Source organism: Hibiscus syriacus, unplaced genomic scaffold, assembly GCF_006381635.1.
Source record: "Hibiscus syriacus cultivar Baekdansim isolate YM2019G1 unplaced genomic scaffold, ASM638163v2 tig00111445_pilon, whole genome shotgun sequence".
In the NCBI taxonomy this organism is placed as follows: domain Eukaryota; kingdom Viridiplantae; phylum Streptophyta; class Magnoliopsida; order Malvales; family Malvaceae; genus Hibiscus; species Hibiscus syriacus.
In genome coordinates this window covers 1,019,633-1,091,721 of record NW_024063096.1, presented here as the reverse complement: position 1 = coordinate 1,091,721, position 72,089 = coordinate 1,019,633, and the positions used below count along the sequence as shown (strand labels likewise).

Here is a 72,089-nt window from a genome sequence, read left to right as displayed (position 1 = left end):
TTTTCAACTATCGCAACGCGAAATGCAACGAATTGCGATAGGGATCGCAATACGAATTAGAGTCGCATTGCGATTTTGTTGGTCATTTTTGCAAATCCAAAAAAAGTTGGTCAAAATCGTATATTATCTAGGATTTTTTGTCACTGAGGTTATTTTCTCTTTATATAACCTATAATATCATTTTCTACCTATAATATTTAATAAAAGTATCGATATTTATATTTTACCTAGAATATCACTTTCTACCTGTAATCGGTCACAAATGCTTCTGTACTCTAAAACCCCAAACAACACATAAAAAACCCTATTTCTGATTACTGTAATAATAAAAAAAACTAGGGTTTCCACAACGTACTTTTCGATTCGACTGTAGCAACAAACAAACAAAATTCGCTTTAGAAACGCCTTCTGAAATGCAACAACAATTACACTTCGATTTCAAAAACTCGTCCGTTCTATCTATTTTTCAGAGGATATTTAACTATGCCCTTTATATTTTCACCGGATATGTTATTTATATTTAATCGATACAACTACAAAAGTGTCGATACTTTTATGTCATGTGTCGATACTTTCGATAGTATAATTACCTATTTCTTTGAAAGTATCGATAATTTATTACACGTACTTATTAAAATATCAACACTTTTAATATATCTGGTAGGGCTTTACCGTTTTGTCCTTTTGAGACTGATTTTGTCATATTTTTACCTGTTATATCGTTGTGGATCAATACATTGTTATAAAGTATCGACAGTTTATAGGCGTTAAAACTTTCTCTTTTAAATTCACAAAGTGTCGATTTATATTAAAGTATCGACACTTTCAATATATCCGGTCGCTCTACTGGTTTTGTTCTTTAGAGACCGGGTTTGTCATATTTTTACCTGTTATATCGTTGTAGATCGATACATTGTTATAAAGAATCGACACTTTATAGGCGATAAAACTGCTTTTCTTTTAAATTCATAGAGTGTCGATACTTATATTAAAGTATCGAGACTTTCAATATATCCGGTAGCGCTTTACCGGTTTTGTCATATTTTTTCATGTTATATCGTTATGGATCGATATATTTTTATAAAGTATCGACACTTTACGGTCGCTAAAATTGTTTCTCTTTTAAATTCACAAAGTGTCGATACTTATATTAAAGTATCGACACTTTCAATATATCCAGTAGCGCTTTACCGGTTTTATCTTTTCGTGACCGGTTTTGTCATTTTTTTTATGTTATATTGATGTGGATCGATACATTTTTATAAAGTATCGACATAAACCGACAAACTAAGTTTGCCGGTTGCCAAATTTTTTAATATTTCTTCATGATTTATACCTAATACATTATTATTATTTAATATTTCCGATAGCGCTAAACCGAATTTATTAAATATCTTTTAATGTATCTGGTAACGCCGTATATTAGTCGGTTTTTCCTGAGACAATCCCCAATTTCCATGTACGTCCAAGCTTCATCTTTTACTCCAAAATTCTCTCTTTATCTCTTATCTCTGCAATTTTGTTCACGATTATTAATTCTGGATTTTCGTTGATTTCTCTTCAACTTGTAAGTTTCAGCCTCATTTTCAGTATTTGTTGGAAGATCAAATGTGATCCTTGATCGTGTATGTTTGCAAATTTGATGCTTTTAGATTAATTGAGATCGTTTTTTGATCTGGGTATTTCTTAGTGTTCTAGGATCTGTTCTTAAATGTCATAAAATTTCATGTCCTTGATTGGATTGCTTTTTTATCTGTTGCTTATGCTGCACTTATTGCTTGTTAAATTGGATCTGGATCTCTTTCCCTTGTATATATAAGCTGAAATAAATGCTAGGGGAAATTCAAACCAAAACAAATTTAATAAATATCTACATACACACACATACATATGTATGTATGTATGTATGTATGTATGTATGTATGTATGTAGGTATGTATGTATGTATGTATGTATGTATGTATGTAGTATGTATGTATGTATGATGTATGTATGTATGTATGTATGTATGTATGTATGTATGTATGTATGATGTATGTATGTATGTATGTATGTATGTATGTATGTATGTATGTAGGTATGTATGTATGTATGTATGTATGTAGTATGTATGTATGTATATGTATGTATGTAGTATGTTGTATGTATGTATGTATGTATGTATGTATGTATGTATGTATGTATGTATGTATGTATGTATGTATGTATGTATATGTATGTATGTATGTATGTATGTATGTATGTAGGTATGTATGTATGTATGTAGTATGTATGTAGGTATGTATATGTATGTATGTATTATGTATGTATGTATGTATGTGTGTATGTATGTGTATGTATGTATGTATGTAGTATGTATGTATGTATGTATGTATGTATGTAGTATGTATGTATTGTATGATGTGTATGTATGTATGATGTATGTATGTATGTAGGATGTATGTGTATGATGTATGTAGTATGTATGTAGGTATGTATGTATGTATGTATGTTATGTATGTATGTATGTAGTATGTATGTATGTATGTATGATGTATGTATGTATGTATGTATGTATGTATGTATGTATGTAGTATGTATGTAGTATGTATGTATGTATGTATGTAGTATGTATGTATGTATGTATGTATGTATGTATGTATATGTATGTATATGTATGTATTTATGTCTGTATGTATGTATGTATGTATGTATGTATTAGTATGTATGTATGTATGTATGTATGTATGTATGTATGTGTATGTATGTATGTATGTATGTATGTATGTGTATGTATGTATGTATGTATGTAGTATGTATGTATGTATGTAGGTATGTTGTATGTATGTATGTATGTATGTATGTATGTATGTATGTAGTATGTATGTATGTATGTGTCTGTATGTATGTATGTATGTATGTAGGTATGTATGTATGTATGTATGTATGTATGGTATGTATGTATGTATGTATGTATGTATGTGTATGTATGTATGTATGTATGTATGTATGTATGTATGTATGTATGTATGTATGTATGTATAGATGTATGTATGTATGATGTATGTATGTATGTAGTATGTCTGTATGTATGTATGTATGTATGTATGATGTATGTATGTATGTATGTATGTATGTATGTATGTATGTATGTATGTATGTATGTATGTATGTATGTATGTTGTATGTATATGTTGTAGTATGTATGTATGTATGTATGTATGTAGATGTATGTATGTATGTATGTATGTATGTATGTATGTATGTATGTATGTATGTATGTATGTATGTATGTCACAATGTGATTTGATTGCACTGATGATATTATCCACCTATGCTCTTTGTTGATATGTTTTTTAAGGTTGATTTGCTTACATAGTTTCCAGGTGCTTTCTTGTATGTTTTTTCTTTACCTGGTTTGGATTTGCATAGTATCATGTTTTTTATGTTTAGTCATAGTTCTGGGTTTATATTTTGTGTATTTGTTTATGCAAGTTGGTGCTGATTTATTATATTTTCCATAGTTCTGAAATTAGGTTGTATTTCTTCTTTTTGTAGAATTAATATGGCTTCTTATACGCCCAAGAATATCCTGATAACTGGGGCTGCTGGGTTTATTGCATCTCATGTTGCCAATCGGCTCGTTCAAAACTATCCGGACTACAAGATTGTTGTACTTGATAAGCTAGATTACTGCTCGAACCTTAAAATCTAATTCCTTCGAAGTCATCCCCAAACTTAAGTTTGTGAAGGGGACATTGAAAGCGCTGATCTTGTTAACTATCTGCTTATCACTGAGTCTATTGACACGATAATGCACTTTGCGGCTCAAACTCATGTTGATAATCATTTGGGAACAGTTTTGAGTTTACGAAGAACAATATTTATGGCACTCATGTCCTTCTTGAAGCCTGCAAAGTCACTGGTCAGGTCAAGAGGTTCATTCATGTAAGCACTGATGAGGTTTACGGGGAGACAGACAAGGATGCTGTTTTTGGAAACCATGAGGCTTCCCAACTTCTCCCGAAAAATCCGTATTCGGCAACAAAAGCCGGTGCTGAAATGCTTGTTATGGCATATGGCAGGTCATATGGATTACCGGTTATTACAACCCGTGGAAACAATGTTTATGGTCCCAATCAGTTCCCGGAAAAACTAATTCCAAGTTATCCTATTGGCAATGAGGGGGAAGGTTCTTCCAATTCACGGGGATGGTTCTAATGTGAGGAGTTATTTATACTGTGAGGATGTCGCTGAGGCATTTGAGGTCGTTCTTCACAAGGGTGAAGTTGGCCATATTTATAATATTGGCACAAAGAAGGAAAGGAGAGTGATTGATGTAGCCACAGATATATGCAAACTTTTCTCGATGGATCCTGAGACAAGCATCAAGTATGTCGAAAACAGACCATTCAATGACCAGAGGTTTTCTTGATGATCAGAGATTGAAAAATTGGGATGGTGTGAGCGAACTGTATGGGAAGATGGGTTGAAGAAGACCATAGAATGGTACACCCAAAACCCTGATTGGTGGGGTGATGTGAGTGGCGCGCTGCTACCACACCCGAGAATGTTGGTGATGCCTGGTGGTAGACACTTCGATTTGAGGAAGTAAAAGAGACATCATATGTAAGTGGTCCTAATCAGACCCAAATGGTGGTTCCAAGCCCCAAGGGCGGTAGCTCTCCCCAGAAGCATTCCTTGAAGTCTTGATCTATGACAGGACTGGCTGGAGGGGGTTTACTGGTCAGTTATGTGAGAAACAAGGTATTGCCTTCGAGTATGGGAGAGGACGCTTGGAAGATCGCTTATCGCTTAAGGCAGATATCCGAAATATAAAGCCGACCCATGTTTTTAATGCTGCTGGTGTTACCGGAAGACCTAATGTTGATTGGTGTGAATCTCACAAAACAGAAACAATTGGCACTAATGTTGTTGGTACTTTAACCTTAGCAGATGTTTGCAGAGAGCGTGGGCTTTTGATGATGAATTTTGCTACCGGATGCATATTTGAGTATGATGCTGCACATCCGCAGTGCTCTGGCATTGGGTTTAAAGAAGACAAACCCAATTTCATCGGTTCCTTTTATTCAAAAACCAAAGCTATGGTAACTACATTGGACATCCTTCATTAGATTTCTATTTTATTTGTTAATTTATGTCTTGAGTGTGCTCATAATCTATCTCCAATCTTTTCCAGGTTGAAGAGCTGCTGAAAGAGTATGACAATGTCTGCACCCTCAGAGTTAGAATGCCGATCTCATCCGATCTAAACAATCCCCGTAACTTCATCACCAAGATCTCGCGTTACAACAAGGTGGTTAACATTCCCAACAGCATGACGATCTTGGACGAACTATTACCGATATCGAGATGGCAAAGAGGAACTTGAAAGGCATATGGAACTTCACAAACCGGAGTCGTGAGCCACAATGAGATCCTGGAGATGTACAAGACTTACATTGACCCCGAGTTTAAGTGGGTGAACTTCACGTTGGAAGAACAAGCCAAGGTGATAGTCGCACCCCGAAGCAATAACGAGTTGGATGCATCCAAGTTGAAGCAGGAGTTCCCTGAGTTGCTATCAATCAAAGAATCACTGATTAAGTATGTCTTTGAACCCAACAAGAGAACCTGAGAATATTAAGCTTCCCTCATTTGTTACTGTCATCTTTCACCACATTAATTTTACTCAAAACTATATGAGACATATATGTTGCTTGGAAATATGATTGTCCAAGTGTCCTAGAAAAAACTGAAAACTTTGTGTTCGATACATACTCGTTCCGACACGCATACTCGAGTTCGAGTAACACAAGTATTTAGGTTTTTCTTCTTTCATCCTTTTTAGTTGCAACAGAGCTGTATCCTAGTTTGTTTGAGAACTTCTATAGCAAATTTTGTTATCTTAATGCATGCAGGCGTATTTTTTGTAGATTTTGGCTTTTAACACTCTTGTACTAATGCACTTGATATTGTACGTGGAATTTATATAATACATTTTTAGATTTTTATACACTTAACATTGATTTTTCTTATATTCCTATAATGAATTATATGCGGTACACCTATCACATTCTGTAGGTAGGTATGTAAAATCAGGTAATCATTCAGGTTTCAGTCGAATCTTATCAGGTCGGGTAAAATCAGAGATACATGACAAGTCAGGTAAATTTGATGCTTCAACTCAGATCAGGTCGGGTCTAGGTCAAATCAGGTCGGATTCAGGTCAAATCAGGTCGGGTTTAGGTCAAATCAAGTCGGGTTCATGTCAAATCAGGTCGGGACATTTTTAGGTTGACTTGACACCAGGTGCATTTTGGGTTCAGGTCGAGTTACTTTCAGTTCAGATCAATGTCAATTCAGGTTAAAACAGTTCAGGTCCGGAGCAGTTAAAAAGCAGGTTAATTCAGGTTCGGATGGACTTCAGGCGGATCTCGTTTAGATCGGGTCACATCACTGGCAGATAAAATTCAGGTCGTATCTCTATCAGATACAAATTGAGTTCAAATCGGATTAATTTTTATTTTTGGATTAATTATTTTCGTCTTTCGCGAACGTTGAATTGCAATTTATAATTGTATATGATTTAGAGTAAATTACTAAGAATATAAATAATCATGATTCAATTTTATGAAAAATACAAATTTAAGAATTAAATTGAACAAATATGAAATTACAAATTAAAATTTAAATAAATTAAACAACACATATTGATGAGGGATCAAATCAAAATAATTTTAAATTGTGAGGTTGAAATTAATACAAAAAAGTACTAAATTTTACCCATTTAAAAAGTTATGGGCCAATTAAAAATATAAAAAGTAATAAGTATGGGTCAATTTCAGATGCAAATATAATTTATAGGACTAAATTAAACAAATATGAAATTACAAATAAAAATTTAAATAAATTAAACAACACAAAGGGATCAAATCGAAATAATTTTAAATTGTGAGGTTTAAATTAATACGAAAAAGTACTAAATTATACCCATTTAAAAAAGTTATGGGCCAATTAAAAAATATAAATAAGTAATAAGTATGGGTCAATTTCAGATGCAAATATAATTTTAATGACTAAATTGAACAAATATGAAATTAAAAATTAAAATATAAATAAATTAAACAACACACATTGATGAGGGATCAAATCAAAATAATTTTAAATTGTGAGGTTTAAATTAATACAAAAAAGTAATAAATTATACCCATTTAAAAATTTATAAGCCAATTAAAAAATAAAAATAAGTAATTAGTATTGGTCAATTTCAGATGTAAATATAATTTTAAGGACTAAATTGAAAAAATATGAAATTATAAATTAAAATTTAAATAAATTAAACAACACAAAGAGATCATATCGAAATGATTACAAAATGTGAAAAAATACTGTAAAATGGACTAAATTTCATTCATTTCAAAATTTGAGAAAAAACTGAAACAACTATATATATATATATATATATATATATATATATATATATATATATATATATAATATAAACTATATAGTTTATATATAAAGTATATGTATTATATATATAAACTATATAGTTTATATTTATATTATTATATACTATATATAAACTATATAAACTATATATATTATGTATAAACTATATATAACATGTATAAACTATAATACTAAATAGTTTATATATGAACTATTGAACTATATAAAAGCTACATAGTTTATTAATATAAATTATATATAAACTTCAATTTATATTTATATATTATGCATAATTATAAATAATATATATTGTATAAATTATATAGTTTATTAATATAAACTGTATAGTTTATATATATATATATATATTATGTTTTAAGGTTTAGGATTTAGGGTTAATTTACAAAATTATATATAAATTATATAGTTTATAGATAGTAGTATTTAAACTATATATAAACAATATAAACTAACTTATACTATATGAAAACTATATATACTGTATAGTTTACATATGAACTATATGTATAAACTATATATATAAATTATGCAAATTATATAGTTTACATATGACCTATATATATAATTTATTAGTAAACTATATAAACTATTTATATAGTATATACTATATATATAAATTATAGTTTATATTTATATACTACATACTATAGTTTATATTTATATACTATATTTTATACAATTTATATAAACTATAAAAAGTATATAGTTATAAAAATAATTTATATTAATATAGTATATATATGTATGTATATATATAAACTATTATAAAACTATATAAAATATATAGTTTGTAAATTATAATTATATTAATATAGTATATATATATATATATGTATAACTAATATAAGTAATCTATAGAATATATATATATATATACACACATACTATGCATAAACTATATAAAGTAATAAAGTATATAGTTTATAAAAACCCTATACCCCTAAACAATATGCATAAACAATAGTTAATATATGTAACCTATAGTATATGTATACATGTAAACTATATATGTAACTTATAGTACATGTATGTATGAATTATGCATAGTATATACAAACTATATATATATATATAACCTATAGTATATGTATATATACAATTTATTTATACGTTATATAAACTATATATATAACCTAGAGTTTATAAACAATTACTCGTATTAGTGTACTATATAGTTTATATTAATGTTAATTATCTTAACTATAATTTATATTAATATAGTAGATAGTTTATAATATATACTATATAATTTATTAATATTAATTTTATAGACTATATTTTATATTAGTATTAATATTAATTACAAATTATATTATATTAATATAAGATAGTATTAATATTAAATATATTAATATTAATTTTAAATAGTTTATTAATATAGATTTGATAGGAATGAAATTGAAGCGCCAAAAATAGTCATTTGCCCATTTTCTCCCGCCTATTCCCGGCCAAACCCTCCCTCCTTTATTTTCGATCTCTCTTCTTTCCCGCTCAGCATCCAAAAGCTCTCCCTTTTCTTCCTGGCCAAACCCTCCATCCTTTATTTTCGGTCTATCTTTTTCCCCGCTCAGCATCCAAAATCTCTTCCTTTTCTCTCGTTTTCCCTCTTTCATTGTTGTTTCCGTTTGGAGAATGGCGATGCACCATCCACAGTCGCATATTTCCTCTTCGGCCTCGGCGTATTCTGCCGCTGTGGCGTTTGATTTCAAGCCGGTAAAACGCCATAGCAGTTACAACTGCGAAAGATGTAGGCTTTCTAAGAAAGGGCACGTTTGCCAAGTCAATAGTGGCACCAGCCCTACTTCAACTTCCTCTCCGACGTCGAGTCTAGCCGCCAATGCCATTTAGAATTGCTCATACGCATCTCCCCTCTTCAGCCCCCGCACATTTTCAAGGTTATGGATCGTTGAACCCATTTTAGTGGTAGGAATAGCTAGATAGGTATTTGAATTTCAAATTCATCTTTTTAACTTGAATTTTAACTAGTTTAGTAATTTGCATACAGTGTTTGCATATGTTTCTCATAATTTATTTAGTAAACTAAACTTAATTAAACTCTCATTCATGTTTCAAAATGAAGTGTCAATGATTTTGTGTGTGAATTAGATAGTTTGTGGAACATATCTTTGAGTTGAAGAACAATTGTTTTGCTCAGTTGTACTTTTATTAGTTTATGATCCCATACTAATATGTTTTTGTTTTTATGTTTCTCGTGAAGGCTGTAAAACAACTGTTAAGGTTGGATGCTGAGAATCCGGATTCACATCGCTGCTTGGTATTCAATATTTGCTATTTTGCATTACCATATTGTGCACCAATATGTGCAAATACATCTTTTTTTTTCTTTTTTGAGTTAGTTACAAAGATCATCCAGTCTGTATGCTGCTTATTCGAATTGAATGCAATGTCACGGGCTAGAAACTTGGGTCCGAGACATTGGTGTAAGCGTCCGACCAAGAGGTTCAATATGGAGAATCGGACTTACCGTGACCACCAGACTTAGCCAATTCTTGGAGAATGCTTAACAAGTCCGTGAAGAATCTATTCCGAGGTGTCCGAGAGGAGCGACGAGGGCGATGAGGGCAGTGTTGTCGAGGCTCGTGGATTCGAACCGAGACATGTGAGCAGATATTTGTAAGAGAATTATACAGACTATTGGGCTTGCCCAGAACCATCAGATTTGGCCCATTCCTTGGAGGATTCTAGAAGGATAATGTTAGGTGGGATTTCCTTGATTTAAGGGATTGGGTTAGGTGGGAATCAATCCTAGCCCTTCATGTAAAACGATCTTAGCCATCGATTGAGAGGGAGCTCCCCTATAAATAGAGAGCTCTCCTCCTCATTTGTAATGACCCAATTCCATTCTTCTCTTTGTTAGAGAGTAATAAAGCTCTGAGGCATTTGCTCTATCTTTCTAAGTTCTTTAGTCTTTGTTCTTGTTACCTATCTTGGTGGCCAGGAGTAGCCACCTTCGTGTTAGCACTTCCACACGATAGTCCGACCTTGTGGCTCCGAGTAGCCACGTTGGTGTTTTAAAGCTTCCGCAATCCGAAGCCTTGAGGGCTTGGTTCCAACCTTTGTGAGTTTGCACACTCACTTAGCTTGGGTAAGGCTTACTTAGTCGCCGAGAAGACCGAGGAGCGTCTAAAGCGTCTAAGGCTGCACGACCCGTCAGACCTTGACTCTGATATTCCGATGGTGGGAGGCGTCGAAGTTCTGGGGGCGTGACAAGTGGTATCAGAGCGTTTCGTTACGAGCAAACAACGATCGTTTCGACCAAGTTTGGTGGAAGGTGCAAAACCGGGTAAGTTTGTTTTACTTACTTTCAATCAATTTACTTGATAATTGAAATGGGGCACAAGAAAAGAGGAGTTTCTGCACGTAAAGGCAAGGAGTGCCATGGTGGGAAACGGGAAGAGAGTCTGTTGGGCTCAAGAGCATCGTCGGTGTCCAAGCATGAGGATGCCATGACGAGTTCGCAAGGAATGTTTGAGGCAACTATAACACACCAAGGGGAGCCGGTTCTCGAGGTAGAGAGGCTCAAGGGTGATGCCGAAAGTATGTTCGAGTGAGATGATACGTTCTCTCATGAAGACGAGGAGAGTCTTCACGAGGAACAAGAAGAACTGACGATCGACGAGAAATGGGCCTATTTGATGGAAGGTTTGGCTTTCCACACGCAAAGGTTCATCAAGTTGGAGGAGATCTCAACTTCGTGGGAACAAAGGGTCGGGAGACTTGAACAAGCTGAATATAAGGCCAAGCAAACCCAGGGTGTTGTGGAATCCCGCCTTGATCGATTAGAGTCCATGGAGGGCAAATTCAAGGTCGAGACGCAACGAGTTCTTGATGAGTTGGAGACGGTTCGAGGGAGAAATGCCCAAGAAGCCGAGGTAGCAGCTTTGAGGAACGAGGTGGATGATCTCAAGAGGGAGCTACTCATATGCAAGGGAGAAATGAGTGAATGGGGTGCGCTCAAGACCTTCTTGGAAGGACTTAGACCAGGGGCGATGCTCGGGGGAGAGCAAGGTGATGCCCAGAGATTTTCGGAAGCCATAGCTGTAGCCGGAACGCCGACTGAGCTTGCAGATGTCAAGCCAAAGAGCGATGTGTCGTCCAGGCCCATGCCCAGGGATAGTGGCAACAATGGGGGAGACCGGGAAAAGGTGCAGTGGGGAGATGGTAGAGAAAGCTCTTCGAGTGGCCAAGTTGAGCCATCGACTGTTTGCGGCCAAGGAAAGCCATCGGGAAAGAATGGCAAAGCCAAGTTCGGGGAAAAGAAGAAGGGGAGCAAGGAAAAGCTGAAGTGCTACTTCTGTGATAGTCCTCACTTGATTAGAGGATGTCCCGAGAAGCGTCGCCTTACAACCATCATGAGGATGATGGGAGAATGAGAGGTAGCAAGAGTTGGCGGAGGCACAAGTAAAAGTGCCATGTCAAGGGAAAGACTTGGTCCGATTGATGGGATCAATGCGGCCAAGCAAGGATCAAGACGAGGCAAGGCTGTCGATGATGAGGCGGTCAAGCCGAGAAGGAAGACAGATGTGATTGTGAATGATCGAGCAATCAAGTCAGGGGCAAGACTTGACGAGGCTACATGTTCCAAAGTAGCCGAATCAAGGGGCAAGCATGGTGAGACTACAAGTTCTCAAGTAGTCAAGCAAAGATCGAGACGTGACGAGACTGCGGGTGTCAAAGCAGTCGAGCACAGGAAAGGACCCGGTGCGATAGCAAGTGATAAAGCCGTCAAGCCGAGGGTGTAAAGTGAGCAGGTTCGCTCACAGTATGCCAAGATGGAGGCGTGGTCCAAGTTGAGGCGCCTCAGGTATAAGGGGACACTGAAGGAGTATGTGAACCGATTCAGAAGACTCATGCTCAAAGTCCCAAGTTTGACTGAAGAAGAGGGATTCTTCACCTTCATGTTCGGATTAAAGCCATGGGCAAAGTGAGCGTTGGAGCGAAGGGAAGTCAAGGAGCTGTCTAAAGCCTTGACAACCGCGGAGTCCATCAAAGAGTTTGGAGTCAAGAAGAACAAGACTTCTAAACCAAATCCGAAAGTCGAGGGTAACGGCAAGAGATTCCGCAATGAAGGCAAATCGAAGAATGAGGCGTCCGAGAGGAGCGACGAGGGCGATGGGGGCAGTGTTGTCAAGGCTCGTGGATTCGAACCGAGACATGTGAGCAGATATCTGTAAGAGAATTATACAGACTATTGGGCTTGCCCAGAACCATCAGATCTGGCCCATTCCTTGGAGGATTCTAGAAGGATAATGTTAGGTGGGATTTCCTTGATTTAAGGGATTGGGTTAGGTGGGAATCAATCCTAGCCCTTCATGTAAAACGATCTTAGCCATCGATTGAGAGGGAGCTCCCCTATAAATGGAGAGCTCTCCTCCTCATTTGTAATGACCCAATTCCATTCTTCTCTTTGTGAGAGAGTAATAAAGCTCTAAGGCATTTGCTCTATCTTTCTAAGTTCTTTAGTCTTTGTTCTTGTTGCCTATCTTGGTGGCCAGGAGTAGCCACCTTCGTGTTAGCACTTCCACACGATAGTTCGACCTTGTGGCTCCGAGTAGCCACGTTGGTGTTTTAAAGCTTCCGCAATCCGAAGCCTTGAGGGCTTGGTTCCAACCTTTGTGAGTTTGCACACTCACTTAGCTTGTGTAAGGCTTACTTAGTCGCCGAGAAGACCGAGGAGCGTCTAAAGCGTCTAAGGCCGCACGACCCGTCAGACCTTGACTCTGATATTCCGACGGTGGGAGGCGTCGAAGTTCTGGGGGCGTGACACAATGCACAGATTAAATTTTTCCATAAGGTTGACTCGATGCTTCCTCCTGTCTCTGATGCAGAAAAACTTGTTTGGAGTGTCTTAGAAGCCGAGCGCCCATCCATCAGGTTCTCTTTGAAATGGCTTTATGATAGCTATTCTCCCAACTGGAATTTCATTATGTTATCAGTACTACATAATATGAAAATGGAATTGCAGGACAAAACTCTTACTAAGGCAAACAAAGTTGTCCTTGGTAAACATGAAGGTAATTGGGCTTTACATAATATGATGCAATTTAGGCTCCATGAGGTAGTGTTAATAGTCGTTTAATATATACTTCTCTGTTCTGCAGATTCTTTGATGCATAGAGTGGCAGTTGCAGAAATTTTGTATGTCTTGGATCCTACTAAGAAACTTGAAGATGTTAAGTTAATTGAAGATTCATCCAATAAAGTTGTCTCAAAGTAATGCTTTTAGTGTATCAACTTTTGTGACTTTTTTATGTTGATTCCATGTAATTCAAAGTGATCTCATTGTTTCTCTTACTAATTCAGCAATGGAGCACTTGGAACAGTAATGAGGTGGAAACTCAAGGACTGTATTGCAGTCCATAAGCTTAGACTCGATGCCTCCTCCAGTCTCTGATGCAGAAAAACTTGTTTGGAGTGTCTTAGAAGCCGAGCGCCCATCCATCAGGTTCTCTTTGAAATGGCTTATGATAGCTATTCTCCCAACTGGAATCATTCTGTTATCAGTACTACATAATATGAAAATGGAATTGCAGGACAAAACTCTTACTAAGGCAAACAAAGTTGTCCTTGGTAAACATGAAGGTAATTGGGCTTTACATAATATGATGCAATTTAGGCTCCAGAGGTAGGTTAATAGTCGTTTAATATATACTTCTCTGTTCTGCAGATTCTTTGATGCATAGAGTGGCAGTTGCAGAAATTTTGTATGTCTTGGATCCTACTAAGAAACTTGAAGATGTTAAGTTAATTGAAGATTCATCCAATAAAGTTGTCTCAAAGTAATGCTTTTAGTGTATCAACTTTTGTGACTTTTTTATGTTGATTCCATGCAATTCAAAGTGATCTCATTGTTTCTCTTAATAATTCAGCAATGGAGCACTTGGAACAGTAATGAGGTGGAAACTCAAGGACTGTATTGCAGTCCATAAGCTCTTAGACAATGTCTTACTTATCAAGATGTTACTTTGAGTGAGTATATTTCTAATTCTCCACATAAATTGGGGTTTACTAAAATTTGGGCCAAACTATTAACGTATTATGAAATTAATTGCTCTGTTATTTTATAAATGTTTTTTTAATAAAAATCTTAATGATATTGAAATTTGGTACACTGTATTTTATACTGTAGGAATAGTTGTTTCAATATAATGCCTTAATTATTTTCCCTTTATATAGATATGGTTTCAACATCATTTAGTGCTCTTTTATATGATTTCAAAGTCATTTCTCTGATTAAACCCTATTCATAGGTATCTTATTAGACAAATGCCGTACTTCTGAAGACAATTTGTAGTAGTAGTCTCTAGTCTTTTCTTAGGTTTTGATATTTCTTGTTTCTGGTCTCACTTGCTGGACATATTTAGTGCGCACCCTTTTGCTCATTCTCATTAGAAGAGTTGTCAGACCTGAGTATATGACAGTCTGTCCTACAGATGGTGGAAATTTGCATATATGCGCTATTATAATGCCTTCTGATGTTTAGTAATTTAGTGGTTCTTATTTGTTGAATCTCAATGCAGGCTTTATGTTTGAATTGTAAGGATTTGGTAAAGTCGGAAATGTTTGGCACTGTTAGCCATCGAATTCCCTTTGGCTTTACCACTGATTGTATGCTTTCTTAATGCAGGATATTTGCTGAATGATGCAATGATGCTTGCTGAATTGGTACATTAATGCTTGCCGGTTGTGTTGTCTATTACTCATTGATGCCTTGTAAATTATTGTTGGTTGACTTAAATCAATTTTTGAACCTTATAAATTCTTATCTAAATAGTTACTCATGTGGAATTATGTTGATGGCATTTGGCTTTTAAAGTTAGAAAGTTACTCATAATTAAACATGTTCAGCATTTAGGTATAAAAACTCGATGATGATATTTCTGGTAGTATATTTAGATTTTTTAGCCTTGTAAACGTTAGCTATAAGATATGAGTATTTATTTCAACATAAATTATTTGTTTAGTTGATTTTATTGTAATTTTAGTGTTTTCAAGTGTAATAAAATACTTTCATTTATAATTTTTTTAGTATTTGTAATGTTATTCAAGTTTTTAATCTTTAATAAGTTTTAATATATTTTGATTTTAAAATTCAAGTTAAGTTTACTAAAATTATTAATCAATTTTCACATTAAAAGTAAATTTGATTTATGAATATTTAAACCAATTAATATAATTTAATAAAATCAAGTTCATAAGATAATTTTAAATTAATTTAGTGATTATAAATAAAATTGATAAATAAGAAATATAAAGAATATTATGAATTGGAATTAAGATAAAAACTAAATTTTAATATACAAAATTTAATTAATATAAAATTAAATTTCAAAAAGTAATCATAATTTAATTATCATAAGTTATTATAAATTTAAAATAACATAATTATATTAATGTAATTTTACTAATAAGTTAGGATCATATCAGATTACTTAACATGTTATATCATTTACAGGTTGAAAATAGGTCGGGTATATATTTATGTACCAGGTCAATCTCGGGTTCGGGTTCATATCAGTCGGATGCAATTCGAGTATCATTTCGGTTCAATTCGGGTTCAAGTCGTTCCAGGTCAGATGCAGGTCGGGTTCAGATCCACAATTTTCATGACCAACTCGGGTTCAGGTCAACACCAGTTTCAACTTAAGTCTATTTTCGATCGTCATAGCGCATGTCAAAAATAATTTTAACTTGAGTCGGTTTCAGTAGATGTAGGTTTTTAATATTTTATGTGTGTGTGTTTGTTTCAAGTAAAATAGGTTAGTCACATAAAATCAATTACAAGTCAAAGTAAAAATTCTCTCTTTTTTTTTCGTGAAATGATTTATCGAGTGTTTTACGATAAATCATTTTCTCAATTCTCTCAGCTCTCATCTTCTTATCTCACCATTATCGTTTCTTTCTAATTTTCTGTCTCTGATCGATACTCTCAACACTTTTTAACCAATGACTTTTAATTACGACCTCACCATCATAATTCTTATAGATAATTTTTCTTTTGATCTATTTTACAAAGAAATTATCGTGAATCATTGTTTCAGAAAAAAAAAAACTTTAAACCTTTCATAACATCAAATTCATTTAATTTTAATTTTTATTAAGAAATTATGGATGTTTTCAAGGATTTGAGTCTTTTTTTTTACTTGATTCCTACATAATTGACACATCTCTTGACTAGTGATACCAACGTGAATATTCAAATTAGAATAATCATAAAATACTATGACGGGATGTTTTAATTTAGGGTTAACTACTTCAAATACTACAACATTTAAGTGTTGACTCGTTTATACCACCAACGTTTTAGTTTTGCCAATTTTAACACTAACATTTACTTTTAAGTGCAATATATCACTCCGCCGTTAATGATTTAACGACACGATGACTTGGCAACGGTATGTTGTGACATCGTTGATGTGGATGCCTCATCTAAACGACGTCGTTTTGATGTTTATGTTTTAATGCCCAGAATACCTAAAATGATGTCGTTTTGCTTGAACCCTAATTTTCCTAGGGACTAAACTCAAATTTCCCATTATTTTTTTCTCTTCTTCTTACTCATATTCATCTCATCTCCTTTTCCATGGTTTTCTTGGCAACCAAACTGTCACCATCTGACAGCGACACATTCGTTCATCGCTAAATCTAAGAACTTCTCAACGAAGGGTTATCGTAAAATCTGGCATCAACTCCATCAACGAAAGATGAAGTTTGCCTTTTCTGTTTGTAGCGAATAACACTTGCACGATGCTGGTGAAAACACTTCCTTGGCTTTAAATATACAAAAAGTCTCACTCCGATGAAGAACAAAACAATGGTGACAACCGAGCAAAGCGTTGGGATTCAAGCCCTAATGCCCAACTAATATCATTTTGGATATAAACCACAGTAGTTTGAGCGATCATTAAGATGACCGTTTGAGTGTTTTGAGCGATCATCAAGATGACCATTTGAGTGTGTAGTATAAATGTAGAAACTCTTGTTTTCTTTTCGTTCTTCTTCGATCGTCAAATCGAATTGATCAACGGTGAAGGGAACACAACAAGGTTTGATTTTCCGTTTTTCGATGGATAATTAGAATATCTCGATAACCAAAACACTGAGTTGGGCATTGTTGTAGGGTATGCATTAGCCGAGTTGCAGTTCCTTGTTAGCTTACGACGGAGGGTACAACAGTGAAAGTAAAGTCGTCAACATCGTGATTATCATTCTCTACCAATCAGTGGTTGAAATCACATGTTATTGATTATGTTCAAATAATATATTTAAAATTTAGTTAAACATGCATGACTTAGGATATATATATACACACACCAGGATAATTGACAAGGATCCTAAACAATGGTCCAAAATTTGCCGATGAATGCATCGGAAAATATGCATCGATTTTATGGCGAACAAAAGCGTTCAATGAAGGACAAGTTCTCAGATTTAGCGAAGAACGTCATAGTGAAGATGATAACCGAAAAGATAAGGTGTTCCTGACGAGATAAACGACGAACGATCCAAAAGATGCCAGATGGTGACCATTTGGATGTCAAGAAAACCATGGAAAATGAGATGCAGATGATGATGTGGAGGAAGAAGAGAAAAAAATAATGGGAAAATTTGAGTTTAGTCCTTAGGAAAATTAGGGTTCAAGCAAAACGACGTCATTTTGGGTCTTTGAGCACTAAAATAGAAACGTCAAAACGACGTCGTTTAGATGATGTATCCACGTCAGCGACGTCACGACATGTCGTTGCCATGTCATTGTGCCGTTAAATCATTAAAGGCGGAGTGATATAATTGCACTTAAAAGTAAACGTCAGTACTAAAATTGACAAATTAAAATGTTGGTGGTATAACGAGTCAGCGCTTAATATTAGTGGTATATGAAGTAGTTAACCCTTTAATTTATTGAACACAGTAAATCTTATATGCAATTAGGTCTCCCAACAACTACGGGCAAAATCGATCAAATATGACAGAATTCCTATATGTTGTAGCTTTAAGATTATTCTTTTAAATAGGGTACCTTGAACAGTAAAAAAAAAAAACACACATGGAGTTCTGTATAATCCTGGGAAGACGCATGGAACAATGGGCTGAGAAGGCATGAGTATGCACTAGTCATGGGAGCATGAAGAAGACGTAAAATATTTCATGCGTCTTCACGAAGATACAAGATTGTCTAATTGTCTTTCCAGTTTCACTGTTCCTTTCACTATGATTAAAAAATAATTTTTCATGCACATCAATGGAGCAAATTTTTTCACCATATTATCTGAGAATATTGCCGTGATCTACTATTATCCTAATAATTTTTGCTTTGCGGAGACGATGGCGTTTGGATCACTGAAGTCGATTCTTTTACAAGCAGGGCACCTTCATGCGATTTTGATATACTATTGGTCGTATATCTTTAATATGCTTATATTTTTCACATGAAAAACATATAATAGGAAGACATTCATATTTAATTATCCGAATGCGTTCATTGATAACTAATTTAGAGACTAAGAGCTTGTTTAAATCAAGTCTAACGACCACTCTCGTAAAGCGACCTCCCTTATCTCTCTCTGTCAGTTTGATCATTAAATTTAATAATATGACTAATATTCTCATTTATTTCAATGACGAAGTCTCTTTTAAAATAATTGGTAAATTTATAAATAGATCTAAACGTTCACTTTACATAAATAGGGTTGAAAAGTTGAAAAATCTAACCTTGAAGGTTCAACTGGCAATAATGGTAAAAATGTCAATTTGAATTATGGGATTATTTTCGCCTTTTATAATGTATAGGGTTAGTTTGCTAAATTTTATGTAAAGAGACTAAAAATAAATGATATATTGTATAGGGACTGTATGCTACTTTTACCCAAAGTATAGGGGTTTGTTTATTGTTTTCCCCCAAGACAAACTAGTGTCTCTTAGCGATTGACCCACCCAAATTCTCATTCGGATTTTGACCCAAATCTCATCCATAATCCAAAATCCAAACTCCGATCCACTCTCCTTCTCTCCTTCAGGTTTTTGTCTGTTATAAACAGAATCCAAACCCTAAAACCTTCCGGATCATCCGATTGGACCAACCTGTGGAGCCAAACTTTGGTTATCTGGGTATAATTTATTTTCCTGCATGTTTTATTTGATTGAATTTTGATCGAATCCCTTTGGTATTTGGCAAAATAAACAGTTTTATTGATGGGTTTTCTTTTCAATATTAAAAGCTTTATCTTTTGAGAATTATTTATCTGAATTGAATGTGAATTTGGTGCTTTTTATCTTTAACTTTTGTTGGGATTTTGTTATATTTGCGTTTAATTCGTTAGAAGAACCTTTTTTTTTGAGGAATTCAATTGAAAATTGGGTTTTCTTAGAATTGTTTATCTTCAATCGACTTTCATTTTGGTGGATTTATTATAATTAAAGAATTTTATTGGCTGCTTTTCTTTTCTGGAACTTGCCTAAAAGTTTGTCTTTTTAATCGTTGCTTTGCTAATTGTTTCTTTTATCTTTAGTTAGTGGATTTTTTAATATTTCTTTTATCTTGTTAGTGGATTTTTAATATTGTTTTGTGTCTTTAATTTTTTTTTATCAATGATCATTTGTTCTTACAAAGTTCTAGATAAATACCATTTCCGAAAAAAGGTCGAATCACATTTTTCTTTGAATAGAACCTATAGATTACATTGACAACATTTTATTTGGAAATAATATTCTCCAAGTAATTGCAAAGGTAACTAAAGAAGTTTAAGTTCAGTACGCTTTGGACGAGTTCTTGAACTCTATTACGAGCTACGCCTTTCGGTTGCTGCTATTAGCCTCCATTAAATTCCTACATAGAGAAGGAACTTGTCTGGAAATTGAATCTAGAACTAGGATACGGTTAAAACATTTGCCTCAAGTGGCTTGGAGCCTCTTCTAATTTTCGGATTTGAGTTATTGAAAACAAAGAACTATATGTTACTATAGATTAGAACAAATTTTCAGCCTTACAGTGTCGTCTTATTGACGGAGTTGCAATGGAGATATTTTGTGAAATTATTTTCTTTTGATAGCAGATTTAGGATGAAAGTCAAGATAAAGAAATCGTCACTTGTAATTTTTCTCTTAACATAATTCTTATTTCTCTCGAATTGTGTGTGCATGCGTGGTTGGAGGTGATTTGGGAGAAATGAAAGTAAATAATATAATTCTTGTATGACTTTGCCAATATGCCAATTTGTTTTCAATAATCATGTTTCTGAAACTCTCACATTGTATGTGAATCATGGCGTCCCTGTATATCTGTTGTTGCAATCCAAACAGTGTGATATTGAATTTACTTCATATAACTTTCTCCTGCGGTTTTGATTACTTTCCACACTCTCCCATGGTTGTTGGTATTTTTTCTGCTCCGACTTATCCTAGTTGCAAGGGTACACCAATTTGCATATTGCAGCACTTGGGGAATAAAATTGCATTTTTGTACTATGCTGCTTGTGCTTTTTCAGCAACTTATTATCAATACTTAAACTGGATTTTTATTTAACACTTAATGATTCATTCATTTTAGGATTAATTGATTATTTAAGGTTCTTTTGGTGCGTATTTGATGTTTCATGTCCTGAAGTTATGTTGTGAATTAATCGGTAGTTTATTCAAAAGGCAACTATTTTGACATATGACTTCACTTTTAATATCCAGACTTTGGTTCGTTTGAAGCCTATGCGATGGAAGTGGCTAATGAATCCACTGCTAAGAAACCAAAGAGATTGACTTCTGTTGTATGGAACCACTTGAAAGGGTCAAGAAAGCTGACATATGTTATGCAGTGTTCATTGTAACAAGAAATTAAGTGGATCGAGTAATAGTGGAACCACCCATCTAAGGAATCACTTAATGCGGTGCTTGAAAAGATCAAACTACGATGTTTCCCAACTACTTGCAGTGAAGAGAAGGAAAAGGAAAATACCCTTACCATTGCGAATATCACTTACGAAGGGCAAAGAAAGGACGATTATATGAAGTCCACTATTGTTAAGTATGAACAGGACCAAAGAAAGGATGAAGCTTTCAATCTTGGAAGCAGTTGGTTTGACCCTGAGAGAAGTCGGTTAGATCTTGCCCGTATGATTATATTACATGGCTACCCCATAGCCATGGTTGAACATGTTGGATTCAAGGTGTTTGTCAAGAATCTGCAGCCGTTGTTCGATATTGTGCCAAATAGCAGCATTGAGCTGTCTTGTGTGGAAATTTTATGAAGGAGAAGCAGAGAATTTATGATATGTTAAGTAAATTGCAGGGTAGAATTAACCTCGCCGTTGAGATGTGGTGTTCACCTGAGAATTCTAAATACGTATGCTTGACAGCACATTATGTTGATGATGATTGGAAACTACAAAAGACTCTTAATTTCTTAACACTTGATTCTTATCATACTGAAGACATGCTTTCTGAAGTAATTATCAAGTGTCTACTGGATTGGGACATAGACTATAAGTTGTTTGCCATGACATTTGATGATTGCTTGACTAATGATGACATTGTCCCAAGAATAAAATATCGGATTTCTGAAAACAGGCCGCGTTTAAGCAATGGTCAACTGTTAGATGTGCGCTCAGCCGCACATATTCTGAATTCAATTGCTCAAGATGCCATTGAAGCTCTCCATGTGGTCATACAAAAGATTCGAGGAAGTTTTAGATATGTTAAAAGTTCACAACTAATACTAGTGAAGTTCAATGAGATTGCCCAGCAACACGGAATCAAGAACCACAAGAGCTTAGTTCTCGACTGCCCTATACGATGGAATTCAACATACATGATGCTCGAGACTGCTGTAGAGTACAAGAATGTGTTCCATCGCTTTCCAGATCTTGATCCTGACCTTGCTTTAAGTGATGAAGAGTGGGAACGGGCAATTCAATTACCTGCTATTTGAAACTATTGGTTGAAATCATTAATGTCTTTTCTGGCAACAAATGTCCTACTGCAAATATATATTTCCCTGAAATTTGTGATGTTCACATTCAATTGATTGAATGGTGCAAGAGCTCAGATGGTTTTCTTTGTTCATTGGCAACAAAGATGAAAGCTAAGTTTGATAAATATTGGAGCAAGTGCAGCCTAGCTTTGGCTGTAGCAGCTATCTTAGATCCCCGATTCAAGATGAAGTTGGTTGAGTATTACTATTCCCAAATTTATGGCAGTACTGCTTTGGAACGAATCAAAGAAGCATCTGATGGTATCAAGGAACTCTTTAATGCGTACTCTATCTGCCCGACTTTGGTCGATCAGGATTCAGCTTCACCTGGCAGTAGCTTACCTAGCTGTAGTAATGATACTAGATAGACTAAGGGTTTTGACAAATTCCTCCACGAGACATCTCAGAGCCAAAGTTCAATATCGGACTTGGAAAAATATTTAGATGAGCCCGTATTTCCTCGTAACTGTGATTTCAGTATCTTGAATTGGTGGAGGGTTCACACGCCGAGATATCCAATCCTGTCGACGATGGCACGTGATGTGCTAGGAACTCCTATGTCAACTGTTGCACAGGAGTTCGTGTTCAATGCCAGAGGCCGGATGCTTGATAGCGTGTCACTGACTCCTGATACTCAACGGCTTTGATATGCCACGAGATTGGTTACGGACACAATCTGATGGTACGTGCATTATTCAGTGATCTCGTTTAACAATCATTTCAAATTCATCATCTCTTAACAGTACACTACTGTTATCAATATAATAGATGCAACGCCAGTGCCGGGCCATTACGCTCTACCCCTTCACGTTGAAGCAAATTGATCCAGCCTTGCCTGCTTGGTAAGCCTCTGTTATAAATTCTTACCCTATTTGCTGATTTTGCAAGTGCCCTTATTTTTTATGGGTTTCTCATGCAAGGTACAGGGATCTTTTCTTAAGCTAATAAGATTGCATCTGATTGCATTGAAGCACTTGAACTTTGAATGTTGATCAGATTCTATTTGATAATGGTGTTTCAATGTGGCTTATAACCGTGACTCAATTCAAAACAACCCTTTGTTATGGTTGATGTAGTTATTTGAGTTGTTTATAGTTGAAAGATATATGTTGTTCGAACTCCAATTCGGATAATAAAATGCACTTTTAAGTTCCTTCCGGGGCCCGTAAAGACAATTATTTTATTATTATGTTATTACACCCTAAATAGACACTCACAAAGGGATGAAACCAATGACTGCAAAGGGCAGCCCCACAGGAGGATGATTTTCTTGCCGGAACACCCGAGGGACAGCCGGCGGTCGCCTCTGGTTGCTCATATCAAAAATGAAAAAAAAATGTAAACCTCTTTGCCAAAGCTCAAATCCGTCACGTTTTCGAACACCAGGATCGCAGAGACATCAATGATATTTAGAATTGGCATAATAAGATTATCGAGAGAGTTGAAAACTATGGAGATCTTCCAAAAGCATTTTGCAAGGCACAGTCCAATTGGTTTATAATTTAGAAAAGTAATTGATTTTTTCAATGGTATTATTGAATATCCTTAGAATCCTTGTATCATGGGATTATATATCTCACAAGTCATCATATTACACGAGTTATCAATTTTCTTGTTAGTGATAATAATGATATTTTATTTATGATAAAGTCCACAATAGTCTATCTTCAATTATTTAAAATTATAAAATAATCTCTCAATTATAGAATTATATTTTTTTCGAAGTGCGTGATTTTAATGAAAAAGTTTGATATATATGTCCTCTCACATTACAGATGACACAATTAAACTAATGGAACATGGGAAAAAACCATCAATGTTTTAAGGAAGTAATTATACGCTTTTGTAATTACGAGGAACTATAATTTTATACAGAGTAAATTACAAAATTCATCACCAAACTATCTCCTCAATTTACTTTTAGTCACTATAGTTTAAATTTTTTAATTTTACTCACTGAACTTTCGATTTTTATGACATGCCATTTTTATTTTAAAATTTATAAAATGAATCTAAAACTTTCTTCATTTTTGTGAGGAAAAAAAAACTTATAGTTTGAGTTCCCTTTTTAAGTTCTTGATGAAGAAGCATATTCTTTCAAATCCCAACGATGGAGAGATGGAGAAGGAGAAATGGGTTCTATACCTTATTTCACGCTGATCGAATGATAAATATCTTAGATCAATGTGATTTAAGGTTTTACAAGAGCTAAAGATTTTATGCATGTTGTCTTGTAGACTGCTGCAATTTAAACCACCACTCGAACATGAGACCTCAAAAATATCTTAACCATTTAACATTACAAATATCTAGATTCTTCTAATAGATACTTCTAGACATAATATTAAATAATATAAATCTTCATTATTTCATTTATATTGCTACACATGTACGCTTTCTATTTTAGTCTAGAATATTCCTAAGATATATTTCCTAAATAATAATTATATATCTAGAAGTTTATCTGTCAAATAAATATCTCGAAATGATTATAAATTTCTAATAATTCTCTTCTCATATTTCTTAATTATTCTTAATTAAGACATAATTTATATTTATTAAGTCATATACTTGATAAAAAATCATTATATTCTGTTACATAGAACGAGAATTGGGCTTCAAGCTATAATATTTATGATTTGCAGCTCCTTTTACCTTTAATATTCATCATAATAGTTCACCATGCTTAGGCGGGACGACTGAAATTCAATGTAGATAGGGTTGTACCCGATTTTTGGGTTGATAATTTCGAGTTGACTCGAGTGGTTTTAAATAAGCCCAAGGGTCCATCAAGAAGCTTTGGGTCAAGTTTGAGATATTTGGGCTTGGGTTGAGTCAAATGAATATAAAAGAGTATTTTTTATTTGGGTTTGAATGAGAAAAAAGCAAGGATGTAAATAACCCATAAAATTATTTTAAGACTGAATTCTATTTATGATGGATGATATAAACGGGCAAGAGTTTAGGAAAAATTGAGTTCTTCCCTTCATTTTCTTCACCTCCCTTGCCATCTTCTTCCTTTCGAAACTCTCTCCCTCTCCTCTTGTAGTTTGAACGAAGGTGGAAACTTGCTAGACTAATATCCCTAGATCAAAATTGCTAAGGAAAGGAAAGTAATCAACACCTTTAGAGATCTCTTTCAGGCTCTCCACCTTCATTTGGATGTACGGTGTTGATGCTGATGTTGATGCGACTTCGAGTTATACCTTGATGCTTACCTGTGTTGTGTGTTTGATAAATTATTGTCCATGACCATATTTGTGGCATGCTCATGTGGTGAATGCATGTAATATAGTAGTGTTATTTGTGTGGCGTTGAACTTGTGAGTTCAATGTTCGAAATTCGTCTACGTGGGCAGGTTCTTGGGCGCCAGATTTCAATAGTTAAGATCTCAAAAACTTAGTGGTGATATTATGAAATTGTTGCTCGTGATCTTCGAAGGCCTTCTCCCTCGTGCAAAGTGAGAGTAATGGTCAAGTTGATGTGTTCCGATGCCTAGTGCTGGATGTGAATTTCCTGGTATAGAAGCTTGAAGTTTTTGCGGTTTTGGTTTTGAGGGATGGCATTTGTTTGTACGTTTAGTGGTTGTTGGCAGCTATCTTCGGTTTTGTTATTAGAAAGAAGATATACACTCAAGATCTTAACCAAGAACATATAACAAACTGATGATAGAGTAACAGAAAAAAGAAACTATTCTGAAATATTATTGAATACTCAAAAACTATCCTTAATACAAACAAATCGTGAGCCTTTGTAGTTAATCAATTGGGTCGTTAAGCTCAAACTATTTGTAACCGTTTAGCTACAATAATAGACTAACTAATACATCTAACACACTTCCTGTTCTCCTCTTCCTTAGCTGAGTAAAAGAAGGTGTAGACAATGGTTTTGTAAGAATATATGCAGTTTGATTTACAGCATGTAAATAGTTAACCAACACAGTTCCATTCGTCACTTAATCGATATTGTCTCACTTACTGTGTTAGCTAAACTTCTGAATTCTTCGGTTAAATCGAGAATAAATTATCCAAGCGGTAAAGTCGATCATATATTAAAACTAACAATTAAAACAAATCAAGGCTTAAACAATTTTTTTTGGATAAGTAAAATCTATTCATCCAAAAGAATGCAGACAAGCTGCTACAAACGTAACCTCGAGGTAATTACATCAAACCCCAATCTATACACAGTTGCCTATTTGCCTCATCCAATCTATTAACATGACATCGATACATTTTAATTTTCACAGCTTCTTTTATCCTACTTACAATAATTCCAGTTGAATGAGCCGAGCCTCTAAAGATCCTATAGTTTCGTTCTTCCCAGGTAAAATAGATGAAACCAGTCCAGGCCAACTTAAGGAGATAGTGTTGTGGAATTCGGGTTAATTTCCACCAATAACAGATTCACCTTCGAAACTATTATCTAGGTGACTAGTGTGAAAACGATTGTACTAAAAATCACCCCAAGGTATATTCTCAGGAAAGAGGAGGGGTCACAATGGTCCCTCTTAAAAACCCACTTTCCTTAGACAGAATTTACCAAGACAAGTAATTTTAATAGGACAATAATTAACAACAACGATACCTGGCAATAGCTATTAAATAGAGATAAAAGAGAACACCAAAATATTTCACTAATAGAGGAAATATTACAAAGAGAGAAAGAATACAAATAGCCTTTAATATAGAAGAAGGCTTATATTTGTGGGATGATTAACTAAGGAGGAGGATGGCTTTATTTATAACAAAAGAATTTCCCTTCCTCCTTATACACAACCAATGTGAGACTTTGCCAAAAACCAACAAATCTCCACCTTGGCAAATTCCACACACATCTCTAAAAAAACAATCTTTTAATTTGTAACAATATTGACCAAGTCTAAACAATGTTTAAACTTGACCGCGGTTACCACTTTTGTCAACATATCAGCAAGATTCTCAGTGGTCCGAATCTTCTGGATTATGACTCCACCTTCTTCTAGAATCTCTCGTACAAAGTGATATCGAAGATCGATGTGCTTCGTCCTTGCATGGTAAACCTGGTTCTTTGCTAAATGAATAGCACTCTGACTGTCACAGTGCACTTTGATGTGCTTTTGTTCCATTCCCAATTCACTAAGCAACCCTTAAAGCCAAATTGCCTCCTTCACAGCCTCTGTAACTGCCATATACTCTGCCTCTGTAGTAGACAAAGCCACTGTTGACTGTAAGGTGGACTTCCAACTGACTGGTGCCTTTGCAAATGTAAACACATAACCAGTAGTTGATCGACACTTGTCCAAATCACCTGCATAGTCTGAATCACAATACCCAACTACACATTGACCGTCTTGTTTTGTCCTGCTGAAAGACCAAACTAACATCTACGGTGTTCAGAATATACTACAGAATCCATTTCACAGCTTGCCAATGCTCCTTTCCAGGATCATGCATATACCTTCTCACAACCCCAACTGCCTGTGAAATATCGGGTCTCGTACACACCATTGCATGCATCAAGCTACCAACAACACTTGCATACGGAACCTTTGACATGTATTCCCGTTCTGCATCATCTTTAGGTGACATTGATGCACCGAGCTTGAAATGAGGAGCAAGAGGTGTACTAACTGGTTTTGACATCTCATTTATGCCAAAACGTTTTAGTACCTTCCTCAGATATTCTTTCTGAGACAAACAAAGCCTCCCCAATTTCTTATCCCTTGATATCTTCATGCCTAGAATCTTCTTCGCTTCATCAAGATCCTTCATCTCAAACTCCCTGTTCGATTGAGTCTTTAGTTTCACAATTTCTGTCTGACTCCTGGAAGCTATCAACATATCATCAACATAAAGAAGAAGATATATATAGGACTCGTCTTCTAGCTCGCGTAAATACACACAATGATCATATTTGCTTCTTGTGTACTTCTGCCCTATCATAAACTTGTTAAATCGCTTGTACCACTGCCTTGGAGATTGCTTCAATCCATACAACGATTTTTCTAATTTGCACACTATCTCTTCTTTTTCAGCAACTTTGAATCCATCTGGCTGAGTCATGTAGATTTCCTCATCCAAGTCTCCATGTAAAAATGCAGTTTTTACATCCATCTGAACTAGTTCCAAATCCAACTGTGCTACCAAAGCCAACAAAATTCTGATGGAGGAATGTTTTACAACTGGAGAAAATACTTCATTATAATCAATTAAACAAAATTCTGATGGAGGAAGTTTTACAACTGGAGAAAATACTTCATTATAATCAATTCCCTCCATTTGAGCGTAGCCTTTAGCCACCAATCTTGCTTTGTAGCGGATGTTATTCTTGTCAAGAAATCCATCTTTCTTTGCATATACCCACTTGCACCCAATTACCTTCTTTCCCTTCGGAAGACTAGCTAGTTTCCACGTCTGATTCTTTTGAAGGGATTGCATTTCTTCATAGCTAGTTTCCACGGCTGATTCTTTTGAAGGGATTGCATTTCTTCATTCATGGCGATCATCCACTTTTTATGTTATGAACTTTGAACTGCTTCATTAAAATGCAGGAACGTCATCAATTGCAATTGGTGATGCAAAAGAGACCATATCAGCTAACGAGCAGGTTGTCTAATGGCCCTCTTTCTCTTTCTGAGTACAATTGATTCATGTTGCTGTGGAGGTTCTTGGGTCTGAACCTCTTCTTCATCTGACTCTTCTTCTACCATATGAGAGTCACATCAGTTTCTTTACTGTTGGACAATCTTGCTTCCTTCAAACTCCACCTGTTTGGGAGTTCCATCTGTCTGGTCTAATTTTTCTGAAGTCACCTTTCTCAACATAGTAGATTCATCAAAGGTAACATCCCTGCTGAAAATTATTTTCTTTGTTTCTGGACACCAAAGACGATAGCCTTTCACACCAGAGGTGATCCCCATAAAGATCGCCTTCTTTGCTCTTGGATCCAGCTTTGACTCCTTAACATGGTAGTATGCAGTGGAACCAAACACATGTAAGGAATCATAATCTGTAGAAGGTACTCCAAACCATTTCTCTAATGGTGTTTTTCCACCAATAGCAGTCGATGGTAAGCTATTGACAAGGTGACAAGCATAGACCAAAGCCTCAGCCCAAAATTCTTTGCCTAACCCAGCATTAGACAACATACACCGAACCTTCTCCACTAATGTCCGGTTCATACGCTCTGCCACCCCATTCTGTTGTGGTGTACCTCTGATAGTGAAGTGTCTGACAATACCTTTCTCTTCACAGACTTTCAGAAATGGATCATTTTTGTACTCTCCACCATTGTCTGTACGGAGACGTTTGATTTTTCTGCCTGTTTGAGTCTCCATCATCTTTTTCCATTTAAGGAAAAATCCTAGCACCTCATCCTTTGTCTTCATTGGATACACCCAAACTCTCCGGGAAAAATCATCAACAAAGGTGACATAATAGTGTGTTCCTCCCAATGAAGTTGTCTTGGAAGGCCGCTATACATCTGAATGAACATAATCCAAAATACCTTTAGTATCATGGATTGCTGTTTAGAAGCTTGCCTGCTGATGTCCCAACAATTGTACTACCCAGAAAGTAATACACATTGTTTCTTTTCGGATTCCCTACATTATCACCAGGCACCAGAGATAATCCTCATAATCCCATCTTTTGCCCTCACTTCTAAACCTTTTGACTCTAAAGTTCCCACAGAGATGAGATTTCTCATTAAATCTGGTACATAATGGACACCTGTTAAGGTTCTGATTGATCCATCCTGATTCCTCAAGCGAATTGAACCATCCCAAGTGTGTCAAGAGGGGATTATTTGCTGTGTAGATAATTCCACCTTTTAGTTCTTTAAAATCAAGAACCATTCTCTATTTGGGGTCATATGGTGGTTACAAGCTGAATCTAACAGCCATGAACTGGAACAACTGGTTGACGGCGTAGCAGCGAATGCGAAATCTGAATCTGCATCATCATACTCGACCACATTTGATTCTGAGACAGCCTTCCCCCCTTTCAGGTTTGCCTTTATTCTTTAGCCTGAGACATCTTCTTCCAATGCCTTTTTCTCGAAAAAAGACACATTCATCTTTGCTCAATCTGGACTTTGACTTCGATCTCCCTCTGCTTCCTTATTCTAACTCTTCGAACGGCCTCTAACAACAAGAGATTCTGTCGACACTTGGTGTTTCTTGTTTGTCTTTCTTTCTCAATTCTAAACTATAAAGTCATCAGTTACTCCACTGAGAGACACATCAACCTTCCCATGAAGTAGAGTAGTTTCAAGATACTCAAACTCATCAGGAAGTGATCCCATTAACATCAGAGCCAGATCTTCGTCTTCAAAAGTCACGTCCATATTCATCAGATCAGTCACCAGATGATAAAGCTAGTAATGTGATCATTAGTGGTACTGGTACTAGTTGAAGCGGAACAATTTTTTTCATGTAGAGTTTGTTCTGACCGCTTTTCTTCAAAAATTTCTCCTCCAGTGCCTTCCACAATTTACTTGCAGAAGTTTCCTTAGAAAATGCATACTTCTTCTCTCTAGAAAGACACGATCGAATAGTACCACATGCCATTCTATTGATCCTCTTCCATTATTTCTCCTCAACATCATCTGGTTTCTCTCATTCAATAGCAATGTCTAGACCTTGCTGAAATAGGGCATCTAGAACCTCACTTTGCCACATGCTGAAATGACCGGTGCCATAAAAAATCTCCACTGCAAATCTAACATTTGTCACAGCATTTCTTGCCAAAATTGAAAGATGAAGAAGCGTCTGTCATTTCTGCTACAAATTCTATTTAATAGCTGCCAATGCGGAATGTCAATTATCCCAAGGAAATTTTTTCTGATGTGGAAGATCAGCCTAAGCCGCAACCACAGAGCATACTAAAATAAACCAAGAGCGTTGATACCAATTGTTGTGGAATTCGGGTTAATTTCCACCAATAACAGATTCACCTTCGAAACTATTATCCAGGTGACTAGTGTGAAAACGATTGTACTAAAAATCACCCCAAGGTATATTCCCAGGAAAGAGGAGGGGTCACAATGGTCCCTCTTTAAACCCACTTTCCTAAGACGGAACTATCAAGACAAGTAATTTTAATAGGACAATAATTAACAACAACTATACCCGACAATAGCTATTAAATAGAGATAAAAGAGAACACCAAAAATATTTCACTAATAGAGGAAATATTAAAAAGAGAGAAAGAATACAAATAGCATTTAATATAGAAGTAGGCTTATATTTGTGGGATGATTAACTAAGGAGGAGGATGGCTATATTTATAACAAAAGAATTTCCCCTCCTCCTTATACACAACCAATGTGGGACTTTGCCAAAAACCAACAGATAGACCAATAAGGATTTACCTTTGAGATTTTGCAGCAACCACCGAAGCTGATCACACTTTTTGCCCTTCACTCTCTTTTACCCTCTATTTGTAATAATAAATCTCACTCATATTTAGATTTTAGTGGTCATTAGATTATTTGTTGAAAATCGGTGAAATACACCGAAAGTGCATTAAAAATTCCACCGAAAGTGCACAATTAATGGCATCGAAAGAAATTTGGATCGCTATTGGATATTCAGGACAAAGTCCTTACAAAAGCTGAGAAAATAAAAAGAGATCGAACGTTGAAGAGATTCAATTTGCTAAAGTCTGATCTAAATTCCTTTGAATTATCTGGTAGATCTCTATCGGATGCAGATTTGAAGAAAATATAGGCTGCTTATGTTGAAAAGAAGTAACTCTTCCATTAAGTAAGAGTTTTGGTAGTAAATTAGTTGGTGTTCTCCAGTCACATATATTGTCTTGAGTTGGTGTTCTCCCGTCACATATATTGTCTTGAGTTTGGTGTGTGTTGGTCGGGGATTGCGTGAAGCATTGGGTTGTGTTCTTTGAGTTTTTACACAGAATTTTGGATTGATGGTTCTTAAAGGATGTTTATGCTGAATATTGTGTGCGGGGTTGAATGATCGAGGAAGTCAAGGTGTAATGTTTTGATCAGCAGGTCTGACAATCTTGGTTCCTGCTGCTGTTTTTGGATAGTCCCGTTTGCTGCTGTGTTCGCCTGTATGTTGTTTTTTATGTTCTTTCTATTCTAATTTCGTTCTGTTGTATGGTATGTTGGGTGTTTGTGTGAGTTTTGCTATGGTGTGGGGTGTGGTGTGGGGTATTTATTGTGTGCTGCACCGTGGTATCATTATATTTGCTCTTTTCCACTTCTTGGTTCACTCTTTTTTCTCTATTTAGGGCTAGAGAGGTTTTCTAATGAGGTGGTGTACTTTGCATTTTACTACAAAGTACCCTATTTCAAAAAAAAAAAGATTTGTTCATTACTAAACAAGTTGATTTATAGTTAACAATCTCATTGTAGGTCATCTGTCATCGGATTTATTTGATAATCTTTCTAAATTGAAAGAATTCAACGTGGAAGGGAATCAGATTTCTGGCAGAGTTCCGAATAGCTTATTCAAATGCAAAGAGTTGAAGCTTTTATCGTTGCATAACAACTCTTTGGAAGGAAGTATACCTATAGAAATCGGAAATTTGACAATGCTGCATAATTTGTATCTTGATAGCAACAACCTCAAAGGTAAACAAATCCTCATTCCAATCAACAATTGTTTAATTTACATTCGATTTCGCTTAAGCATTTTTAAATATTGATGAATTTATTTGTATGTTTTAGGTGAAATTCCATCAGTTATTGGAAACTTGACTTCTCTGATGTATGTGGATCTTTCTTATAACAAATCAACAGGTATAATGTCATATTTCTTTTCTTTTCTTATACTCCATAAATACAAAGATACAAACCATAAAACAATTTTACTATCAAATTATTTTGACAAGTTTAGTTGTATGTTTCAGGTGAAATTCCATTAGTTATTGAAAACTCGATGTCTCTTAAAATGATGGATCTTTCTAATAACAACTTAATAGGTATAATATTTCTTCTCCTTATTGTTGTCACATTGATACAATCTCTTTTAGATTTACAATCTTCGAGTTTCTTAACACAATAGTTTTGATTTCAAACTCCTAATGCTCGCTCTATTCCAAATTTTCTGCAAGGGAAAATTCCTTCTTCAATATGTAATTTGAGTTCCCTTGTGACTTTCTCTTTACGAAAAAATAGTTTGGATGGAACAATTCCGGAATGCATTGGAAGCTCGACTTCTTCCCTTTCGCACATCGACCTCCGGAAGAATAATTTCCATGGTAAAATACCTAAAAATTTTGCTAAAGGTTGCACGTTAAATAGTTTTCTAATCAGCAACAACCGAGTAGAAGGGTCATTACCACGATATTTGGGTAATTGCAAAGATTTAGAACTTCTCGACGTGGGAAACAACAGTTTACAAGACACATTCCCAAACTGGTTAGGAAATTTGGATCAGCTAAATTTCTTATCTAGAGATCGAATCGATTTTACGGAGAAGTCGATCGATCCGATGTTACAATTTCTTTCACTCGTTTGCATGTCATTGATGTTTCTCATAACAACTTCAGTGGCTACTTACCTATGAATTTTCTCAAAAATTTACATATCATTGGAGAATGGTATGAAAATAGAGGTAAACCAGAGTACATGATGATAGATATATCGTCAATTTGGAAGTGGAATTATGCGTCGGGATTATCTTTTGCAACAAAAAGGTTGGAAATGGAGTTTCTCAGACTATTAACCACTTGGATGGTAATCGATTTTCGAGTAATCGATTTGTCGGAGAAATTTTGAACAAACTCGGTGAGCTTCACTCACTTATTGTCTTGAACCTCTATCACAACAATTTAACATGTCATATCCCATCATCATTTGGTGATTTGTCGGAGCTTGAATCGTTAGATCTCTCATCAAACAAGCTCCAAGGAAGAATTCCAATGGAGTTAAAAAATCTTGGATTCTTGGAGATGCTAAACCTTTCACAGAAAAATCTTATTGGATCAATTCCTCAAGGTAAACAATTTGATACTTTCACTAATAATTCCTATACAGGAAACTCGGGTTTATGCGGGTTGCCATTATCAAAAGGATGTGACAATGATGAGGAAACTCCAGCCAAATTTGATCAAGATGATGATGATGATTTGGATTGGAAATTTTCGATATTGATGGGGTACGGATGTGGGTTGGTGCTGGGATTGAGCATGGGTACGTCGTATTCACAACCGGAAAACCATGGCGGTTCATTAAGATCTTCGAGAGAGTGATCCAAAGATTTGTAAAAAGGTAGAGAAGCGAACTCTTTGGTGTTTTATTGTATGTTGTGTCTTTTGTATTATGTTTTTCTAGGTTCTATCTAGTGGTTGTGTTTACTTTTGTGTTTTTTGCTTGTACAAATTGTCTTCATTTTAACCTGCTGTGAGTTTGATTTATGGCATAAGATATTTATTTCTCTTTTAATTAATCTAAGAGCGATTACAAGGTTGTATCTGTTCGAAAGATTCTCAATCCATTTGACAATTAATGTTCAAACACCCCTAACATACAATGTGCTCGAACCACCAAGGACCTGTAAGGACAACAAACATCCCTTTAACCATTTAGGTAGCTTGGTTCATGCTAGCATAAGATATTTGTAATATATAAACTTCTTACTTGATTTAGGTCGTGGTATGTAATTCTTTTTCGAAATATAGACATTAATATAACCGTATATACATATATTATAGGATAAAAATATTGAGTTGCAACTCTTTCTATAAATTAAAGACAGATATGGAAGGATACATTTGGACTTTGAAGACCAAGTTGAAAAAACTCCAAAATACTGACGTGAACACTTGATACATAAGCAAACAAAATATTAAAGAGCGACGGATACATTTTTGGACGTAAATTGCAAGGACCTTGACTTAATACAACAAAGGGAAAATGAGAGGAACACATAGAGGGCTTGAGTTTCCTCAATCAATGCATTGGCAAATTGCAAAGACCTTGGAATATTCATGCAGTTGGATAGGCAGGTCTAATGGCTAGCCCACAAAGACCTTGTGGGTCAGCCACGTTCCTTTGCATCCTTATGTAACCATCTTCACCCCAATCCTCCACACCCCATGAATTCTTCACCAACCAATAATCGATACCGTCATCGCTCGTCCCGAATCCAACGACGGTAACGGCATGGTTGGTCTGAGTCCCGCAGTTCCCGGTAAAAACACCACTTTTGTAGTGCCTAAAATGGGGTCCACTGGCTTCTATGCTGACCACAACCGGCTGGTTCGAGACAGCCTTGACTAAATCTTGTTCGCTGTTGGGTGGCACCTTTTCGTAGCTGCTGATAACGGCGACTTGGGATGCCTGCTTTTGCATATCACAGGCTCCTTGCGTTTGTTGATAGGGATAATTGTCTTCGCTGGTTAATCCACTGTTTTGCACGATGTATTGGAAGGCTGATATCTTGTTACCACCGTTGCAACCATCATTGTTGTCGCTGCAATCCAGTACTTGTTGCTCGGACAATGAGACCAAATTTTGAGTTTTGATCTGGGTTGCACCTTCCGTAGCCGCTACTGCTGCAAATGCCCAACAACACCCTAACCAAAATGCCCACGTTTAATTCATTAGTGAATGTAACTTTAAAGACGCAACAATGAAGTGAATAAAATCAGGGTAATTACATTGATGCACTGCTCAACTTTCTTCTCACTCCTACTTTAGTCGTTAAAATTTAAAATTTTTAATTTACTCAAATAACTTTCGATTTATTCCTATTTTGGTTACTCGGGTGTAAAATCACAAATGAAATGGTGACATGGCAGTCACGTGTACTAGTATGGACTATTTTTTTATTGACATGGAATACATATGTCATCCACATCATTTCTTTTCCTTTTCCTTTTTTTATTTTATCTTTTTTCTCCAAAGATGAAAGTTGTATAACTTCATTCTTGTGTCACATTGGTTCAAAAATTATCATTTTCTGATGTCTTATGTGATCACTCAAGATATCAACAAACTCATTTTATTGTCTCATACTACTCTATCAATTTAGATCTTAATCATTTAATAATTCATAAAACTCAACCATAAATTCTAAACTCACAACATTCAAAATCACTCTGGTCTATGATATCCACCATACGATTAGAATGGAATCAATATATACAATTCACTTCATCCTTTTCTACCTCCCTCCCATTGGGATTTGGAAGAAGATGTTTCAGCATCGAGAAATCATAGGAAATTCGAAATTAGGATTTTTTTTTTACAAAAAATGAAGAATGTTTTTGGTCATTTCATACTTTTTAAAAGAAAAATGTTCCTTCATAACATTATTAAGTATTTAATGATGAAGTAATCAAAATAGGAGCAAAACTAAAGATTAGGGAGTAAATTGAAAATTGTTAAATTTTAGTGACCAAAATAAAAGTAGAAAGAAAGTTGAGTATAAATTTGTACTTTACCCATAAATTGTCAACTAAAAGGAATTCAAAGAAGTCGCCAACTCTTACCGCAATTGTGCTGGTTCTTAACAGCGGTGACAGCGCCCTCGGTCCTCCAATCCAAGCTTGATGGAATCTGTGCAAACTCGGCATATCGAAACGACATTTCCGTCGAAGTCACATTGTTGCTCGGGTTGATGTCTCCGGTACGAGCCGCGACGAATTCGTCATGCGTCAAGTCTGAGTGCTTGTTGATACTCAGCTTGTAACTTGTATTTCCTGCATTATTAAAGCTGTGAACATATTCAAAGTTCTCTTTGAATATCTTAAAACGTTTATCTTTCTCAGCTCTGTCCTTATAAGTTCGGCCATGCTTAACCATCCATTGTTCATGTTCATCAATGGCGGATTCATGAACTGTCCGAGACATTGCCTGAGATGCCAAAATCCCGACAATCAAAAACAAGAAAGTGTTTGAATCAGACATTGTTTACGACCAGTACTTTTGGTAAGAAATTGAAAAGTTGTGAAGAAGTGAGCACCCAACGTTAGGTATTTATAATAAAAAAATATTTAAATTAAGTATAAAACTTTTTAAAAATCAGTCACGATTTAATTAATGAACACAAAAGATAATGTCTATGAGAATAAATATCTAAGTTGTTTTCATCTACGAATACTTGTAATCTTTCTATATCAGGAATAAATTGCACTTTCGATGGCAAAGATACTTCAGTCGAGAACTGAAATATGAGATTAATCTATTAATTTACTTAATCACTTGTAAGAGATGACTTTTACAAATTTTAAATTAATTTCTATTGATTAAGTATTATGAATAATTTAGATAATATAATTTATATATTTTTTAAAAATATTAATTTTTACGTCTACAAAAATTTTCGATTTTCATATGTTTAGTTTTAAGACGTCATATTTTCATTTGAAAATTAAGTTACAATAATTTAATTCCTATTAGTATATAATTTATCGGAAAATCTCTTAATTATTTGACCGAGGAGGTGGTTTTTTCTGGAGGAAAATTTGCGGTAGAATTTTATAGTCTATGATTTGATTAATTTGCGGTATAATTGAATGTGACAGATTCTAATTACTTGTGGAAAAGGGTGCCCGATTGATGTTTTCCAATGTGCCAGTTTGTTAATTTGCCGTGAGGAATAAGTCACAAATGGTACTGCCAGTTTGATAATTGATGAATATGTTTGATTGCAATTGCCAATCAGAATAACATTTTACATAAAATATAACTCTTAATTTGATGCATGTACTAAAGTAAGGATGGATTGAAAGGGAAGGTCGAAGACAGATGTTTTCTTTAAAACAATTGAATTATCATATGTTCTTTTCACAAGAAATTATCATATATTTTAAATATTTTTTTATTAATAATTTATTTTTACTTCCTGAAATTTATAAAATAAATTTTTTTATTGAAATTTATTTTCGTCTCTTATAATCATATTAGAATCTTAAAAAAAAAACTTATGCTAATTAAAAGTTTGGCGTTTGAAAACAAAAATTTTAACAAGTGGGAATAAACAGAATACAGTATTCAATCAAACCACTCGATTTAATACATTTTTTTTATTTCTCGTTAACCTTTAATATTGATTTAAAGATAGGGATGGACAAAGGTAGGTACAGAGACGGTAATCCCTTAAAATTTCTATTTTTTTATATTATATATTTTTTATTGATAATCTGTTTTCGTTCTTCTTAAAATTTATAAGTTCGATTCCCTCTAAAATTTATAAATTCGCCTCCTAACATAAAATATCGCGTCCATTTCTGTTTACAAAGTACAAACACATCACACAATTCTTTATTACAAATTCAGTTCTTAACTTTTATTTCATGATCTGATTTATAAAACATACAACTTATAAAAGTTGAGGGATTAATGAATAAATTTCTGAAAGTACAACGGATACATGATTACTTTTGATATATAAAAGTCTAAACCGACTTTACTTCGTTTAGTATTTATCTTAATTTAGGCCTTAAAGGATCATAAACATCTTTACTAGTCCATACAAGGATGAATGAGACACTTACTTAAGGATCAATTCTTAAATTTTGAACAACTAGGGGACTAATCCTACAATTATTAAAATTTTAATGGAGGGTGAACAATATCATATTATTAATCTATTAAAAACTCAATCATATACCATACTCATTTTAGGCTCAATTATCACATGTATACTTATTTTAATCGCTATTAATATCTAGGGGCCTATTTAGTAAGTTAGAATACTTAATACACTATTTCAAAACTGAAGCGAGACAAATGAGGACAGTTGTCCCTGAAAATTTTAAATTAATATATATTTTCTTTATATTTTCAATTGATAATATGCCCCTTAAAATTTTAGAAGTTTACCCTCGTAACATAAAATCGTACGTTTTTAGAAAGTATTGAAACCCTAAACTTTTTAAACCAAGAGTACTAAAACTATTTCTAAAAATTTCGAAACTTCAATAGGAAGTATCACAACTTATAACATAATTTCAAAACTATGTAATCAGAATTTCATATTATAACTTGAATCATTTCAAACCTACACTAAAACACTTACACCTTTCATATCAAAACCAAACACTACGTAACATAAACATATGGTCTCCAAAACCTCATTTACAATCCACAAGCATTCATGGTCTTATTCACAAACATACATCTTTTGTTTTTGACACTTAACTTCCATTTATCTCTCCTTATTATTAGCATGCATCTTTTAATATTTTGTGTAACCACGTATGTAGCACTAGTATTAAGTATATTAATGAATAATATATATTAAAGTTAATTGAATCAGAACAAACCAAGTTACCTTAGTGATTAAAGGAATAATTGTTATTCTAGAGGTCTCAAATTTGAGCACAAAAAACTACATGATATTTAAACGTTCATAGTCAAATGATTGAGATAATCTTTAGACTAGATACTACCACTTGTAAGCACCCTAGATCAATAAAAAGAATGGTTAATTACATCATGTTTCCCTATATTGTGACTAATTTTAAATTGGTCCTCAAACTTTTGAATGTTTTAATATCATCCCTAAACTATGAATTTCATTCTAAATTAGTCTTCAAACTTTTAAATGTTCTAATTTAATCCCCCAAACTATGACCCTCATTATAAGTCGATTCCCATACATATGAATCTTCCAATTTCATTCCCAAATTTATCCAAATATGTCATTAGTTTCAACCATAGTTTAACCTAGATTTTATATTTTTCCAAATATATAATAATATAGCTTGGTCTAACAGTTTTATTAACAGTGGATGTGATTAGTATATACCTATAATTTGATATAAAACTGAAATATTTTAAAGTTTAGAGACCAATTAGAATGAAGATTATAGTTTAAGAATGAAATTAGAATGTTTAAAAGTTTGAGAACTAATTTAAAATAAGAGTCACCGCTTGGAAATAGAATTACAATATTCAACAACGTAATGATCAATTAGCAATTAAAATCGCAGTTTGAGAACGTATGAGAAAATTAACTCTACGTATTAAAACAAATAAATAACAATAACAATAATATAATATAATATATAAAGGCCCAAAATATAACAGAATTAATCCTAAGTCCATATTCAAATCTAAAACCCACATGAATCCCAACCTGAAAAGTTTAAACCCAAATGAAACGAAACCCAACTAACCCAAATTTGACTAAGAAAATTAATCGGTTCAAACATTATTATTATTATTTTTTGATAATGTAAAATTGATACTCTTCTATCTAATTTTTACTGGCCTGCGTCTGTTTTATGATATAATATAATATGTTTTGTAGTTATCATTTTTAATATTTAAATTTCGATCTCTTCTTACAATGTATGTTACTATTATATTCACAAATTATTAATATACTCTTTTATTTTATTATTATTGTAAATTTTCTCATTAATTTCGATCTCTGCTTACAATGTATGTTACCATTTTATGGTCTCATTCGTTATTTGGGTGCGCCTCTACTGACGAGAAAATTAACTGAGCGTGACTGTCAAGCGCTAGTCAATAGTATTCGAAGCAGGCTTGAACATTGGTTTGGTTGGAGTAAGTTTTGCTGGTAGGCTGCGATAGGTACGGTCGGTGTTGTTTGGCATTGTAAATTTCTGGTGTAGGCAGCTTGTGCTCTCTAAGAGTGTGGTGAAGAGGATCGACCAACTTTGTTCTCGATTCTTTTGAAAGGGCCAAGACAATCCTACGTCGGGGATAAAGGTTTGCTGGGGGTAGACTTGCTTACTGAAATCAGAGGGGGGTTGGAATTGATCAACCTTCATTGCTGGAACAAGGTGTGTTTTATTCAGTTGATTCGCAGCATACTAACTAACGAGGGATCCCTTTGGGTGACGTGGGTGAAGGCCTATGTGACAAAATCGGGTGATTTATGGACTGCGGAAACCAAAGGTGCTATTAGTTGGAGTCTTAGGAAAGTTTTTTCGATGAGGTAGGAGATTGGTAGTTTGCATTCTCTGCTAGATAGAAGCGATACAACATCAAAGGGTTTATGGTTGGAAGCTAGGAGAAAGGAGACAAAGTTCATTGACATAAGCTAGGAGAAAGAACGTCTGTTAAAGATGAAAATGACGGTGGAGGACAAGTGTATCATGTGTGCAATGGCAGTTGAGACAAGAAACCACATTTTCTTGGAATCGGCCAGCATTTGGGAAAGGATTCTTAGCCTTTGCAATCTGGGGAGACGTGTGTGTTATTGGGAGCATGAGCTCGCCTGGACTTTCAGCAATCGTAAGGGCAGATCACTCCTCTCGCTTATTTTTAAGATAGATAGTGTGGAGTGCGCAGGTTTATCTCATTAACGTAACAAAAGAACTTTTAGGAAGGTGGTTAGGAGTGAGAGGACATTTTTAGGTTAATTAAACTTACTGTTCAACACAAGTTATACAATAGGAATATAACTAGGATGAGATAATGAATTCTAACTTTTATACAGAATGGGGTCTATTGGATTGAGTATCGTATTTTTAGTGGATACTACTCGTGTATTGATGTAGCAACTTGTTGCTTTTCCTTGGATAATACAAACGGATTTATCCAAATAAAAAATTATAAATATATTTTATAATCTTAGATGACATTTGATTTATTAAATAACATTACAATATGAAAAAAAATATATAAATAATGTATATATTCTATGGTCAAATAAAATTGTTAAATTAGATCAATTTGCATCATAACATTAGACATATTTATAATTAAATTCAAATAAAAACTCAAAAGTTTGACTCTAAAAATTTCAATTAAAGTTTGAATCCTAAAATAAAACTCATCAACTCGATTAATTTTTTTTCTCTCGAGTCAATAGGTACTCACCCTAATAAAAACATTGAAATTATATACTAGAGAAAACAACAAGCAATGAAAGGCATAGGTAAAACCAAAATCTTTATTCACACTCCAATCTGGTACATCTCTTGCAAGATGTTGGAAACACTTTCATCCTCCTCAACCCCCACATTGTTTGAACTGATAGCCGAAGGTCAAAGTTAAAGTAGTCAAATACTAATTATAGAAAGTTTGAAGCTTCAAATATTCTTACTGTTTGCAATGGTTTTAACTCGATCATTTCTTCAAACACGTCAACTCTTCAATGGGAAAAGGAGACAAAATGGACTGGAGACGTACTTTGAACATATATTATTTTGTATTTACCTAAACTAATAAAAACACTTGAATTTTAAAATCTTAAATGTTGAACGTCAACCCTAAATAATCTATGTATCGAATAATTTTCCATAAATTATTATCATATTTTTTTATAATTAAAAACTATAGTATATTAATAACATCATTATAAATTAGAAAATTAAATAAGTAATTGTATTTTAATAAAATTATTTGTATTATATATTAAATATAAATTATAAATAAGATAAATTACACTCATGGTCACTTTATTATGAGGAGATTTTATTTTGATCACCTATCTTTCACTTCTATCAATTATATCATTTGACTTAGATATTGTCAATCAAACCAGTTGTTGTTAATATTTGATGAGAGAGGTGATATGATAGTTAAAAACTAGTATATTTACACATTTGGTCTTCACTAGTTATATATTTAATCAATTTGATCTTAATTTTAAATTAATTTAATAAATTTAATTATCTAGTCAAATAGTAACATATTGTATATATCTTGTTGTCGTTAATGACAGTAAAAAGGAAGAAATTTTGACAAAAAATGACTTAAACCCGAGACTTAAAAGGGATTATGCATTCCATTAGGCTAATTCTCATATTTAGTAATTTATTATAACATTTTATATATATATCTTATATTTTAGTTAATGGGAAAAAAAGGAGAAGTACAAGTGACAAGTGAGGATTAATCTTAGGTTAGTTGGAGATATTAGAGCATCTAAACCATTAAAATAAATTTAATACATGATTATAATTGAATACATTATACACACACACACACACATATATATATATATATATATATATATATATATATATATATATATATATATATATATATATATATATATATATATATATATATATATATATATAATTATAGTTAATGTAAGATTTAAAATAAAAATTAGTTAAAGATTTAATTTTTAATGGTAAACTATGTATCTAGTCATCCAAATATTCATGCAGTTTCGTTTTGGTCACTTAACTATTTTTTTTACACTACGTTTTGGTTTCATTCTAGTCACCTGTCGATAAAAAAATAATTGAACTGTTGGTGATGCATTTTTTTCAATGATGACATGACATTACCTTATGGTGACACATCAGCATCAATGTTAATTTTTTAACAAAGGGTGACCAAAATGAAACCAAAAAGTAATGTTATTGATTATTTTGAAAAAAAGAAATAGTGACCGACCAAAACATAACCGTACAAACAGTTGAGTGACTCAATACTTAGTATACACTTTTTTTTAAATACCCTGACTTATTTAAAGAATATTGAACCTTTGAGAAGTATTTCTCCTCATGATTTGCCTTAACCCCACATCCAACCTTATGGCAAAACCCGGCTTCCTCCATCTTATGTTTTCGCTGTTATTTGCAACCTTGAGGGCTATTTTGTCTGTGAATTCACCCAACATCACCACTGATCAATCAGCTCTTTTAGCCTTAAAATCTCATATAAGTCATGATCCACACAATCTCTTAACAACCAACTGGTCTACTTCGGTCTCTGTTTGTAATTGGATCGGCATCACGTGTGGATCTAACCACCACAGAGTCACTACTCTGAATTTGTCGAGTATGGATCTCACAGGCACCATACCATCTCAACTGGGAAATCTGTCTTTCCTTGTCTGGCTCAACGTTCGTTACAATAGTTTCCATGGCGCTCTACCCATCGAACTGACGAATTTGCGTCGGCTGAGATACTTGAACCTTGGTAACAACAGCTTCCAAGGAGAAATCCCATCATGGTTTGGCCAATTTGGTAAACTTCGAAGCTTGCTTTTGTACCGGAACTTCTTCATTGGTGTTATTCCATCTACTTTGGGCAATTTGTCAAATTTGGAAACGTTGCTTTTGTATAACAACGATTTCAAAGGTGAACTCTTTCAATCTTGATATAGGCTTATAGCAGTGTAGTTTGCAAGATAATTATATGCTATAGAAATACTAATAATTTCTGATAGATATAATGATATGTTTCAGGTAGAATCCCACAATTTCTTGGAAATATGACTTTTATTACCACGCTTGATCTTTCTAATAACAACTTAACAGCATGGTTTTCAGAACCGGACCGGTTAGCGAACCGGCCATGCTACCGGTTCACTGGTTCAACCGGTCGAACCGGACGACGTCATAATTATTTAAAAAATTAAATAAAAATACCAAAAATATTTAATAAAAAATAATTTTTTATATCACAAGTCATATTCAAAGCAAGTCATAACATATATATAAATTAAAAACCATAAAATTAAGTGAAACAAAATGATTCAAATTAACTACAACATAATATTTAAGGTAAAACATATTAAATAATAAATATAATTATATAATTATAATTAAAAAATAAATTTGGGGCTAAAAAAATCATAACAAAATGATATTGTTTGGTTTAATTTTTTTTTTTTAAAAACAATCCCACATGGCTAAGAAACATAGAAGAGCATCCCAAAAGTCTAAAAGAGTAAAAATATGAGAACAAAACAATCCCACATTGCTAAGAAACATAGAAGAGCATCACAACTAACTTCTATAAATAATAGAGGTAATTTGACATTCAAAATCATGAAGCCTTTGGGTGAGCATTGAGTGAACTATTCTTTTACTTCAATCAAGCTCGAATTTTAGGCTTCAATTGAGCTTCTAATTTTTTTTTTAGTTCAAGCCTTTTTAAGTTCAAGTTTCAATATTATATTTCGAGTTCGAGTTGAACTTGATAATTTTTAAATTGTGAGTTTGAGTGGAGTTGAACTTACTTTTAAAGTTTTTAAGTTCTAGTCGAGCTCAGCAATACTTGAGTTCGACTTGGCTCGTTTAACAAACAACGTTTGGTTTAATTTTTTTAAAAAATAAACAAAATTTCCGGTTTTCAGTCAATCCGATTCGAATGGTTCAGCGGTTCTGGCTGGTTCACTAGTAGCGGTTCAACCGGTTTAGATTGAATTGGACTAAGCAACTGTTTCCGGTTGAACCGGCTGGTCCGGTCCGATTTTCAAAACAGAACTTAACAGGTATAATATCATATTTTGATAAATCTTTTTTTTTGCTCATGAATTATTTTGTTATCAAGTATGAGAGAAATATAATATATGAGTTTTATTGATTAAATTTTATATCCCAGGCGAAATTCCTTCCGTTATCGGAAATTTGATTTATCTTGACGCAATTGATTTTGCTAATAACAATTTAACAGGTATAATATTATTATTTTTTGGGTAAACTACTCGTATGAGTATTGAACTATTGTCTTTTTTTTACTTTGATCACCTAACTATTTAAATGTTTCAATCAGACAACTAATCGTTAACATTTAACGAAAATAGTGATGTGATAATTAACAAAAATTGACATAAATATACATTTGGTTATCTACATTTAAATATTTTATAAATTTATTCTTCATTTTAATTCAATTAAATAAACTTAATATCTAATTAAATGGTGACATGTGTCACCACATGATTGAAAAGTATTTTATGAAATTTAATAATTTATTTAATTTTTGTTTCAAAGAACCTTCAAACTCCTAATTATAACTTAATTTCATTTTATTTATTTTACAAGGGAAAATTCCTTCCTCGATATGCAATTTGAGTTCGCTTACAACTCTCTATATATTCAAGAATAGTTTGGATGGAAAAATTCCGCAATGCATCGGAAACTTCGATTCTTTTCTTTCTCGGGAGAACAATCTTCATGGTAAAGTACCAGAAATTTTTACCAAAGGTTGCTCGTTACAAAGTTTTCGAATAAGCAATAACCGATTAGAGGGTTCACTACCCCGATCTTTGGGAAATTGCAAAGATTTGAATCTTCTCGATGTTGGAAACAACTACTTAAATGACACATTTCCATATTGGTTAGGAAGTTTGGATAAGTTACAAGTTCTTATCTTGAGATCGAATCGACTTTACGGTCGAATCGATGATTCACGTGTTACGATTTCCTTCGCTCGTTTACGTGTCATTGATTTTTCTCATAACAACTTCGACGGTTATTTACCTACCAAAATTGTCGAAAATTTGCATGCCATTCGAGGATGGAATGAAAAACGAGATGAACTGAAGAACATGATGAATACAGCGGAAGATGGAACAAGGTATTTTGTGACAGATATATCATTTGCAACAAAAGGGTTGGAAAGAGAGTTCCAGTCACTATTAACCACTTGGATGGCAATTGATTTTTCAAACAATCAATTCTTCGGAGAAATTCCTAAAATGTTAGGCGAGCTTCACTCACTCGTTGTCCTAAACTTGTCTCATAACTGTTTAGCCGGTCCTATCCCATCATCATTAGGTGATCTGTCGGAGCTCGAATCATTAGATCTCTCATCGAGCATACTTCAAGGCCGAATTCCTACAGAGTTAAAAAATCTCGGATTCTTGGAGGTGCTAAACCTTTCTTATAATAGTCTCGTGGGACCAATTCCTCAAGGTAAATAATTTGATACTTTTACTAATGATTCCTATATAGGGAACTTGGGTTTATGTGGGTTACCATTAGCAAAAAGTTGTGATGATGAGGAGGAAACCTCATCCAAATTTGATCCAAATGACGACGATGACGGATTGAATTGGAAGTTTTCAATATCGATGGGGTATGGGTGTGGGTTGGTGTTGGGATTGAGCATGGGATACATTGCGTTCGTAACCGGGAAACCATGGTGGTTTATTGAAGTCTTCGAGAGAGTTCAGCAAAAATTTGCAAAATGGTATAGAAGCAAACTCTTCCGTTGATCCCTTTGCAAAGTGTTAACTTCCTAAAAATGCTACTTTTAAGGCCTTTTTCACTTAAGTTATTGTTTATTTAAAAGCTCATTTTAGGCATTTTAAGATCATGTAGTTGCATATAGTTGCATTTGTGGTGGTAGTGTTATTTTATTTCTTAATGATGCTGCTTGAGGGAAAGGTGCAGTTTGTCTATGATGTGTAGGAATAGCAAGCAAAAAGGATTCGTTAGGAAGTAATGTCGCGGCATCACAAGTTGCTGAAGCAGATTGAAATGACTTGGCATTTCTGGCGCAGAAAACGACAAAAAGATACAGTTGTATAAGGACAGCTGGCACGGCACGTGGAATGATTACTGTAGCCACCTTCTAGAGGACTAAGGCCACCTGAAGAATTAAGTTCATGCTTATGGTGTGATTCTAGGGGTATGAGGGGTATTTTATACCTAACAACCTAATCATTGCCCCTAGATCCTTTTATTATAATGACACCTAAAGGGAGAGAAGGGAGAGAGGTGAAGAGGCACACGCATAGAGCAGGAAAAAAATCAGATTTTTATTTTCCTTTTCCTTTTCTTCTTCCTTGGGTTTCCTCCATTGATTAAGCTCCAAGGAGTGGCGAGCTAGGTGCCGAGAGGAGCTAGAGAGCTAAAGTGATTTGTTGTGGCCAAGGAGACCTCCGGTGGCGCATCAAAGGCTTCTTCTCACTTCCCTTTTTGCTACTATTTTTCGATTTATATGTGGGTTGTTGGAACAAATATTTGCATGACTTTGTGTTTGGATATTTCGAACCCCACCATGAACTAACTTATTTGGTGGTGGTTGGTTTAATGGATGTTTAGACTTTATTTTGATTATATATTTGAGTTTATTTCGGTTCTTTATTTTCTTTGCTTATGAATGCTTCATCATCTAGGCTTGTAAGAGGCATGGAAATGTCCATTTCTTAGATGACGTTTAGGTATTCAGGAGATACCTAAGCTAGAAATACTTGTAAGAATTCGAGAGAACCGCAAAATAAGATCCTCATAAGCAATGGGTTATAGTATTTCCAAGGGCTTTAAACTGGCTTAGGGATATTACAACCTAATCCCTTAGATCTCGGGAGAGACTAGGATAGGATTTCAACGACTAAAAAGAGTGTTTTTATCAATAGGGCAGGTTGGCCAACATCGTTGAGTGAGAGCAGATGCCTTGGCATCCTATTCTATTAAGTTCATTTGAGAACATTTTAGGAAAGCCCTGTCGAGCAAGTAAAGACTAGATAACTTAGATATACCTGATAAATAAGTTTAGCATCCTTAGATCAATCCCTACCATTCATTCCATTGGAAGCTTGTCACGTGAGGATTATCTTCTTTTCATTTTATTTATTGTTACTTACCATCTTTCATTGCCTCGACATTGCACCATTTTCAACACTAAACATCTTATCTTGCCATTGCATTTCTATCTGCTACACCGTCAGACCATCAATCTACATCCATCAGCATACACATTTTCATTTACCGTGACATTTGTATATATAAAGACTAACTATACATAGATATATTAGTGCTTAGCTTTGGTTAGACTTTTTTAATTTCACCCAATCCCTGTGGAGATGATACCCACTCATCATTATATTACTTGAGCGATTGTGTATACTTGCACATTACTTGCGTATATTTTATAGTACTCACAACACGCAACAAGTTTTTGGCACCGTTGCCGGGGATTGGCAGCCTGAAGTTATTTAGTTTTACCAGAGCATTTTATTTTGTTTTGCATTTTTATAGTTTACTTTATATTTTTGTTTTATTTTTCAGGTTTATTTAGTGTATGCCTAGAAGAAATTCTGAAGAGCCTTTGGAACCGATAGAACCTGAGATTGAAAGACTCTTTAGACAAAGGAGACGTGCTCAACACGCTAGAAGAAACATGTATCAGATTGGAAACCAATGTGTCGTAACCGGTTTTCGTCCGGGCACGAATTTTTACTTGGCGGGAAAAGTGATGTGAATAAATTAATGATTTTGATTTAAAAAAAAAATATTTTGGGAGTCGCCATCGGCCTTTTGGGTTAGGTAGGTTGAATACCTAAAAATCATCTTTTAAAAGAGTTTTTAAGAAAACATCGATTAAAAGATAAATTGATCTGCGTTTTAACCAAAAATTCATTCTTTTTAATAATAAAAAGGGATTCGTGGTCGGTTACGTTTAGGGAAGGATTAGCACCCCTACAACGCCCAAATTTGGTACTTTTTAATTAGAAATTGTCTCTATTATTAGAAATTTAAAAATTCAAAATATATTTAATTTATAATCCTATTATTTCAAAATTATAATTATGAGAGAAAAAAATATTAATTTATATATAAAATAAATAAAATATTTATTTATTTAGAAATATCAGAAAATGACTTCTAGGTGCCTTAAGACAGCTCTTTTCTTCGATATTAATAAATATTAACAATATAATAATTTAAATAAAATAAAATTATAATTTTTATAATATTTAATTTTAAATTACCAGAATAGGACATCCAGTTGTATTAAGACTGCCCTTTTCTTCGATATTGAAAAATAAATAAATATTAAAATATGATAAAAATAATTTATGTAAAAAATAAATAAATTATTATTTATTATATATATATTTATATGACTATATAATAATAATAAAAATAATATTTAAATATATAAACAAGTAAAATTAAAACATAAATAAACAATAATAAAAATACAATTAGAACTATATATTTAAAAGCAATAAAACTTTATAATAAATGAAAAATATTTAAAAATAGTGACTAAATTATAATCTAATAAAATTAAATACCTAATTCATAATTAATTATTTGAAATTATAGGGATTAAACATGTTATTTTCCTTATTTATTAATTTGGTGACTAAAATAAAATTATAAAAAATTCGAATATCAAATTAAAATAAATTAAAAATATATACTTCGGGATTAAAATATTAATTATTAAAACTAAAGGACTAAATACGTATTTTATCTAAAATATTTATAATTACGGTTAAGGGCTAAAATATAAATAAATAAAGTGTATAGACCAAATTAAAAGGAACATAAACTTGATTCAGTGACTAAAATGTAAAACATATAAAATAGAGGGACTACGGACAGGGTTTAACATTTAAAAATTACACAAATAGCCCTCCCCAAAACGACGTCGTTCGGGAAGGGCTATTTAAGTCCCATAATCGGTTGGCCCGAAGGGCCAACTCTCATTTCTCAATTTCTCTCCTCTCTCTAAACAGAGAGAGTTAAAACTCTCTCTCGTCTCTCTCTAGCTTCCCTCATCAGAGGGAAGCCGGCTACCGGACGACAGCCGTCTGCCGCCGTAATTCCCACCGCCGGCCACCGCTTCCGGTGGCCGAAAAAATTTATTTTTATACCACAACGTAGATCGGACCGTCCTAATGACGGTTCCGATGTTCCTTTCTTTTAAATAGCTCCCGATCGGAGCAAATCTAGGAAAATACCTTCGGTTTTCGAAGGTTTTTGGTGACGTTTGGAGGCCGGTGGTGACTCCGATCAAGGCGTTGTCTTCCCCGGTAAGTTTCTCTCGCTGTTCTCTTTGCTTATTTTTGTGTTTGTGGTTGCTGGTTTGCTCATTTTTTTCTTGTTTGTTGTTTTTTTTTCTTTTTCTCTCTCTGTTGGTTGCTGTTTTTTCTTTGCAGGTTGGGTGATGGCTTTATAGCCATCACCGGCTCTTGTCTCGGACCGGTCCTAAGGGTGGAGTTCGGTGAGTCACCAGACCGTAGGTGGTGACTCACCCCATGGTTGGAACGTGGACGACGTTCCTTGCTTCCTCTGGATGTTTATGTTGAAGCGTGGCAGCAGTTGATGGAGGTGTCAGAGAGGCGGCCAGCGTCGTGACCCTAGGGTTTGCTGTTGGGATCATCTGGACGCTTATGGACCGTTGGATCATGCCAAATCCAACGGTGGATAGCTGATGGCGGCTGGGGCTTAGATATAAACCCTAAACGAGGTTAGGGTTACACATTTGGGCCTTTAGGTCTGGGCCACTGTATTTGGGTTACTGGGTTGGGCCGGACTTGGCCCGTTTGTAATAATAATTTTAATAAAAATAAAATAATAATAATATAAATAATAATAAAAAATGGAGAAAAAAATAGTATCTTCAGCTGCCCCTCTTTTCTCATTCTCGTGTTAACAAGAATAGAGCAAAGACGAAAAGATAATATATATTTTTTATCCATTTGAATTCACTTGATTAATATGGAGATGTTGAATAAATTCTTCTCTTTCTTCAGATGAGTTCTTCTCATTATGAACTTTCCGCTGGGGATGATGTTTACCTATTTCCTTCTGTGATAGAGTCATTCAAAAGGTTGAATAAGCTCTTCTCATTATGAACTTCTTCTTTCTTCTTCAGATGAGTTCTTCTCATTATGAACTTTCTCTGGAGAGATTGATGCTAATCTATCTCTTTCTGTGATAGAATTATGCAAAAGGTTGAACAAGCTCTTCTCATTGTGAACTTCTTCTTCTTCAGATGAGTTCTTCTCATTATGAACTTTCTCTGGAAAAGTTGATCCATCAAGTGATGGATTTAGCAAAAGGTTGAACAAATTCTTCTCATTATGAATTTCTTCTTTCTTCTTCAGATGACGAGTTCTTCTCATTATGAACTCTACCTGGCAATGTTGATCCATCAAATGATGAATTCAAACAAAAGGTTGAACAAATTCTTCTCATTATGAACTTCTTCTTCCTTCTTCAGATGAGTTCTTCTCATTATGAACTCGAACTGGAAATGTTAATGCTGATCTATCTTCTTCTGTGATAGAGTCAAGCAAAAAAAAGATTGAACAAGCTCTTCTCATTATGAACTTCTTCTTTCTCTTCAGATAAGTTCTTCTCATTATGAACCTTCTGGCAACGCTGATCCATTGAATGATGAATTTGAGCAAAAGGTTGAACAAATTCTTCTTTCTTCAGATGAGTTCTTCTCATTATGAACTCGAACTGGAAATGTTGATGATCCATTGAATAATGGATTTAAATCTTTGCTAAAATCTTTGAAATTCCTGTCAAAATTCAACATGGATAAAATGAATGAAAATGCACTTATTTTTGCAAATGCCTAAATATGATGCATGAATGTTAAGTTTATTTTTATTTGATTTCAAATTGGTAAACTTAGTATTTCTTCAGTTGTGTAGAAATCCAATAAATCTTTCTTCTTCAAATGGAGAAATCTATCATCCTTGAAGAGTGTAGATGTAGATATGCCTGAATTTTTGCATAATGTCAAAAAACCACTTGAGAATAAAACTCAATAGTATAGGCTCTTGAAAAGCTCGCACTTATGCAACATGTTGATTCTGATAACAACTCATCTGATTATGAAGTGATCTTTCAAGATGATTTCACAGATATTGATAGTTCTTTTGATACCGAGGAAATCTTGAATTCTGATTCTGATGAGGAGAGTAAACTGTTTATACTTGACGAAAATGGGATACTCAAATGCTATGTCTTCAATAGCCATGGATATATAATCCTGATTCATCAATTGCAGAGTTGACAGATTTTATATGTGCTGCTCAAATTGCTAAGGCTGCTGATACACTTCTTCCGGTAAAAGATAGGATGCCATTATACAATGATCCCAATTACAAGAAAAAGGCGAAACTTGGGCTATGATTTTCTTAAAAAAAGAAGCAGAGGAAGCTTGAAAAGAAGCTTCTTAATGAAGACGATCATGTAGTTCATCTTTTAATTCCAATGATTGGTTTTGTGGTTCTTACCGAACCAGATCAGATGACTCAAAGAAAACTTCCAGAAGATGCTATTGGGTCTTCTTATTTCTACTATAAACAAATTCATCTTTCAAATCCAATGATTGATTTTGGGGTTCATACCAAATCAGATCAGATAACTCAAAGAACACTTCCAGAAGATGCTATTGGGTCTTCTTATTTCTACTATGAGCAAATTCATCTTTTAAATCCAATGATTGATTTTGGGGTTCATATCAAATCAGATCAGATAACTCAAAGAACACTTCCAGAAGATGCTATTGGGTCTTCTTATTTCTACTATGATAACGGGGTACTTGCTCCAGTTAATGTTTGGACTGGAATATCACAGTATTTATTTGATGTAGAGCCAAAATTTATAGATTCGAAGTATTTTCATGCCGCTACACTGAAAAGGGGCTATATTCATAATCTGCCAATTGAGAATAGATTTCTTCTTGTTCCGCTTCCAAATAACTCTATGATGGTGATAATTTGCTTACTTTGTATTCCATGTCTTTAAAAGTATTAACATAAAGTGATATTCAGAAATCTTTAACTTATTCCAAAATTATGTTAATCCATTTACAAAATAAAAGAATAAGTTGAATTTTCGAAAATAAATTGAATCTCAAATAAATTGAATTTAGAGAAAATAAACTTAGAATTTATTAATAAATAGATAGAATTGTATTCAAAGTTATGGCAAGCATAGGAATGATAAAAATTTAAATGACTCAACAAATTATTAGCATAAGTATTTCTAAATTAATCAAATTGATATAATTTAGAGTATTGATGTAAGCTTTTGTCTGAAAGATCTCAAACGTTGTCAGAATGCTTGTAGATGTGAAGTTCCTCCCAAACTATCAAAATCTTAAGAAGGTTCAATTGCCAGATGCCTAATATCAACATGCATTTGAGCCGCCCTTTCAGGTTTTCAACTCAAATCCTTCCTTTGGTTACAAGATGCCCTTTGCGGGTTTTCATCTTGACCCCCTCTTTTTTCTTCTTTTCTTTTTTTTTCTTTTTCTTTCTTTTTTCCTCATTTTTTTTCTTTTTTGTTCTTCTTTTTTCTTCAAGCATAATATTTCTTGACAGAATCCGAGTTTATTGGATTTCTCAGAATTTTTCCATCCATTTCTGCCAAGATCAACGCTCCTCCGGAAAAGGCCTTTTTTACAACGTATGACCCTTCCCAATTAGGCATCCATTTCCCACGGAAATCTTTATGTATAGGCAAGATCTTTTTTAGTACTAGATCACCCTCTTGGAATTCTCTTGGATGTACTTTCTTTTCATGAGACTTCATCATCCGTTTCTGATACATCTGTCCATGGCAAATAGCTCTCAATATTTTCTCCTCAATAAGGTTCAATTGATCAAATCTAGCTTGGATCCATTCAGATTCATCCAATTTTATTTCTCTCAAAATTCGAAGCGATGGAATTTCAACTTCAATTGGTAAGACTGCTTCCATCCCGTAGACTAAATAAAAAGGCGTTGCCCCAGTAGATGTTCGAACAGTAGTTCGGTATGCATATAAAGCAAAAGGTAACTTCTCGTGCCAATCTTTGTAAGTTTCAGTGGTCTTTGTAATGATTCTCTTGATGTTCTTATTTGCTGCTTCAACTGCCCCATTCATCTTTGGACGATATGCCACTGAGTTTGCATGTTTGATCTTAAACTGTGCACAAAGTTCGGTCATCATTTTATTGTTCAAGTTCAGAGCATTATCTGTAATGATTCTTTCTGGTAGGCCATACCGACAAATTATCTCTTTCTTTATGAATTTGCAGACTGTGGACCTCTTAATATTGGTATACAAAGCAGCTTCAACCCACTTGGTAAAATAATCAATTGCCACAAGGATGAAACAATGTCCATTCGATGCTTTTGGTGTGATTGCCCCAATGACGTCTATTCCCCACATAGAAAATGGCCAGGGTGCTGTCATTACATGTAAAGGAGATGGGGGTACATGAATCTTATCCGCATATATCTGGCATTTAAGGCATTTCCTTGCATAATCAATGCAATATGTGTGCATGGTAGCCCAAAAATATCCATATCTCATTATTTTTCTAGCCATGGAAAGACCATTTGCATGTGTTCCACATATTCCACTATGTACTTCCTCAATGATGCTTCTGGCTTCGCTGGTATTTAAACATCTCAATAGCATTTGATCATTGCTTCTTCTATACATAATCTCTCCATTAAGAAAATATCTAGCAACCATTCTTCTCAAGGTTCTTTTATCAATTTCAGATGCATTTTGTGGATAACTTTGATTTTTGATATATTGCAGGATATCATAATACCATGGTTTACCATCTACCTCTTCTTCCACACTATAACAATGTGCAGGAATTTCATATACTTGCATTTTGATTGGCATCATATCAACTTTCTTATTTGCCTGAAACATAGCAGCTAATGTAGCCAAAGCATCTGCCATTTGATTTTCTTCTCGAGGGATATAATTAAATGTGACTCTCTCAAATTCTTTCACTAATTCGAGGGTAAAATTTCGATATTCCAACAATTTGGGATCTTTTGTTTCCCATTCACCTCGTAATTGATACACCACTAACGATGAATCTCCATATATCTTGAGACATTTGATTTTTCTTTCTATAGCTGCTTTTAATCCCATGACACAAGATTCATATTCAACCATGTTATTGGTGCAAAAGAACTCCAATCTACTTGTAAAGGGATAATAAATATTTTCTGGAGAAATTAACACTGCCCCGATTCCTCGTCCCAAGGCGTTGGATGCTCCGTCAAAGTAAAGCTTCCAAGATGCAGATGCATCATTTGTTCCGACTTCTTCATTCATGGATATGCACAACAAATCTTCATCTGGAAAATTGAAACTCAAAGGCTGATAATCATTCAATACACGACTAGCCAGAAAATCAGCTATGACACTTCCTTTTATCGTTTTTTGGTTGACATATACAATATCAAACTCGGTTAATAACATCTGCCATCTAGCCATTCTGCCTGTCAAAGCTGGTGATTCCATTAAGAATTTTAAAGGATCAAGTTTGGATATCAACCAAGTAGTATGATATAACATATATTGTCTGAGTCTTCGAGTAGCCCACACCAGGGCACAACATAATTTTTGTATTAGTGGATATCGAATTTCACAATCAGTAAATTTTTTGCTCAGATAATAAATAGTTTTTTCTTTTCTTCCAGATTCATCATGTTGTCCCAGTACACATCCCGTCGAATTTTCAAAGACTGTCAAGTAGAGAATTAACAGTCTATCAGGCATTGGTGATACTAAAATGGGGGCATTGGATAAATATTTCTTAATAATATCCAAAGTTTCTTGACATTCATCATTCCAGACTTCATGATTGTTCTTTCGAAGTAATTTGAACACTGGATCACATTTGTCGGTTAATTGAGAAATGAACCGAGATATATAATTTAATCTTCCCAAAAAACCTCGAACTTCTTTTTTTGTATTGGGTGGTGGAAGATCTTGAATTGCTTTTACTTTATCTGGATCAATCTCGATTCCTTTTTTGCTGACCACAAATCCCAAAAGTTTCCCAAAAGTTACCCCAAAAGTGCATTTAGCGGGGTTGAGCTTTAATTGATACTTCCTCAATCTCTGGAAAAGCTTTCTCAAATTTTGAATATGTTCTTCTTCAGTTCGGGATTTGGCAATCATGTCATCTACATATACTTCAATCTCTTTGTTCATCATGTCATGAAACAAAGTTACCATGGCTCTTTGATACGTTGCCCCTGCATTTTTCAATCCAAATGGCATTACTTTATAGCAGAATGTCCCCCACATGGTTACAAATGTTGTTTTTTCCATGTCTTCAGGATTCATTTTTATCTGATTATATCCTGAAAAGCCATCCATGAATGAAAACCATGCGTGTCTTATAGTATTGTCCACCAAGGTGTCTATGTGGGGTAATGGAAAGCTATCTTTCAGACTAGCTTTGTTGAGATCTCTGTAATCCACACACATTCGAACTTTTCCATTTTTCTTTGGTACTGGAACAATGTTGGCTACCCATTCTGGGTATTTGGCTGCCTGTAGGAAACCTGCGTTAATCTGTTTCATCACTTCCTCTTTGATCTGTAACAACATTTCTGGCCTCATTCGCCTGAGCTTTTGTTGGACCGGTTTATATTCTGGATTGATTGGAAGCTTGTGCATCACTATATCTGTACTCAAACCAGGCATATCTTGATAAGACCAAGCGAAGATATCTTTGAACTCTTGAAGGAGATTTATCAATTCTTGTTTTATCTGGATTGTCAGAGTAGTACCAATTTTCACCTCTTTCATTTCTTCATCTGTTCCCAGATTCACAGTCTCAATCTCTTCTTTGTGAGGTAAAATTTGTTTATCTTTTTTTTCTACCAGTCTTAATAATTCAGTAGGAACATCCCATTCCAGTTCATCCTCACACTCATTGATTTCCTCCAGACATATGGGCTGCTCTAAATTTATCTCTCGATTAAATTTAGGAATAAACATGCTATTAACATTGTGACACCTGCAAATTTAAGTCGGACATATTTCCGAAAGAATATAGTAAATTTATGAAATAAATAAATGTAAAAAATGTAAGAAAATGTAAAGAATGATTGCCATCTAAAAATTTTAAAGAAAATTTCTTATATTTAATATTAGGTGAACTTAACATAATTTCCTTTACAAGATAACAAAAAGTTTTCATACTTTTGGGCCTAACATAAAGATTAGTTCTGAATATTGCTCTGTGTTAATATTAAAAACTACAGGAAGGTCTTCAGTGGTCCAATTGTTGAGTGTTTCTCCGGGAAAACATGGGCGAATCCTATCCAAGTATTTGCCAGTCTTGTTGTCATTCATGATCATGTTGATAAATAATCCATTCATAGCTTCTTCAACTATGCTTTGATCTTTTGTCAACTTTTCTTCTCTAAAGGCCTCAACAAGCTGTTGTTCTACATAAATTGTTCCCCCTGATCTGAATGTGGTCTTCAACTGTGGGAAAAAATGTGTTCCCAAAGAATTTCTTCTCCTTTCAACCTTGCATTTCTATCTTCACACATTCTTTTCATCTCTTTGTTCTTTTGCTGAAAATTGGGCTTAAATCCAAGCCCAAAACGATCTTTCTTCATCTTTATACTTACAGGAACTGAAATCCCTTGAAGATTCTTTCCTAAACCTTTCCCAACTTTAGCTCCGATGCCTAAAAATTTGACGTACCGTCATCTTGGTGCAATCAGATAATCTGGGATATGGAATTTTGCTTCCTTCTGCAATAAAGGTTGCATTGACAAATTCAAGAGCTCGGAAAGAACATTCGAGAGCATCATCATTGGTTTCAATATATGGAACATCACTTGTTATAGACGCAATGATTTCTTCTTCAGCTCCTACGTATATTAGTTGTCCATCAACAACAAATTTCAATTTCTGATGTAATGAAGAAGGAACGGCTCCTGCTGAATGAATCCATGGCCTCCCTAATAAACAATTATATGTAGGGTGGATGTCCATCACCACAAAGTCAATATTGTACACGACTGGTCCGATTAACAACGGTATTTCCATTTTCCCAAGCACCTCTTTTTGAGTACCATCAAAAGCTCGCACTACATTTTGATAACTCTTCATGTGTGATTTATCCACATGCATTCTTTGAAGTGTGACTAGAGGCATCAAGTTGAGAGCGGATCCATTGTCAATCAATACTCCTGGCAAAACATGACCATGACAATGTGTAGTGATATTCAAAGCTTTTACTGACCCCCATTCCGCCTTCAGGTATTTCATCATCCGTGAACGTTATGTAATTGTCAGCGACTATATGTCCCACAATTCTGTCAAGTTTATTGAGGGATATATCTTCAGGGATAAAGGTTTGATTAAGCATTCTCATTAAAGCATTTCTATGTGCTTCTAAATTCATCAATAGATCAAGAATAGAAATTCGCGCTTGTTGTTTATGTAGTTGTTCAACCACACTATACTCACTATGTTTCAGGAATTTCAAAAATTCTTGCGCTTGTTTTTCTGTTACAGGCTCATTGAATGCTGGAGGGGATTCATCATCAAATACCTTTTGGGGTATTACCATGGCTTTTCCTCTTGCTTTCACCTATTCTGATGCATTGGATGTTTCGGGAGAGTAACATCTCCCACTTCTTGTAAAGAATCCGACTTCACTCACTGCTTCAGACGTCGAACCCAGACTCTGTATTTTCTCTTATGTTTTTTTTCTAGAGAAACAGATCCTCCTACCATTGAAACATTGGTAGTATAATTCCAAGGTACTCTGCGAGTATCCTTGTATGGAAAGGGTAGAGGAGTGGTGATAACTACTTTCGGCTTTGTTGGTGCAGGAATCACCGTAGACGATTTCACATTAATGATCACAGGATCACTTGTTCTCTGACTAGGTTTAGAATCTTCATATGAGCAAACATCATCTTATTTTTTCCCTGGTTCTTCTTCAAAGAATTCTATCTCTCTGCTATTCATCAATTTTTGCAACAAATCCCTAAACTCAAGACATATTTGAATTTCATGCCCCTTCTCTTGATGATATTCACAATAATTCTTGCCTTCATTATGCTTTGGCCTGAATTGTTGTGGAATTATACCGGCTAAAGAGAGTTGTTGAAATATCCAAACAAAAGGAGATTTAATTTCAGAAATGTCAGTTTTTGCTTTCTTTCTGTTCTCTTCCTGAATTGCATTCACGTTTTTATCTCCATGATTTGGCAATGGATGATTTGATGTAGATGGTGAATTGAATTCCAACTTTCCAGCGTTGATCAAATTTTGAACCACCCTTTTGAATGCCAAACAGTTTTCAATAGAATGACCCGTAATTCTAACATGGTAAACACAGTGTGCCTTTACATCATACCATGGAGGGAATGGTGGTTGCATGGGGACCAAAGGATAGGGCCGTATGACATCTGCTTTTAACAGCGAATCATAGATATCTGCATAGGGTACTGGTAAAGGTGTAAAAGACAACCTTTCATTTTCCTTTGGAGATCCTCTAGACTCTGCTCGATTAGTGTTTGTTTCCTCTTTCTTAACCCTTGGTTGGGTTATTGTAACACTTTTTGATGAATCCTTGTTGTAAGAGTTTGCATTCTTGACTTCATTCTCTTTTTTCCGGTACATAGGTCTTTTGGAACTAGACCCCTCATTTGATTCAATTTTGCCACTTTTCAAGACATTTTCAATGAGTTCTCCAAAAATGACCAAATCTGCAAAATTTCTGGTTGCATTCCCCATTAGATGATTTTAAATAAGGAGCTTTCAATGTATGGACAAATATTACTGTGGCTTCTTTTTCTGACAAAGGTGGTTGAACTTGGACTGCTGTGTCACGCCATCTCTGAGCATACTGTCTGAACGTTTCGTTATTCTTTTTCTCCAAATTTTGGAGAGTCCATCTATCAGGGACCATGTCTGTTACGTGGCGGTATTGCTCTAGGAATGCTTTAGCCAGATCTTTCCAAGATCTAATGTTGGCTTTGGTCAATTGAGTATACCATTTTAAGGCTGGTACTGTCAAACTATCTTGAAAGTAGTGAATTAACAATTTCTCGTCATTCACATATCCCGCCATTCTGCGACAAAACATATTAATGTGGGATGAAGGGCATGTGGTACCGTCATATCTATCAAATTCGGGAACTTTGAACTTGATGGGGAGAATTAGGTCTGGAACCAAACTCAACTCACTAGCGTCAAACCCATAGAATGATTCAGTTATTTCCACGGATTTCATTCGTTCTTCTAAGCTCTTGATCTGTCTGGTCAATTCTTCATTTACTTTTTCTTTTTCATTCAGCTCATTCAAATATGGGATTAGATGCTCAGTATTAAAATCCCCTATTTTCACATCTGATATAAGTGGATTTTTGCTTGAAGATGCAGGATCCACTTGTCGATTTTCATGTGGTTTGACTTCTTGAAATGCTGATGTGCGGGCATTGATTTGTATAGGTGTAGTACCAGAATGATAAATTGGTTATGGTGGGAAACCTAGAGGATACATAGGTTCTTGGTCGAAAGATACATGATTTTCATGCATTTTTCCAATGATAGCCTGCCTTTTAAACATGTCTTCTATTTTCTGCATCATGCTGTCTTGTGAGTTTGCAATACTGGCTTCAATTTTCTCTAGCTTCATTCTCATCTCTGCTTGTTCTTTATTATGCTGTTCCTCAATACGTTGTATTTTATCCTCCATAATTCTCTTAGTAACTTGTCTAGTACCGTAGTGATGTTGTATTTCTCTTTTGGCCAGAATAACTGCGATTGAAAATTCTTTTGATATTATTTTTTCAAATTTTAATTAACGAATGTTATAAAAATAATGAAAATAATGCAATGAATAATGAATGTATGCAAAATGCATGTATGTAAAAGGTATTGATCCCAAAAAGTTAACTGTCATAGAACAACTTTCATCGGCATACAAAAGTTTCTTTATAATAGTTCATAACTACAGATAAGGTGTAGCTTTCCTATTAAGCTCTATAATTTCTTTCATTAACCATGACACATTCTTTCCGAATTTAGAAACTGGATCAACGTGATGCTTAATTATTTTTGCTTCAACAGCTAGTTCCCCAACATATCTAGCAACTTCGCTCATTTGTACCATGGCCTCGAATACCATATTACTTCTTTCTTCACTTCTTTCTACATAGAAATCAGTTGATTTTTGCCATTGTTCATTAGTTCCTTCGAGAGTTTGCTCTAACGCAGTGAAGCACTTTCCTCATTACTTTCTTTGAGATCACTAGGTCCTAGACGAACCTTTTCTTGAAATAATGACTCTTCAAGTTGCAAGATGTAAGCATTGAACTCTGAGTTTTTGTTTCTAGGCTGATCCAGATCTTCTTCAAGTTTTGTTCGTGCTTCTTACGTTATTTGATTAAGCTTCTGGATTTGAACATTTTTTGTTTCTACATCTTTGCATCCAATTGCTAGCCACTTCTTACTCTACCTCAAGTTCGGCAATTAGATGGTTCATTTCAGATTCAAATCCCTTGAACATGATATTTTTCTCACCCTCAAATTTATCAAGAATATCAATCTTCATCTCTTCTAAATCTTTGGCTCGATCCCTTTTCTCTTTGCATTTCATTCACGATCTCGCGATGTTCAACTTTGTGTTTTATAATTCGCTCTCTTCTGTCAACCTCAAAATCTTCCATTTTTTGCTTTCCTTTCTCAAGGCTTTTGAGTAGACGGCTATTCTTTCCTTTCAGATCTTCAACTCGACTTTTCTCGATGTTCAATTCTCTGGTCATCTGTACTGTTGATCGGCTCGGTCCTGATGATTTCCGGGATTTATATAACTCCTGGTAATTTTTCTTTAATGCGCTGAATTCAACATTAACTTTTTCTTTGTTTTCTCTCAACATTGCACATTGTGATGAATGAAAGTCAATGTCAACACCCAACATAGCTTTGTCTCGTCTCATTTGCTCTAATTCTCTTGACCAATCTTCTCTTTCTGCTTCAAACTCAGCTCTCAGGATTTCAATATTTGATGGAACCACCTTAATGTGATCTTCCATAGAGATATCCTCAGTTTGGTCTGGTAGAGGAATATTTTCATTTTTCCTGATAGATCTCCATTCCTCATAATCAGGAGTTAGCATTTCTTTTGCTGCTTTAGCTCGGATACAAAAAGTTGTTTTCCAAGCTGTAAAGGCTTCCATGATATTTCTTTTATAATTTTTGCTGTGGAATGCGAACTCAGATGAATGTAATCCAGCAGTGACAGGTACAAATTGACGACCTTCATACTGTCTTATAACCAGAAGTGGCGCATATCCAATTTCTTCCCACAATCCGAGCAGCATTATCCAGTTGTAATCACCACATTAGTAAAAGAATTCTCTTTGGATTTGCCACGGGGCTCTCCAAACAATGTCATTGCTTTGCAGATTTCGAAAGGCATTAATCCACATATCTTTCTTAATTTCTTTCGGCCATTTTTGCTCCAGAAATTCTTTTAATGGTGAGTAATCCGTATTAAAACGCCGGTATGAAACCTTTTCTGTCCTCCAGAAATGGCTACGGATCCAAACATATAACAATTGAGTACACCCTGAGAATCGTCCACCTCCTAGCTTTCTACAAGCATTTAACGATCTGAAAGTCTCTGCTAGAATTGCAGAATAAGGATTAATCTTTTTTTGGTAGCTGCTCAAATAAATCTACTACTGCAGCTTCAATATATCCCAATACTTTTGGGAAGATGACCATACCATACATACCCAGAGCAAATAGATCGAATCATACTTTAGTGTCTGGATGACTCTGAATAAGTTCTTTAATGTTAGTCCAAGCAATGCCTTCGCTTTCACCCTTTTGTTTTGTACGGGATGCCACTCATTCTTCTCGTACTCCGGCAATCTTTGCTAATTTAACTCGAAAGGGTTGAGTTTTAATTGACTTTGAATAAATTCGATTCTCCAAAGCCCCTTCTATATGTAGCAAAGTTGTATACTCTTCAATAGTAGGGACCAAGTCCTCTTTATTGAGAGTGAAGCAATTGTACTCGGGATTCCAGAATTGAATTAGGGCTCGAAGTAAGTCATCATCAACTTCGACGTAGAGCAAATATGAAATGTCTCCGTAAGTCTGATAAAACTGCAACTTTTTGTTTGAATCCCAGCTTTCCCAAATGCTTCGCAAATCTTGCATGTCATTTCTTTTCAGCGAAACTGGAGCATAATTGGCTAAGTCATATACATAGTCATCTTGCAGACTGTCTCCTCCTTGTCTTTGTAAGTCCTCAGCCCACTGTCTTACTTATGAGTTTAGAACTATTTTGATTTGAACACTTTTTATCCATGGATGAAGGTTTTCCAATGAGACAATTAACACGAGGATCAATGCCTTTTATCCTGTATGATGCTATGCAAAAAAAATAAAGAACACAAAAAAATAAATGAATTAGTTTATAAAAAAAAATTAATAATAGTCTACCTAAATATCTTTATTTAAACATGCTTTCTTCATAATTTAAATAATTTAAATTCACATGTAATTTAATCAGTAAGAAAATAAATAAATAAATTAAAAGGAAAGTTAGAATTCATTTCTCCTGTGTGTACACCTATTTTGGACAAAATTTCGGCATGGCTTCAGATCGGAAGAGTTTCTAGGGTTTATTATATGCAGGGTTTCAGATCTAAGAATAAAGGTACCCGAATTGTCCTTGTTAGTGCCCCCTTGGGCTGTTAACCCTCAATCCTAGTCCATCACAGACTAAAGTGGATCAAGTTCAATTCGAGGGGATACACTTCTCTATGCCTGACACGGAGAATAAATTCTCACGAAGACATATAGCATATGAACCCCGAAATTACTTGCTAGGTCTGACACGGAGAATAAATTCTCACGAAGACGTCGCTTTCACTCCCACTTAAAAGGGACAAACTCAATTATAGAGCTTTATGCTATGCAATGCAAGTGTTGTGTGTGAGGAGAAATGTTCAAACCTCTGACAGAAAAAATAAATAATGAAATAAAATACTTGTAAGTAAAATGAAATATAAATATAAATATTATAAAAATAATAAGTATATAAAAAAATTGAAAAGAAAGAATTATAAATTAAATATATGAATTTTAATTCATAATTAATAGAGACAATTTATAATTGATTTTAAAAGTTTAACCAGTCCCCAGCGGAGTCGCCAAGCTGTCGTAACCGGTTTTCGTCCGGGCACGAATTTTTACTTGGCGGGAAAAGTGATGTGAATAAATTAATGATTTTGATTTTATTTTAAAAAATATTTTGGGAGTCGCCATCGGCCTTTTGGGTTAGGTAGGTCGAATACCTAAAAATCATCTTTTAAAAGAGTTTTTAAGAAAACATCGATTAAAAGATAAACTGATCTGCGTTTTAACCAAAAATTCATTCTTTTTAATAATAAAAAAGGATTCGTGGTCGGTTACATTTAGGGAATGATTAGCACCCCTACAACGCCCAAATTTGGTATTTTTTAATTAGAAATTGTCTCTATTATTAGAAATTTAAAAATTTAAAATATATTTAATTTATAATCCTATTATTTCAAAATTATAATTATGAGAGAAAAAAAATATTAATTTATATATAAAATAAATAAAATATTTATTTATTTAGAAATATCAGAAAATGACTTCTAGGTGCCTTAAGACAACTCTTTTCTTCGATATTAATAAATATTAACAATATAATAATTTAAATAAAATTAAATTATAATTTTTATAATATTTAATTTTAAATTACCAGAATAGGACATCCAGTTGTATTAAGACTGCCCTTTTCTTCGATATTGAAAAATAAATAAATATTAAAATATGATAAAAATAATTTATGTAAAAAAAATAAATTATTATTATATATATATTTATATGACTATATAATAATAAAATAATATTTAAATATATAAACAAGTAAAATTAAAACATAAATAAACAATAAAAATACAATTAGAACTATATTTAAAAGCAATAAAACTTTATAATAAATGAAAAATATTTAAAAATAGTGACTAAATTATAATATAATAAAATTAAATACCTAATTCATAATTAATTATTTGAAATTACAGGGATTAAACATGCTATTTTCCTTATTTATTAATTTGGTGACTAAAATAAAATTATAAAAAATTTGAATATCAAATTAAAATAAATTAAAAATATATACTTTGGGATTAAAATATTAATTATTAAAACTAAAGGACTAAATACGTATTTTATCTAAAATATTTATAATTACGATTAAGGGTTAAAATATAAATAAATAAAATGTATAGACCAAATTAAAAGGAACATAAACTTGATTCAGTGATTAAAATATAAAACATATAAAATAGAGGGACTACGGATAGGGTTTAACATTTAAAAATTACACAAATAGCCCTCCCCAAAACGACGTCGTTCGGGAAGGGCTATTTAAGTCCCACAATTGGCTGGCCCGAAGGGCCAACTCTCATTTCTCAATTTCTCTCCTCTCTCTAAACAGAGAGAGTTAAAACTCTCTCTCGTCTCTCTCTAGCTTCCCTCATCAGAGGGAAGCCGACTACCGGACGTCAGCCGTCTGCCACCGTAATTCCCACCGCCGGCCACCGATCGGACCGTCCTAATGATGGTTCCGGTGTTCCTTTCTTTTAAATAGCTCCCGATCGGAGCAAATCTAGGAAAATACCTTCGGTTTTTGAAGGTTTTTGGTGACGTTTGGAGGCCGGTGGTGACTCCGATCAAGGCGTTGTCTTCCCCGGTAAGTTTCTCTCGTTCTTCTCTTTGCTTATTTTGGTGTTTATGGTTGCTGGTTTGCTCGTTTTTTTTTCTTGTTTGTTGTTTTTTTTCTTTTTCTCTCTCTGTTGGTTGCCGTTTTTTCTTTGCAGGTTGGGTGATGGCTTTATAGCCATCATCGGCTCTTGTCTCGGACCGATCCTAAGGGTGGAGTTCGGTGAGTCACCAGACCGTAGGTGGTGACTCACCCCATGGTTCGAACGTGGACGACGTTCCTTGCTTCCTCTAGATGTTTCTGTTGAAGCGTGGCAGCAGTTGATGGAGGTGTCAGAGAGGCGGCCGGCGTCGTGGCCCTAGGGTATCATAACCATAGGGTTTGCTGTTGGGATCATCTGGACGCGTATGGACCGTTTGATCATGCCAGATCCAACGGTGGATAGCTGATGGCGGCTGGGGCTTAGATATAAACCCTAAATGGGGTTAGGGTTATACATTTGGGCCTTTAGGTCTGGGCCACTGTATTTGGGTTACTGGGTTGGGCCGAACTTGGCCCGTTTGTAATAATAATTTAAAAAAAATAAAATAATAATAATATAAATAATAATAGAAAATGAAGAAAAAAAATAGTATATTCACAATGCATTGGTCAAGATGATGGAAATCAGAATGCCTAGGCATTAGACAATGTTGATCCGGCTGTTAGGCCGCGCGTTATTCGTGATCACTTAAATCCGATATTGGATGATCTGAATCCTGGAACTGTGGCACTCGAAATTCAAGCTGCACATTTCGAGCTGAAACCAGTCATGTTCAACATATTGAATTCCATTGGGCAGTTTGGGGTATGCCAAATGAAGATGCCAGGCAGCACATTCGTAATTTTCTAGAAGTTTGTGATTCTTTTCTCCAAGAGGGAGTACATGAGGATTTTCTGAAGTTAAAGTTGTTTCCGTATTCATTGCGTGACCGAACAAGGGCTTGGTTGAGTGTTGTACCAGCCGGTTCGATAGAATCATGGACTGATCTTTGCAAGAGTTTCTTATTGAGGTACAACCCACCAAACATGAATACGCAGCTAAGGAATGATATATCATCTTTTTGCCAGGGCGACAACGAATTCATGTATGAGTGTTGGGATCATTACAAGAGTTTGTTTCGAAAGTGTTCAAATCATGGTTTTCATGATTGGACTCAAGTAGTCATATTCTATAATGGAGTCAATACACCCACGAGGATGTTACTGGATGCCTCGACAAATGGGACATTGTTGGATAAATCACCTACGAAGGCGTTTGCTATCTTGGACATAATTACTAACAATGATTATCAGTTTCCTTCCTCAAGACTTGGGAGTGGGAGGAGAGCACCTGGAGTATTTGAGTTAGATACCAAGGATTCAGTGTCCGCTCAACTCTCAACTATCACCAATATGCTAGAAAAACTTACAACGCTCTACTGAGGTGAAGGAAGTGAAAGCAACTAGCTTGGCATGTCTAATATGCCAAGGCAATCATCATGAGAGTGAATGCCCGAGCAATCATGAGTCCATTAACTTTGTAGGCAATTACAATCGAGGCAACAACAATCTTTACTCTAACACTTATAATGTTGGATGGCGTCAGCACCCCAATTTCTCATGGGGAAATCAAGGAGCCCACAATGCTAGTCAACCTTCTCGGCAGCAAACTCACAATGAGTCTCAAGGTTACCAGAATGTTATGCCATGGCATAATGTTAACAAAGGAGCTTTAACTTCAGTAAGCACGAGTTCCTTGGAAGCTACAATTCAAGAGTTCATATATACTATGAAGACATGCTGCAAACCATTCTACTTCAATTAAGAATCAAGGGGCTTTACTTCATAGTCAATGCGTCTTACTTCAAAGCCATAGCTCGTCTTTGAGAGCTTTGGAAGGTCAAGGCGATTGCCAAGTGATACTGAAGTCACTAAAGGGCCTGGAAAAGAGCATTGCAATGTGTTAACTCGTAGGAGTGGAACACAAATCAATCAACAAGTCAAGGCTAGTGCGCCACAACATGATGACTCTACTCCCACTACTGAAAGTGGTGAAGCTGAATTGCATGACGATACCATTACTGAGAAGGACAAGGAGGAGGGTTCTACTGATGATTCAACTAAGGCACCAGATTCTGATGCCAAGGCAAAAGCAATTCCTACTACTGCAGTTAAGGAAACGAGACCTCCACCACCCTTCCCGTAAAGATTGAAGAAGCATAATGATGAAGTTCAGTTCAAAAAGTTTGTGGACAGATCCATATCAATGTACCTCTCTTGGAAGCTATTGAACAGATGTCGATGTATGCCAAATTTCTGAAGGAAATCTGTACCAAGAAGAGGAAAGTAGAGACTGTTGCCACGGCAACAAAATTTTGTTCTTCATTGAATAAGTTGTCGCCAAAGAAAAATGATATGGGCAACTTTATTATTCCTTGTTCGATTGGAGCTAATTTCGTTGGAAAGACGCTGTGTGATCTTGGCTCAAGTGTCAACTTAATGCCAAAATCTATATTCTTGAAGCTTGGCATAGGAGATGCAAGACCCACCTCAGTTATTTTACAACTTGCCAACAGATCTCATGTTAAACCTGAAGGGAGAGTCGAGGATGTCATAGTGAGGGTGGATAAGTTTGTGTTTCCAGTCGACTTCTTAATTCTGGATTACGAAGTTGATGCCAAGGCACCGATTATTCTGGGAAGACCTTTCCTAGCCACTGGACGTACGTATATTGATAGACTGTGAAAAAGGTGAACTCACCATGAGAGTGGTTGATCAGTGTGTGACTGTCAATGTGTTTCGAACGCTCAAATATGTTGATGACAATGAAGAATGCCAAGGCATTTCTAAATTGAACTCAGTGATTGAAGAAGAAACTGAACATCTTTGCCAGAACAATTTCATTCAGCTAGTAGAAAATGAATATTTGTTGGATGATGAAAGCTCAGTGGAGTCCGATGACTTTCCAATTTTGGAGGAGCAATCTAGCTTACTACAAGCTAGATCAGGTATGAATTTTGAACATCTGAATTTTGAACCTCTAAATTTTGATGAATTTATTCTTCCTAAGCCTTCATTATTGCATGCACCAACTTTAGAGCTTAAGACTTTGCTAGGGCATCTTAAATATGTTTACTTAGGTAGAAATGAGACTTTACCGGTGATTATTTCCGCTAACCTTACTGCTAATCAAGAGCAAAGTTTGTTAAGTGTTTTGATGCAGCATAAGAAATCAATTGGTTGGACTATGACCGACTTGAAGGGCATTAGTCCCACGATCTGCATGCATAAAAGTCTGCTGGAAGATTGCCACGGTAATTCAATTGAACCACAAAGAAGACTCAATCCTGTTATAAAGCAAGTGGTGATGAAAGAAATTCTGAAATGGCTTGATGCTAGAGTGATTTACCCTATCTCCAATAGCTCATGGGTGAGCCCTGTCCAGTGTGTTCTGAAGAAAGGAGGCACGACTGTGGTTACTAATGAGGATAATGAGCTATTAACCACTCGCACTATTACCGGATGGAGGATATGCATGGACTATAGAAAGCTCAACAAAGCTACGAAGAATGACCATTTTCCTCTACCTTTCATCGACCAAATGTTGGATCGATTGGCCGGCAAAGCATTCTATTGCTTTTTGGATGGGTACTCGGGGTACAATCAAATTGCCATCGCACCAGAGGACCAAGAAAAGACTACATTCACTTGTCCCTATGGAACTTTTGCCTTTAGGAGGATGCCTTTTGGACTCTGTAATGCCCCGACAACATTTCAGTGCTGTATGCAAGCTATATTTTCAGACATGGTTGAGGATTTTCTAGAGATCTTCATGGATGACTTTTCTGTTTGTGGAGACGATTTTGAACGATGTCTCGACAATTTAGCAAAAGTTCTCAAAAGATACGAAGATTTTGAGTTAGTCTTAAATTGGGAAAATGTCACTTCATGGTGACTGAAGGGATTGTATTAGGGCACAAAATTTCACACAAGGGTATTGAGGTGGATAAGGTGAAGATTGAAGTGATTGAAAATTTGCCACCACCAACTTCGATCAAGGGGATAAGAATTTTTCTTGAACATGCTGGATTCTACAGAAGGTTTATCAAAGACTTCTCCAAGATTTCTAAGCCCTTGTGCACATTGCTTCAACAAAATCAACCCTTTGTGTTTGACGAGTTATGCCTCGACGTATTTACTGAGCTGAAAAGACAACTGATCTCGGCACCCATTGTAGTTCCTCCTGATTGGACATCACCATTTGAGCTGATGTGTGATGTAAGCGATTATGCCGTAGGAGCTGTTTTGGGGCAACGCCGAGGTAAAATATTTCATGTTATTTATTATTCTAGCCGCACTTTAAAAAAGCACAATTGAACTACACCACCATTAAGAAAGAATTTCTTGTCGTGGTATTTGCTTTTGATAAATTTAGACCTTACCTAATAGGCACTAAAGTTATTATTCACACTGATCATTCGGCTATAAAATATTTAGTGAACAAAAAGGATGCCAAGCCTAGACTTATTAGGTGGATCTTACTTTTGAAAGAATTCGACTTAGAGGTGGTAGATAGAAAAGGAACTGAGAATCAAGTTGCTGATCACTTATCTAGGCTAGAGAAATAATTCTGAATGCCATGACACTATAGATATTAAAGAGGAATTTCCTGATGAGAAACTTTTATATGTCATGGCAATTCTGTGGTACGCTGACCTTGTTAATTTTTTTGTTAGTGGAATTCTGCCTTTTGATTTAGATAGTCATGCTAAAAAGAAATTCAAGCATGATGCAAGGCACTATTTTTGGGATGAGCCATATTTGTTCAAGTATTGTGCCGATCAGCTCATTAGACGATGTGTACCCGAAGAGAAACATCGTGATATTTTATACCATTGTCATTCGACCCCAAGTGGAGGTCATTTTGGTGGAGCAAGGACTGCTGCTAAGGTCCTGCAATCAGGCTTTTACTGGCCAAATCTGTTTAAAGATGCCCAAGCATTTTACAAAGCTTGTGATCGATGCCAACGGACTGAAAACATCTCCAGACGACATGAGATGCCGCTGCAAAATATCTTGGAGATAAAGTTGTTTGATGTGTGGGGCATTGATTTTATGGGACCATTCCTATCTTCTGAAGGAAAATTATATATATTGCTTGCTGTGAATTATGTATCAAAATGGGTAGAAGCACTTGCGACAACAAGGAATGACTCCAAGACTGTGCTTAAGTTTCTGCACAAGTACATTTTCACTCGGTTTGGAGTACCCCAAGCTATTATAAGTGATGAGGGAACCCATTTTGATAACAAATTGATTGCCAAAGCACTGAAGAGATATGTAGTTCGACACAAGATTTCCACGTCATATCATCCGCAGACAAATGACCAAACAGAAATTTTCAATCGCAAGATCAAGCAGATTTTGGAGAAAGTGGTGAACCCGAGGCGTAAGGATTTGGTTGCCAAAGTTGGATGAAGCACTTTGGGCGTATAGAACAGTATTCAAGACTCCTTTGGGGATGTCACCCTTCAAGTTAGTATATGAGAAAGCTTGTCATCTCCCGGTTGAAGTTGAACATAAGGCATATTGGGCCATCAAACGATTGAATTTTGATGCTCAACTAGTTGGGGAGCAAAGATTACTAGAACTTAATGAAATGGAAGAGTTTAGAGCACAAGCATATGAGAATGCTAGGATCTACAAGGAGAAAACCAAGAAGTGTCATGACTAGAAACTGATGCCA

General features: G+C 34.7%; 4 protein-coding genes, 1 long non-coding RNA gene and 1 pseudogene across 5 annotated transcripts; 5 read left to right on the top strand and 1 right to left on the bottom strand.

Moving 5' to 3' along the window:
* The first annotated feature begins 1,451 nt into the window (after positions 1 to 1,451).
* Positions 1,452 to 5,699, top strand: LOC120163428 (annotated as a pseudogene).
* A 7,580-nt stretch (positions 5,700 to 13,279) lies between these two features.
* Positions 13,280 to 14,445, top strand: LOC120163416. The gene is made up of 6 exons (XM_039173355.1): positions 13,280 to 13,490; positions 13,578 to 13,689; positions 13,780 to 13,862; positions 13,948 to 14,058; positions 14,144 to 14,255; positions 14,346 to 14,445. Exons 1-6 carry the CDS (start codon positions 13,280 to 13,282, stop codon positions 14,443 to 14,445), a joined length of 729 nt encoding a protein of 242 aa, XP_039029286.1.
* Positions 14,446 to 21,467: 7,022 nt separating this feature from the next.
* LOC120163415 (zinc finger BED domain-containing protein RICESLEEPER 1-like) lies at positions 21,468 to 22,800 on the top strand. The gene is made up of 3 exons (XM_039173354.1): positions 21,468 to 21,665; positions 21,752 to 22,366; positions 22,501 to 22,800. The coding sequence occupies exons 1-3, from the start codon at positions 21,468 to 21,470 to the stop codon at positions 22,798 to 22,800; spliced, it is 1,113 nt and encodes a 370-aa protein (XP_039029285.1).
* Positions 22,801 to 23,460, top strand: LOC120163473. The gene is made up of 3 exons (XR_005519657.1): positions 22,801 to 23,114; positions 23,201 to 23,274; positions 23,353 to 23,460. It is a non-coding gene; the product is annotated as an uncharacterized LOC120163473 (long non-coding RNA).
* An 11,765-nt stretch (positions 23,461 to 35,225) lies between these two features.
* Positions 35,226 to 37,326, bottom strand: LOC120163472 (zingipain-1-like). The gene is made up of 2 exons (XM_039173405.1): positions 36,883 to 37,326; positions 35,226 to 35,964 (listed from the first exon to the last, which is right to left on the bottom strand). The coding sequence occupies exons 1-2, from the start codon at positions 37,298 to 37,300 to the stop codon at positions 35,375 to 35,377; spliced, it is 1,008 nt and encodes a 335-aa protein (XP_039029336.1). The 5' UTR covers positions 37,301 to 37,326; the 3' UTR covers positions 35,226 to 35,374.
* A 6,540-nt stretch (positions 37,327 to 43,866) lies between these two features.
* On the top strand, positions 43,867 to 71,821 carry LOC120163414 (receptor-like protein 18). The gene is made up of 6 exons (XM_039173353.1): positions 43,867 to 44,416; positions 45,665 to 45,736; positions 46,408 to 46,980; positions 47,050 to 47,257; positions 66,480 to 66,544; positions 71,532 to 71,821. Exons 1-6 carry the CDS (start codon positions 43,867 to 43,869, stop codon positions 71,819 to 71,821), a joined length of 1,758 nt encoding a protein of 585 aa, XP_039029284.1.
* Positions 71,822 to 72,089: the final 268 nt, after the last annotated feature.

What these genes read in the sequence shown, in the direction of transcription:
- LOC120163416 (XM_039173355.1), top strand. Translation starts at nt 13,280, where the DNA reads ATGCTTCCTCCTGTCTCTGATGCAGAAAAACTTGTTTGGAGTGTCTTA. An exon ending in TGTCCTTGGTAAACATGAAG is followed by an intron (nt 13,491 to 13,577) that starts GTAATTGGGCTT and finishes TCTGTTCTGCAG; the next exon opens with ATTCTTTGATGCATAGAGTG. An exon ending in TGTCCTTGGTAAACATGAAG is followed by an intron (nt 14,059 to 14,143) that starts GTAATTGGGCTT and finishes TCTGTTCTGCAG; the next exon opens with ATTCTTTGATGCATAGAGTG.
- LOC120163415 (XM_039173354.1), top strand. Translation starts at nt 21,468, where the DNA reads ATGAAGTCCACTATTGTTAAGTATGAACAGGACCAAAGAAAGGATGAA. An exon ending in TGCAGCCGTTGTTCGATATT is followed by an intron (nt 21,666 to 21,751) that starts GTGCCAAATAGC and finishes AGTAAATTGCAG; the next exon opens with GGTAGAATTAACCTCGCCGT. An exon ending in GTGATGAAGAGTGGGAACGG is followed by an intron (nt 22,367 to 22,500) that starts GCAATTCAATTA and finishes GAATGGTGCAAG; the next exon opens with AGCTCAGATGGTTTTCTTTG.
- LOC120163472 (XM_039173405.1), bottom strand. Translation starts at nt 37,300, where the DNA reads ATGTCTGATTCAAACACTTTCTTGTTTTTGATTGTCGGGATTTTGGCA. An exon ending in TAAGAACCAGCACAATTGCG is followed by an intron (nt 35,965 to 36,882) that starts GTAAGAGTTGGC and finishes CATTTTGGTTAG; the next exon opens with GGTGTTGTTGGGCATTTGCA.
- LOC120163414 (XM_039173353.1), top strand. Translation starts at nt 43,867, where the DNA reads ATGGCAAAACCCGGCTTCCTCCATCTTATGTTTTCGCTGTTATTTGCA. An exon ending in CGTGGGACCAATTCCTCAAG is followed by an intron (nt 46,981 to 47,049) that starts GTAAATAATTTG and finishes GGTTACCATTAG; the next exon opens with CAAAAAGTTGTGATGATGAG. An exon ending in CAGCAAAAATTTGCAAAATG is followed by an intron (nt 47,258 to 66,479) that starts GTATAGAAGCAA and finishes TTTTCTTTGCAG; the next exon opens with GTTGGGTGATGGCTTTATAG.